At 53.8% G+C, this 70,118-nt stretch overlaps 1 protein-coding gene across 1 annotated transcript; it reads left to right on the top strand.

Moving 5' to 3' along the window:
* Positions 1-21,083: 21,083 nt before the first annotated feature.
* On the top strand, positions 21,084-68,081 carry PCP4 (Purkinje cell protein 4). The gene is made up of 3 exons (XM_037524928.2): positions 21,084-21,134; positions 44,212-44,263; positions 67,668-68,081. Exons 1-3 carry the CDS (start codon positions 21,126-21,128, stop codon positions 67,793-67,795), a joined length of 189 nt encoding a protein of 62 aa, XP_037380825.1. The 5' UTR covers positions 21,084-21,125; the 3' UTR covers positions 67,796-68,081.
* Positions 68,082-70,118: the final 2,037 nt, after the last annotated feature.

Genomic DNA, 70,118 nt, shown 5'->3' with positions numbered 1-70,118 from the left:
TCCTGGCGAGTTTCTCCAGAGACAGAGACGTGGTTATGTGCACAGGGCAGGTTTATTCGGGAAGGGACGGAAGAGCAAAGGGCACTTGCACAGCCACAACGGGCAGGAAGGGCTGCCCCAGAGGGACAGGTTTGCTGAGAGAGGCTGCGTGCTCACAGGCGGGCGGCCTTGAGGGGAGCGGCCTCCGCTGAGGGGGGTCCGTGAGGAGGAGCCCGGCCTGGCCACAGGGCACGGGTGGGCAGGAGGCCGCTGCCCGGCGGAGGGAGAGAGGGGGTGACAGGGAGCATCTGCTCAGTCCCAGGTGGGCAGAGGGACGGCTGCCCCGAGCCAGGGCAGAGGCTGCAGGGACATAGTCCTCTTTTTTGGGGGGGGCACTCCTTTGTGCAGTGGCCTGTTTGCCGCTGACTTTGGACAACTCTGCAGAATCCAAAAGGGACCGGAGATTCCACAACGGGCCCGATCTCTGCATCTTTACCTGCAGGTCTGTGCTCCGGACACTCCCTACAGCCTCTGATATTCTGCTTGGGCCTTACGCCTTGTGGTAAGACACTGGCGCCTAAAGGTCTTGGTTTCTACAGCTGGGTCACGTGACTCCCCCCTCCTCCCCCCCGCCTGTGTGAGTCAGGTTTTAGTCTCGTGATTCCTCCTTTAGGTTTTCTATTCTTTCCTCCATCCCCTCCACGGCCGCTGACATGCCAGGGTCTCTTCTGTGCACCCTGGAGCTGCAGCTTGACTTAGCCGTGGATGCGCCTGGCATGGTTCTGCTCACTGAGCCGCCCAGGCCCACGCAGGCAGAAACAACGGCAACTTGCAAAAATGAGAAACTTAGACCTGCCCTCTGGACAGGGCCCGACCCACAGCCCTTGGTGGCCTTGGGGCTGCGGTCAGTCCGGCTGCAGCTGGCGTGTTTCAGAATTGCACCCACGCACGCTTGGCTTTGCTTTATCAAGGTGACAAAAATAACACGTCTGAATGTGATACTACGTGGCAGAAAGCTGCAGATGATGTCTCCTTAAAAGCTTAAATATAGAACAGGCAACTGCTGAGAGACCCAGCAAGGCGGCGTCCACCGTGTAAACATTTAAGTGGCCGTCTGAGAAGCCAGCGGTCAGCTCACCGCCAGGACAGGGGAGCGAGCCGGTCCCGAGGTTTCTTGGTTACCTGCGGGAGGGGGATTGTGAGATCGCGCTGGTTTTTGCGATTCCCATGCAGCGGTAAGTTCTGTGGAAGACATGGGCCTCAAGGACTGGCTGCCCTGTGTAGGCTGAGCTCGGCGAGGATTGGAGGATGGCCAGCTGGGACCCCAAAGACACTCAGAGGGGACTGTAGCCAACAGCACACCTCTGGAGAAGAACACACACCTCAGGGAGTTTACAGTTGTCAGGCCCTTGGCCCTGAACGTTGCGTGAATGAGTGCAGAGAAGCTGTGGGCAGTGAAGACGCAGGGGAGCGGGGCTGCTCCAGCTGGCGAAGATTTTCACTGATTCGCGCTGAGAAGGGCAGGAGGGTTCCCAGGAACAGAAGCGACCAGACGAGGAAGGAAGGAACGAGCCGGGGAGGGCGTATAGCCCGGAAAACACAAGCAGCAGATGGTTGTCCAGGGAGGAACAGCTTTCAACAGGGAGCAGGGTCAACCCAGAATGGACACGGCAGGGACAGGAGGCGCTGGCCTCACTGGCCTTTCTACTCGTGGCGATGGGCTGGTGAGGACCTTCTCAGGGAGCTCTCGAGGGGCCGGCCTCTCTGCAGAGAACGTTGACCTTGAGTCACCTTATGCAGGTGAGCGCTGCGTCTCCTCCGCTCTCCTGGCCATGCAAGCCAGATGCTGCAGACATGGCCAAGTCCACAAGGAGACGGCCTCTTGGTCGGAGGCCCCCGACCTGTCCGGGCACATAGCCAGTGACTCTGCAGGAGAGACGGCCTCTCCCTGCATCACGTCTTGGCAGCGTTCGAGAGGGAGAGGTGCATGGGCACGTCCTGCCAGGGCCCCACCCCCAGCCTTGTCCTGATGACACGCTCGAGCTGCTTACCTGCTTGCTCCCGAAGGTCATGGGGATGATCTCATTTCCCTGCACGTCTTTCTTCCCTGTCTCCAGAAGAACACTGGGTCTCTGAGATGCCTTTGTCCATCCTGGTTGGTACCCCCAGAAGGTCCTTTATTCTCTGCTCTTCCTTACCACTCATATCCCTCTGCTGTATCCTGTGGACTCATGTCTGTCATCAGCAAAATCCCACCTTCAGCCTCTTGGCAGAAGAGAATGACATGAGCTGCTCTCCCCAGCTGTCCCCTGAGGAAGCCAGGGAGGGGGCGCCTGCATGGTGGCTGCTTCCTCTCCTGCTCCCCACAATTTTTCTTCCTTTCCTTAAAAACTCTGGCCTTTTGAGGTAACTGTCATTACCATGTGTATTAGCCTGGGTTCTCTAGAGAACAGAACCAACAGGACACACACACACACACACACACACACACACACAGAGGCTGGGAACTCAAGGTCTGCAGCTGGCAGCCAGAGACCTAGGAGAACCCCCCTATGATCCTGGTCTGACTCCAAAGGCCTCAGAACCAGGAGAACCAATAGGGACAAGATCTTGCCTGAGTACACAGGCGGGAGAGAGATGTCCCACTTCAAAGACCAAGAGGCAGAAGAATTCCTTCTCACTCAGCCTTTTCTCTTCAGATCTTCAACAGGTTAGGTGGCCTCCCCCACACCAGGGAGGGCAATCTGATTTACTCAGGACACAGAATCAGATGTTGGTCTTGCCCAGAAACGCCATCACAGGCAACGCCCAGTGGATGGACGACTAAAATTGCCCCCTCATCATGCTTGCAACGGTCCTCGGTCATCTTTTTGTCTCTTCTTGTTCATTCATGTTTTGAACACAGTTTATTCTTATTATCAGGGTAAAATGTTTTTATATTTTTGCATAGTTTTTCTCTGAGCAAATTTAGTGGAACCTTAGGAACTTGGCTAAAAGAACCTTGGAAGTGAGGGTGAGTAGTGAGAGACTCCAGAAAGACACCCCTGCAGGGGTATGTCTGCATCCCAAGGAGCCAACCCTTGGGACCGCAGGCACAGCCCTGGGCCCTAAAGCTGGGGACATGGTCTCCTTCCTCTTCGAGTCATTGCTTCACATTCCCGGGGGCAGAGTCAAATAATAATAATAAAATAATTACATAGACAGATGCTGTGAGGACGCCTTCCCTTGCTAAATGCTTTCTTTTTTGTACTCAGATACCTACGCAGCTTATTTTAAAAAATGCCTGGTCTCGGCCAAGTTCCTCTGCTGATAGCCTTGTCCTGGATGAGGTGGCATTTTGGAGAATACCCACTCCAGCACATCTACCTGTGGAGCCTGCAACTTGGGCATCGTGGAGATGTCGGTGGCTCACCTGGGGTGACCTGCTGGTAAGTGGTCTGACCCCACGTCTTGATTCTTGTTTGCTGCTTTCTCTCTTTACCTCGTGACTGGGGTGGCGAACATCGCACGAGGGGGGATGGAGGGAAGCAGGCTGAGTAGATGAGCTGTTACCCCCGGAAAACAGCCCAGAGTAAGACATTCATCAGGAAGACCGGGTGTCCACTTTGGAGTGCTGTGGAGCTGCAGAAGGGATGAGACGTAGGTATTTATTTTTAAATGGAGGAAACTTGAGGGCATTAAGTGTGGTAAAGGAAGTCAGAACGATGAAAAACAATGCTGGCATTTCCACAGCAGATACTCTGACAATGTCAAACACTGTTTGAGAAGCCAGGGGACGTCAGTGAGCCTCTCGAGGGTTCTTAGGTTAGGGGGAGGGGGCAGCAGAGAGCAGGGATGGCAGAGCGGGGAGAGGTCTCCTTTGGCACGTCAGAGGAGAGTCCTTATCTCATATTTTCATTTACTTCCTTGGAAATGCTCTGGAACACAGAGATCTGTTTATATAGAAAATAAAGAGGCATGGATCACGACACACGGATTACAAGATCAGGAGTGAAAACTGCTCTCCTCACCCAGTTAGAGATGAGACGTAGCATTTATTTCCCAGGGAAATCAAAGGCGTAGAAGTAACCTGTATCTGTGATTAGTTGTTTATCCTTCAGTTGACAACTATCCTTCAATTAAATGTACTCAGCAATTTGTCACCGTGTGATTGTTGTTGTCAAGCACACCCTTTATTTGGTGCTCCTGTTAAAATGATCCCAGCGGTACTGGCTGCACCGGAATCTCTGAAGCTGGTGATCAGTTGTCACAGGGGCAGACTGGGGAGACTGCATGGGACCATTGGGGTGTATAGTCACCCGGTCAGGTCATCTGGGTATTTCCGTGGGGTATATTTCTACTCCAACGGCTCTGGGAGAGAGAAAGACAGGAGCTCTCTATGATGATCTGGGCAGGAGGTTCTGATGTCAGCACACTGAGTCACCACCATGATCTTTAGAGCATGTCCTGGCTGTGTTTTCCTTCAAATTCATGTCCGTGTAAACCTGCAAACGTGCCTTATTTGGAAAAATTTTCTTTGCAGTTGTCATCAAGTTAAGGTGAGGTCAGTCGATGGGCCCTGCATCCAACATCGCCCATGACTAGTGTCCTGACCAAAGAGGAAGTTTGGACACAGAGACACAGACCCGCAGGGAGAAGGCGCGTGCAGACTGGCAGAGACAGAGGGCTGTGGCTCCAAGCCCAGGGAAGCCGGGGCCCAGCACCCACTGGAGTGGCGACACAAGGGAGAACCCTTTGCTGGAGCCTGCTGAGAGAGCATGGCCCCCCGATGCTCCAGTTTCCAATGTGTGGCCGCCGGGGACCGTGAGAGTAAGTCTCTGAATGCAAACACTAGTTTGTGGCGATTCGTAAGACAGCCCCGGGAAGCTAACGCAGTGCGTACACACTTGGTCATCTTCACATGCAATTTTCCCTGCAATGGCTTTACTTTTTGAAACAGCCCATTTTTATTTTGAAAGGTGGTGTCTAGTCATCTCTGAGAGAGAGGGCATTCACTCGGCTCTCAAATCAAAGGTGAGGCTGTGCGGGGCGCCCCCTCGGCCCTGGCCTCGCCGCCCCAGTACAGACACCTTCCCAGTACTTTCTTGTGTGTTCTCCCAGGGGAATTTTGAGCAATTCAAGGACACATTCTCCCCCCATTTTTAAAACGAGCCATGGCTCATTTTTAATACTACACTGTGCTTTGCACCTTGCTTTATTCACTCAATTATTTATCTCAGAAAGCTTTCCACGAGTCTAGAAAGAGGATCTTGATTTATTTTTACAGTTGCAAAATTTTCCACCAGATGCTTGGAATGGAATTGTTTAGCGGGTCCTCTCCTGCTGGCCATGGAGAGGGCTCCCAATATTTTGCTCTTATAAATAATTCTGCAGCCAACAACTTTACACACATGTCATTTCCTGGGCTGGAGATTATCTAGGCCTGGTCAGTGCCAGAAAGTGAAATCACCTGCTTCTAAGGACATGCGCATTTGTTGGTTAAAGGATTTATTATATTGTGGTAAAATGTACATAACAAAATGTTAATTTTAATAATTGTGAAGTGACTTTAAGGACAGGCATTAAGTCCATTCGGAGGGGTGTGCAGTCATGACCGCCGTCCATCGTCCTCCCGAAGGGAAACTCTGAATTCCCTGAGCACTGACTCACTGACCCCCAAGTGCCCTTCCCTCAGCTCCTGGCACCGCATTTGCTTTCTGTCTCTGGGAGTGACCCCTTGAGGCACCTCATTCCTGTGGACTCATAATATTGTCCTTCTGTGTCTGGTGTGTTTCTCTTGAAGGGTTTCCATGTTAGGACATGTGTCAGCGCTGCTCCTCTTCAAGGCTGAAAGCTACGGCATTGTTGTTTCTAGCCCAGGTTTTCTTCATCCTTTTCTCCGGGAATGGACAATGGGTTTTTTCTACCTGGTGTTACTGTGGCTACAATGCTGCCATGAACTGGTGTACAAAAAATACGTGTTTGAATCCCCGATTTCAGTTCTCTTGGGCGTGGCACTGCTGGATGATACGTTTGTTGTCCGTCTAAGTTTTTGAGGAAACTCCGTGCTGTTTTGCTTAGGGCTCCCCTGTCTTACACCCCAGCAACAGGACAGGAGGGGTCCGGCCCCCCCACGTCTTCACCAGCACATTCTCTTTTTCGTTTTTGATAAAGGCCATCCTGGTGGGTGTAAGGTGATGTCTCGTGACTTCGATTGGCATCTCTCTGGCCATCAGGCACAGATCATCTCCTCATGCACTTACAGGAGGGTGACTCTGCCAGATAATTGTAAATTAGAACAGAATAAAGACCACCGGCCATGTCTCCTGCCCAGAGTCTCCACCTCCCATGGGCTCTCTAGCTGCAAAATGGTACAGAGAGTGTGGCATGACCTCACCAAGCGGCACTGACAGGGTAGAGATTAATCACTCTAATTACGTTTTTCTTAAGCACCTACTACATGCCCAATACTAGGCTAAAGCAGGGTCAGCAGCTGCCCCTCTAATCTCCCTACCAGCCCTGCAGTAATGTCCACACCTAGGGCAGGATCGACACAAATATGGCACATGGAGCTCATGGCAGATATTGCTAATCGACGGTGGCCTTTTGTCACTTAGCCTAGCAGAGGTTCTCAAGCTCAGGCTCCACACAGACACAACCACTCAGCAGGAGCTGGTGTTGGAGATGAAATCATTGCTATTTGGTTACCAACAGTCTTTACATATAAGTAATTTAGGGGCCTTTATTCATGATTGTTGCTTGGGGAAGAGGAAAGTTTGGGGCACCAGGCAGTGAAATCACAGCACCTGCTCCTCTACCCACCCCGGGGCCTGGCTATTGGTGAGTCAAGGCTGCCACCTCTTTTGTTTTTCTTCCAAAGCTTATAATTTCTCTCTTTTTTCCTATTGTGTCTATTTTTAAGATTTATTTATTTATGCATACAAGAACTGGGGTACAGGCCAGAGGTGTGGGGTTGAGCGGATTCACCAGAGACAGAGTGGGGAACAGAACAAGCAGACGGACTGAAATCCACTGCTGAGGGGAGCAACAGGGGAGTCAGGAGAGGCTGCTGCGCCATGTGGGTTGCTCCCTGGCCAGGGATTGAGCTTGTGCTGTAGTGGCTGCAGTTCGCTTCATAGGTTGCACCTTAACCCCTTGCGCCACCAGGGAGGCCCCTATTGTGTCTTAAGAGTAAAAGATTCAGCATGCCTGCCACAGCAACAGTGGTTGGGAGGCAGGCTTTGAGCTGACTGATGCATTCACACCTGGGTCTGAGTCCTGTTCTGTGTCTTTACATCCCCACCAGCTGCGGGGCATTGGGACATGGTGGAGGCTCAGAGGACTTTAGATGGATGAAGGATGGAATTTACAAGAAGCCCAAGTCCTGAGCCTACCTACTCGGTTAAATGAAATGCAGGTAGATTATAGACCGGTTCCCAAGTAACCAGTGCTCAGAAAAAGAGTCATCTGCTCACTCATTCATTCATTCATTCATTCATTCATTCATTCATTCATTCATCAATCACAAGTCTCTCTTGGTTACCGAGGAGCAGGCAAGGAACATAATCCCCAGCCAGCACTTAGCTAGTGGCGGAGACACGCCCTAGACAAAGATCACTGTAAGCTGCTGGGTCCTGCAGAAGAGCTCAGGAAGGATGCCGTGTGGGTTGGGGCGGTGTGGGGAGTGCAGTTTGTATTCAGCATCCACCTGTGGTCCCGTGGGAAGCAGCGAGACTGGGTGGCACAGCAGTAGGGGCCCCAGTTTCTTAGGGTGAACTCCCCTCCTCATGGAACACACACGATTGTTACCTAGTGTGTCCCCCGAGAGCCAGCGCGGAGCTAGAGCTCTCCGGCATCATTAAAATTTTAGCTGCTGAGCCTCTAGTTCCAAAGAGGCAATAAGCTAAATATTTAAGAGAGCCCAGCGTTAAAATGGATGGAGGGACCCAAGGATGTTTCCTACTTTGTAATAAAAATTAGCTTGGTCCCAATTCCATGCGGCTTTATAAAAATGTACATTTGCTGACTTTCTTGCTTTTCACTTTGTCACAACTTAACTCAATCTGAGCCCTCAGGGTTTGGGTTTTAAAAAATTCCATAAAATAGTGGCTGTTATTTGTAAAGCTTTATTTTTATTTAATTAATCAATTAAATTAAATTTTATTGAAATAATGTACCAGATACCAAATCCTGATAAGACTTTGGGACATTTATTCTTTTCTATTGGATTTTGGTTTTTGAGGCTTTTCACTTTCTCTCTGCAAACTATAAAATTTGAACCTAAAATAAACACCCAAATGTCAAATCCTAAAAAGGTTAGACATACCTTCTCTTTACTAACACCATCCCCTAATGTATTCTAGCTATTTCCTGGTGAAGAAAAAGGAGACTATTTACAGCCCTCTCTACCAATAAAGATATTACAAAACCCCAAACGGTTAACCATTTAATTGTTAGTAATTCTCCCTTCACAGGACCAGGCATTGATTGCAAAGAAGTCAATACTCAGTCGATTTTCCATTTGTCGTTTAATCAAGGCTACCCGTCATCTGTTTGCCCTCCCCGAGGTCTGATGATCTTGGCTTCCCCTTGGCCTCACCACCTTTGGACTGTTTCTCCAAGGTGGGCTCAGTGTCATCTGTAGCAGAGAGAGACCCGTGGGCTTCTGGGGGTTAACCCAGGAAGACTTACCAAAACCAGAACCTTTTTATGAAATCTCATTTAATTTTCCTGTTTGCATTCTCATGCAGCCGTATCAAATTCCTGCTTGTTTCACTGTACAGTGCCTCTCTCCCTCCGTGTAATCGCACTTGGCGACGCTATGCCAGGCTGGCGTCCCTGCAGCTGTGTCTGCGGAGCATGGGGGTGCTCTGCTCAGGTGAGCTGCAAGCGTCCAGGGACGTAGCACGAAGTTTTCCGAGCACATCGGGCTGCAGGGCCCAGACAGATCCAGAACCTGCCTTCCTTTGTGGCCCAAGAGCCTGGAACCTGGCGTGAACACAGCCCAGGCCCCCTCCACTGGGGTCCTCGTGTCCATCTGTGCCAGCCAGCAGGACGCCTGCTGGGACTTGTGGGGGATGTTCCCCATCGGAAGGCACCAAGTGCAGCTCTTTCAGACTCCTTCAACACCCCCAAAGGCCGCTTCTTCCTGAGGATCCCCTTATCAGGCCTCAGTTGGAGACAGAATCACCCTCTCCAAGTTCACGTGGCAAAAAATATTTTTGCTCTGTTGGACCCAGGTTTTAATTTATTCATGGAGTTGGTGCCTCCCAGCACGCTGGCCATCTGCTGAGGCTCTCCTGGTGCAGAAGGGAATCGAGGTGCTGAAAGCCTTTTGCACCCTCCCCCTACTCAGTGACTATGAAATAGGGTTCAACTGGTGTTCAATTCTCCTGTCAAGGAAAGAAAGTGACCCATTCTGGAAAATGTTGGGAGGTGATTTCAGAAGGAGGTTTGGGAGAGGAAAAAAAAAAATCACAAGGTATAAACGACTGAGCAAGAACAGAGGGACAGCGTTGCTTTTTCTGACCGGATGGTGATGGGTGTCGAGAGAAAAGAAACTCCCTTTTCCACTTGGGAGAGACTTTTCTGTGCAATGTAGTTACTCTTTGGCCTGGAGAGAACCCCCCTGCCACTGTTAGCTGTATTTGGAGCCAAGTTCTATCCGGGGCAAAGCAGGGACAGACTTGAGATGACCGTCCTCAGAGGGGATCTTGGGCTGGGCCCAAGTTCAGGGGTGCCGCCAGCTCTAGCTTCCCTTTCTGCCAGGCGCGGGGCCTGGCGGGGCTGTGGGCTGGCGGCCTGGCAGGTGGCAGGAGCATGGCTGCTTTTGCCTCCAAGCCCAAAACCAGAAGGGAAGGCGGGGGCACACATACGTTTATCTTCACCCCCTTTCTAAGCTGCAAGAAATAATTACTGAGGTCTTCTTTAAACATATTCATTCCCTTGTCTGAACTGAGATTGAAATTTGTTAACTGATAATTAATGTCTTTTTCCCTTTTAATGAAAAGTTAATAGCCACTGGAAGATGCCAAGGAAAATTCTGGGGCTGCGCCCAGCCAGCTAAGGCTCTCTGGGCAGACCCACCGCCAGCTGTGGGCCATTTGTACACAGTGATGGGTTAGAGACTTGGGGAGCGTTACAGACTTGGGGAGCATGTGTGAGCAAAGCAGCCCTGTCCACAACGGCCGAGCCATGGAGCCAGCCCGAGTGCCCTCCATCAGATGAACGGAAAGAGAGACTGTGAGGTACAGGTTATTCTTATTATGCAAAATCTCAGGTCCAGCTGAACCAGTTAAACATGAGATCCAGCTCCAACTTGACGAAGGTGACCAGCCCTGGGCCGGCTCCCTGGCGCTGCGAGGAGGGGCAGGCTCTGCTCGCCTTCTGGGGCATAATGACTGCAGCTTTCCCCAGCGCCCCCAGGAGCCGTGATCTCAGACGCCGCTGGGACAGCACCTCCTTGGGCCTTCCCGTGGCCAGGCTCCCCTCTCTCAGAGCTGACACAGATGGCGTGGGCCGAAAATCCCCCCAGGATGCTCCCGTTCCCACGGTTTGTGCCTTAGTTCATGGCAAGTGTGATATTCCACCTGAGGCTGGAGAGTGGGACCCAACAGTCTCAGGCAGAAGTTATTATTTTTTTATTGTGTTGCATAATCTAAGTTCCTCGTGGCATGCAGTCTTGCCACTTAATGCCTCTCTTGCGGTGCCAGGCACCGTGCTCAGGCTTGAACCAGAGTAGTGAGGGCATTTAGCTGGACATTTCCAGTGGATGAAGCTGATACCTGATTTCTCTGACTCCTCACACTGAATCTGTTGGAGAATTATCACTCGCCTCCATTTAAGTGTGATGTGGGGTTGTGGCTTGTAGAAGGGGCATGGTCTGTGGCTGGCAGAGTCAGCTGTCCTGTGCTGAATGCTTGTGCTATTTGCGTCTTGCTCTGAGTCTGCATGGTCAAACGCTCTGCTCAAATGCCTTTCGGCTGGATGCAGGGCCATGCTGGGGCACTGGGGGTCGAGGGGCGGGTTTGGTGTCACGATGATGGGACAGGATGGATCGGAAACGGCCAGCACCCTGCCAAGGGTGGGGCGGTCTTAAGCAACGAGCACTCATTCTGCTCCAAGTCCAGTTGCTTCCTCTTTTGGAATGGGGGTTCAGTGAACCCCAGGTTCTTCAGGTTGACAGTATCAAATCATTCTGAGCCTTTGCCAAGCTCCCAGTGTAGGCGGGGTTTCTTTCTCTGAATGACTTATGGGCCCGCCCCTTTGGGGTGTGTGCCGGCCCTGCCTGGCGCAGAGCTGCGTGATCCTGTTACAGTACCTTACCCCAGGCAGAGTTGCTTCACCCCGGTGGGCGCCTAGCCACATGAGCCCATTTCTGCCAAATCTCATGCATGCACAGAGACCGCATGTGGCAGGAGCCAGGACATGTGACCTTGGGCTTGTGGGTGTAATCGTCCAGGCAGTGTGGACTGGTGTGGCCCAAGGGTAGTGTGGGGGGAAGGAGGGTAGCAGCTGATCGCCAGGTTCCGGCTCCCCAGGTGCCTCCAGACGCCAAGTCCTGCCCGTGGGTTCTGGGGGACACTCTGCTTCCCTGAAATCCAGCTTTTTCTTTGGCTCAAGTCAGCTGGAAAGGTTGCTGGGCTTTCAAGCCAAAGTAAGCAAATTTTGCACACTTGGCGGAATGGGCGGGGCCTCTCCAGAAAATCAAGTTAAACTTCGTGCAAATGTGAGTATGCTCTTTTTTTTTTTTTAAAAAAAAAAAAAGATTTTATTTGTTTTTGAATAGGAGAACTAGGGTGCAGGCCAGAGGTGCGGGGGGTGAGAGGATTCACCAGAGACGGGGGCGGGGGGGGGGCAGAACAGGCGGATCTACCGAAGCACACTGCTGAGGGGAGCAGCGGGGAGACAGGAGAGGTCTGCTGTGCTGTGTGGGTCGCTCCTTGGCTGGGGTTGAACTCGGGCCTCAGTGGCTGCAGGTAGCTTCATAATGCTGAGACTTAACCCCTGCGCCACCAGGGAGGCCCGAAGGATGCTCATCTTCACTTGAGTCTGTGGAAGATGAATGTTTTTAAAGTAGAAAAACTTCCCTTTCATTGTTCGAGTTGAGTTTTCCATAATGTAAAAGGTAAATTACCTGTGAAACTGGAAGCTGTTATTAATTAAAACAATTTCCAGAGGGAAATTTTCTAGTTTCCCAAATTAAAAAAAATCTTTTTCCTTGAAATCCTTCTTGGAAATTGGTCTTTTGCTTGTCTGGAAATTTATCCAATGTTCACCTATTCATTGCGTAGCTAATTTAAAAAAGAGTGGCAACACGCTATTATCGGGGCTACATTTTGAAGTAAGAACATGGGGCGCTCCCCCCAGCAAGTCACCATCGCCAGTGGGTGCCTCTCAAGGTGGGGCTTCTGCAACAGGAGCAGCTGTTTCCCTTGTATCCGGGCTGTCCCTGCGCCCGGGAGCCAGCTTCGTCACCTTCAAGGTTCGTCTCACGGAAGTTACCGAACTGCTTGAAAATAAGTTTTCGCGTCAACAAACAGAATACCACAGGCAACATCCAGCCTCGGAAGTGGAAGGGAAAGCTGACAGCAGAGGGGCTCCTCCTCCGTCCCCTTCATAATGACAAGAGCTCGTCATTGTGAAAACATAGTGCACCAAACTGATTTTTTACAACTGATCGTGTCTTTCATGTGCTGAGAACGTCTGTCCTGGCGCACGGGCACTCGGGGAAATTCTTAGAGCGATGAGAACTGGCTGAAACTTCCTTGCTGGAGTTGAGTTTCAAGGGGAATCGGCAGCATTCGAGATACCCACCGGGGTGGGGGCTGCACCCTGCCTCCTGCAGAGGTCCCCACTTTGCTCACACCTCCATGTGGATTTTCATGTCTGCATCCATTTCATTCACCTATTTGCTTCACACCTCTGAGGGGAGGGGAGTGTCCATGAGAAGTCTGGACTTTTCCTGGTGCAAAGCCGCGTGGGGTGTGTGTGTGTGTGTGTGTGTGTGTGCAAATGATGCATTTAGTGTATGATGTGTGTCTGATTTTGCATGTGTGTCTGATGGCATGTGCAGCATGGATACACGTGTTCACATGTACACACAGTCCATGCATGTATCAGGTATATATACACACCTGCGTGTCTGACTTGATGCATATGTGTGTGTGTGCACATGATGCGTATGTGTATGTAGTGTGTGTGTGGTATGCATGTGTTTTTGTGCGAGATACAGAGAGAGAGAGAGAGAGAGAGAGAGACAGAAAGGCAGGGCAGTGGCTGGGGGAAGACACTGTGGTGTGGCCCATGTCCTAATTCCAAGGATGTGCAGAAGCTTCCTTGCTTGGCAAAAGGGACTTTGCAGATATGATCAAGGATGTTGAGAAGGGAAGTCCTGCCTGCTTTATCCCTGTGGGCCCTATGGGATCAGCGGGGTCCTGGAAAGGAGCAGCCGTGTAAACAGATGTGGGCATGGGAGCGGATACAGGACCAGGAATGCAGGTGCCTCTAGAGGGTGGGGAAAAAAGTGAAATAGGCTCTCGGTGGGCGCTTCCGGGAGAAACAGCCTTCTAGGCTTCTGACCTACACAATAAAGCAGAAGATTTGTGTTGCTTGAAACCACACATCTGTGATTTGTTACAGCAGCAACAGGAAACTCATACAGACAGGTCACCTCCAAACGCTGAACCAGTTTTTTTTCCTGTATAAGACGGGCGAGTTCTGCCTAGGTCAGGCGGGATTAAACTGGAAGCACATGACACTGGACAAGACCTTTGCAGTGTGCGCTCTCCGTGACCCAAAGTGTCATCCTCTGTGGCGAGGGAACCAAGCAGGGCTGTCCAGTGATTCCTGTCTTCCACGCCTTGGGGGCACACCCAGCGCTCATGAAACACAGGCGGGGCACACGGGTGCACAGAGACTAGGGAAGCCCAGCTGGGCCAGCTGCTGTAGCCCTGTGCAAAGGCAGAGCCACGCAGCGCTGGGCCGGGGCTTTGGAGAGGCCCGAGTGGTGGTGAAGACCTGCTAGCTCTGGGCCATGGGCAGCGCTTGGCAGCTGTCGCTCAGCTCCCAGATGACAGCACCTCTCACTCGCTGGAGTGCAAGGAGAAGTAAATTAGATGATACGTAGATGCTGACGGCAGTAGACCCTCCGTAAGGGCCGGCCACTTTGTCACCACCCTACATACCCCCTGCTCCCTGGAATAACCTGCCTTGCTCACCCTGGCACAGATTTGTAAGCACCCGCCTTCGCTCAGTTTTGCTTAACTCAAGGATGTGGGGGTGACCGGGTGGGTGGGGGGATGGAACGATACTGTCACCTCTCCTGGGGAAATGGTTCTCCTCTTAGTCACAGATGTGAAAAGGAAATGCCATCTTTCCAAATAAAGTAAAATAAAACCAGAACCCCCAGGACTGACACTGGAGGAATAAATTCTTGTTTCCTTTTCTAGCAGAAGTCATCTTTTCTCTAGATCCCTCGCTAATCTCCGTGGCCACCACGCCGGCCCCCGGGGCACACTGTTCTTCCTTTGCCCTCTGCACCGAAAAGACCCTTTTCTGTAATATCCATCGTTTCTGCAGAAAATTAATGTTCAAAGAGATTTTACTAGAATGACAGGTGGTTGTCACAGTGGGGACAGAGCCAGGGGGTCCAGGGCTCTAAATACCTGTCACAGGAAACAGTGTCAGCGGCCAGGGCTTGCGGGAATGTTCCCAACCCCCTGGAATTTGGCCTCATCCCTTATGGCTTCCGGGCTGTGGTGGGGATCCCGACATCCCAGGACTCGGCAAGCTGCACTTAAAATAACGTCGTCCTCACTGGCAATGCCCAGATTTGGTCACTCCATGCCTGCTGGCCCGTGGCTAGAAACGAGCTCTGTCCAAGTCTCCTTCAGGAAATCCGGGAGTCCCTGCAGGGGCCTCCTGGTGTCTGGCCGTGAAAACACATGACTCGCTAGGCTTGTCCTTCCTTTCAGCGCTGGCTCCTTTATATCTACAAGCACTGCCTGTAAGACACATTACAGGCCCATCGCACCGCCACCTCCTCCAGCAGCTCCACCTCCACCTCTACGAAGCGCCAGTGCTCAAGCTGAGATTGCTTCAGATGCACCCAGGACTTCAGGCCCTCGAGGTGCTGGCTCCAAGCGCGGCAAGAGCGCCCTGCTCTGGCTCTGAGCCCCTGGCTGCCCCTGGGCCCCCAAAGCAGCGCTTCCCACCCTGGGCTCCTCAGGGCTTCCCTGCCTGGCGCAGCAGGTACTGTCACTCCCGCCCAGGCCTCGCCAGGATGGCTCAGAGAAGACAGTGCAGCTCGAGGAAGAGCTGGTGCGGCTCCTGGAGGAGACAGGTTAGCTCCTGGACAGGAGGGTGACGCTTACGGAGACACCGGAGCAGCTGACAAAGGTTTTCTTGTGGCCCAACTCTAGTCAGGCCCTCGGAGCCCTCTTCTCTCCTGAGCCCAACCTGGGCCTGTAAACCTCGCCCTGTCGAAAGTGCAGCCTCTCAGCAGATGTTTAACTCCTCCCGCCCCCCAGCAGACTTACACCCGAGCGCGGTTTCCAACAGTTTAAGGTTATATCCCTGGGGTGATAACTCTGATCCCCCCAAGTTCTTGATTGGGAAACTCAAGGCTACTGAAGGATTTTCTTTTGCTCCAGCCACAACCTGGTGCTTGGCAGACAGGCCTTGGGGTCCCCTTAAAGTCACTGCTTTAGAAAGCTGGCACCCCAAGTCCTTCACAGCCCTTTGCGATGCCAGTCGTCTGCCACTCAGACTTGTCTTCTCCAGGACTGAGAGCTGTTCTTGGGGGACGTTCAGTGGGGAGCGCCCTGCCAGCTGGCTCTGGTGCCAGTCCCTGGGGGGGGGAAGGGCTGGGCTTCACCCCGGCTGTGGCTCCACCCTGCCTCCTGCCAGAAGACGCGGGAGCTGGGTCCTCCGCGGACAAGCAGACCTTACCCCTCCGCGGCTTAATTTGGGAATTGAATTTTCCTAAAGCCTTTTACTTCACTGAATTTAATCGACTGAGGTTTTTTTTTTTTCTAATTTTACTATATTGGTAACAAATTCCTCAGCATGATTTAGTATTTGGAATTAGTTCAGCATTCATATTAAATGGGATGAAGTTAACACTTTTTAACGCTCATGTTTTACAGACTGGAAACAATGGAATGACGCCGTGGGCCCCGCCACGCTGGGTCCCCCGCCAGGTTGGGCCCCGCCACGCTGGGTCCCCCGCCAGGTTGGGCCCCGCCACGCTGGGTCCCCGGGGCAGGAAGCCGTATGAGCGGTTCTTCCCTAGGTTGGCTGGAGAGTCTGAAGCGGAGCTGAGGGCTAATAGATGCTCACAGTGGGCAACCGCTGACTGTTGTCTCGCTGGTATTTTATCTGCAGGTCCCTCGTGGATTCCCACGTCAGCCTTGTCTGAGGCTCAAGCTTCGTTCCATCCTTCCTGGCGCCAGGGGTCAGGGACGGCCCTGGGTGCCCACGGGCCCGCTCCGCCCCGCATGGCCTTCTCCTCTGGCCCTGTCCGGGCCTGCAGTCAGCCCTGCCACCATCACGCCAGCCGCATTTCGGAGTCACGTGGAAGGACTGTCTCCAAGAACGAGGCTCCACAGCTACAAACTGGGACTTGGGGCCAACCGCTGGCCTCTCAGGATCGCAGGTTCTCATCTGAGAAAGGAAGATAATGACAGAATCTGCGGACTCGCCCTGCAAGCCCTGACAGGCACCGAGGGGCAGGCGCACCGGGAGGCAGGGGCCACGCCAGTCTTCGCCCAGAGGGCGCTTCATGTGCAGTTTGATCACGAGCAGTGAAGTCCTCAACGAGTTTCCCGGTGGGGGGCAAAGAGAGCGCCGGGCTACCAGGGCGGTAGCAGCTTCAAGTGCTTTCCCCAGGGGCTGGGGACACAATAGGAGGGACTGGGATATTTAAGATAAAAAGCAGAGTGGCTTTGTGGGACCAGAGGTGGGGCCTCCGGGGAGGGGGAGCAGAGGCTGGTGCTGGTGTCTCTGGGGGGCCTGTGGGGGGAGGTGCTCCAGGGGTTGGAGAAACGAGAACTAGATTCAGCAGGGGAGTTGCCGCTGCTGGAGTTAACGGCTGCCACCAACAGGACCAGGACTCAAGCAGGAAGCACCAGGGAGGAGGCACGGAGGACCAGGCAGGAGACAGGGAGGACCAGGAGGAGACAGGGAGGACCAGGCAGGAGGCAGGGAGGATCAGGAGGAGACAGGAAGGGGGGTCCCTCTCCTTCCTCCTCCGGCTTTGCAGCATCCGTAAGTGCTCCCTCTTGGCGCATGGGAGGGGCAGAACAAGCTGAAACGTGGCTTTCAGAATCCCTGATACGGACTTCAGAGCAAAGGTACAGGAGTGAGAGTCGTTGGCTTTTTAATTAGTTCCTCTGAAGGGAATGGATGGTATTTAGTGGTGGTTTTTTTTTTTGGATGCCTGGTCCTTTTCAGCTGCCAGACATTATAAATGTCATAACCCCAAGTGCTAGATTTTATTGTACGCCTTCGAAGAGTATTGGATTATTTTTCTGGCATATAATTAAGTAACCCGTGGACTATTCCAGTCTTTTGAGGCTTGCTATTAGGCTTTGTTCTGGTGAGCCAGGAGCAGCCTTTATTCTGGAATTAATTTAACCCCAGGTTTAAGGCAGCGTCTGTGGATTTCAAGGTCACTGTACTTTGGCTGCTGGCAGCAGGAATGGTTCCCAATTCTGGGGGCCTCTGGGAAAGATCTAGGGGCTCTTCCCCTAGCCTTGGGAAGTTTCTGCCACTCAGGCTTCAAGGCGTGATCTTTGAGTTGATCAGAATTAAGTCCAGCATTCAAGGGACCCTTGGCTGCCCCCCAACAGCTCCCTTCTTTCTTCTATTCCATCCTGCGAGCCTCCGTCTCCCCTGTGTCCTGGTGCTGCCTTCGTCATGTCTTTCAGAGCAATGTGGCATTTCCACGCTGCCACGGGCCGTGCCAGCTGACGTGAAGTGGCACAGGGTGGTGGTGTGCAATCTTGTGTGCCAATCGGTGGTCAAGCACTTCTAGGACCCCAAAGATGGTGCAGGACTGAGCTGAGTGGGGACCTGTGGGCAGGGAAGAACCTCACATTACATGTGTCCGGCCCAGAATGCCGAGTTACTGCTTCTCCCAGGGCAGCAGGAGCTGAAGGTGCTGACTTCCAAGCAGGGGGTCGGTGGTGTCACCTCAGGGGCTCACACCTCCCCACCCCCTTTCCTAATAATGAAGGAAAAGGACACATTTGCCAGATGAATGACCCCATGCCCTGCTCCTGGGGTCACACTGATGTCCCTGGCAGGGATGCCACATGGGCACAGGCGTTTCATGGGGGCTGCTGTATGGCTGAGAAAATGTGTCATTCCCTGACTTCCCCCGGGGTCTCTGTCTTTTGTAAAGGTCAGGCTGGTGAAGCAAACGAAGCGAAGTTGGAACCCATCACCCAGACGCCCTTAACTCTCTAAGAATGGCGCGGATCTCGGCCATTCCTGGGGAAGGCCATGTTTTTCGTCACCATGGCTGAGCGGCCAGCCTCAGAGTCCCGCCCGGCCTCCTCACTCTGGGCTCTGCAGCCGCAGGTCCTGGGTCCAATGTGGGGATTTTAGCAATTGCCAAATATTGGCTATTTCCAGTGGCTCCACTGTGTTGAAACTGAGCCAGGCCTCCACTTACACTTGGCTCCCCTTGTGCCCCCAATTAACAGGGGAGCCAATGCTGATGCTTTGAACTCCACTCTGCACTTGGACCCTGTACTTAGCCATCTTCCAAAATTTTGGGATTTTCCCTTTTCATTACCATTGCAGAGAGATGTTTGAAATATCCTCTCATTTCCCAAAGAGGGACTCCTTCCCTTGGCCCTGGCAAGTGAGTGCAGTTTTCTGGACAAAGCTTTCTTTGTGCCCGCAGTGACCCACGCAGCACTTAGCTATTGGAAGGTAACTTGGGAGGCGGCTCGGGGCCGGGAGCGGTGCCAGTGGGGAGACCGGAAGAGCGGGGCGGCTGGCATGGCTTCACCCTCTTTCAAGAGGCTTCAAGGCAAGATGAGAGCTTGACTCTCACGAATGAGCCACGGCAGAGCGTGTTTTCAGGAGGGCTTGGGAGAACGTGTGCGCTTCCCATCTGTAGAGAGGACCAGGGTAGCCCCTGGCTCCGGGCTGCATGGCCTCTAGAGCTTGGCACGGACAGGTGCTGGAGGAAGGCTTCACTCTAGGGCAGCAGAGAACAGGTGAGGGCAGCAAGATGGGCCCACTGGGCCCCCCGTGAGGGTGGGGAGTCTGCGACCACTGGTGGGAGCTGCATAGACACCCAGACAATGCTGGCTTCTGGCTGGGGAGCAGCGGAGATGCATGGGCTGGGGGAGAGGCTAGGGAGGGAGCCTCCATCTAGAAGGCTCCCTGCATTATCATCCATCCTGAAGCCTTCCAGGTGGGGAAGGAAGCAGGAGGCAGATTTTTTTTAAAAAGCCCCACTCCCCCGACATTGTTCACAGATGATGATGCATTTGGTATAAAAGTCTGAAGAGAGGCCCAGCTCATCAACAGATAGTGTCCCTATAAATATTCCCTGGGGTGGGGGTTCTGAATGCTTGCCTGGTCCCGCTCAGTGCCTTCAGGCGGGACCACGCTTCCGAGAAGATGAAAATAATCTATCCATATTATATATATTTTTCATAAATTATAGAACCATACGCCTGTGTTTTAATTCAGTAAGGCTGAAGTATTCCCCAAGATCTAATATTTGAAGCTGTAGATCTAATTCTCCTGAAGTTCCTCCAAAATTTATTTCTCGGTGCAATGTATTTAGTCTATATATTTTTGCCTAGGTTGGCAGATGCGAGGTTTTAATATTTCCTTATTACCGGTGGAGGGAGGGAGATGCTGTGGGGTGAGAGGCTCCCCAGGTCACGCCGGCGATTCGAGCTGTATGTTCTGGTCGGTGACTCCACGTACCCAGCAAAGCGTGTGTGGCTGGTGCGAGGGCAGGCGAGGGGCGTGGAAGCTGTGAGTAAGACAGACGCATGGAGGCAGCAGCAGCAAGGGTCCCAGCAGGTGGGGCTGGGCAAGCGGAGGAGGGAGCCTGGGAAGCAGGGAGTGATCTATGTGTGTGCATGGGTGAGCACACGTGTGCACATGTGTGTACAAGGGTATACGTGCACACAAATGACATGTATGTGTCCCCGCGTGTGTGTTCTTGATGCAGGTGTCCGTGCACGTGTCTGGTGTGAGGCAAGCGTGTGAGTGTGCACTATGTATGTCTGCATGTGTCTGTATGCAGGTGCCTGTGTGTACGCACACCTGTGCGTGTTCTCCTACCCATGCTTCAGCATCGCTTCCTGAATTCGACCGCTGTCAGAGCCACCCGGCAAGGCTGACATTGTCCTGTCCCTTGTCCAAGTCGAGGCCCAGGCGTGTCCGAGTCCCTGGTGTGATGGCTGTTCTTGTGGGGCACCGCTGCCCCAGAGCGGGCATGGGACCGGCAGGCAGGACCTCCAGGTGCAGCCTGGCCCGCTGTGGTCGCCCTCAACACGTGCCCTGCGTTCCCTACTACAGACACGGCCCACAGTCAGCCCATGACCAGGAGGAGACCTTCCCAACCGCGCCCTGGCCCAGGAACCGGGTTCACCTGCGCGCCGCCTCTGAGACGCTGAAATTCCCCTCGGGCCTGAACAGGTGAGCTCCAGGGCGCCCCCACCTGCACTCACAGCCGCCTGCGAAGGAGCCGCCGGGGTCAACAGCCCCAGGTGCGCCTGAGGTCGGGAGCTCGGGCCGCGCGCCCCGGCTGGAGCAGGTGAGGGTCCCCGCCCAGCCCGCTCGCCTCCGCCGGGCGGGGCGCGGAGAGGGGCAGGGGCCCCGCGGGAGGGGAGCGCCGGGCCCCCCTCCCGCCCCACCCGCCGGCTCCGCTCCCGGCTGCGCCCCTGGACCCGCGCGCCCCGGCCCCTCCTCGGGGGTCGCGCCGCCCGCCCCCGGGCGCCCCGCGCCCCGCGCCCCGCGCCTCCCGCGCGCCCGCTAGGGGGCCCCGCGCGCCCGGGGATCGCGCCGCGCAGGTGAGGGCGCCTCATTGGTCCGCGCGCGCGTGATGCGCCGGGCGGCCCTTCTTAAGCGCGGGCCCGGGGCCGGCCGCCACCCCAGCGCGCCCGGAGCGGACGGAGGAGCGCGGCACCATGAGCGAGGTGAGTCCGCGGGCGCGCCCGGCCCGCCGCCCCCGCGCCCCGGGCGCCCCGGGACCCGCGCTGTGGAGCCTCGGGGGGCTCCGCGGGGCGGCGGCTGCTGAAGTTTGCAACTTCGTGCCCCTTCGCCCCGGGAAGGGACAGGGCTCCCCGGCGGCTCCCAGCGCGCGGGGGCTGCGGGGGAGCTGGCGGGGTCCCCACGCCGGAGGACGAAACCCGAGGTTTTCTCCCGCACCAGCGGGTTGCGGGGTCCCCTGGGCTCCCCGGCTAGCGCGTCTGCGGGGCCGCCTGGAGCCAGGGGGAGGCTGGGCTGTGGGCATCCTCTCGGCGCCGCCAGAGCGAGGGGCTGCCCGGGGGCACCTGCGCTGGGCAGAGCTGAGGGGCGGGGGGGGGGGGGGGGGCGGGAGGCAGCGCCCGGGCCGGGGTGCTGTGCCCTGCGCTCCCCCCGAGACCGCCCCGGAGCCGGTGCAGGCGCCGCTGAGCACGTCCTGCAGATGCACTCGTGGGCGCCAAGGGACCCCCGTTGGGTTTATAAAAACAGCATGTTCCCTTTCCCCCTGTAGAGGAGGCAGTTTTGGGGGGCTCGCTGCCTTCCCGTGCAGACACGGCCCTGCTCCTTCCCTCGGGTGGGCCCTGGAACCCTTACTTTTTTAGATCTTTTATCTTCTGTTTGTTTTTTTTTTCCCCCGACAGATGGGGGATCCTTTTTTTGGAAGTCTAGAGTAAAATTAACAACTTCCGAAATAAAATGCCTCTCCACTGCTTTTTATCTCTCCATGGGTGACTTCTGATGTAAACACGGCGGGAAGCGGGGCAGGCAAAGCAGGATGAAGTTCAGCAGCGGGTTCGGGATGGAGCCAAGGGGTGGGGAGGGAGTGTGTGGGCGAGGAGGGAAGGCTGTGTCTCCCCAGGGCGCGGGTCACCCAGTGGTCTGGCGACCCCCAACCTGGGAGGCCTGGGGAGCCTCTGTCCAGGCACTGCTTCCTGTGCTCCCTTTAGGTTTCTTGATTTGAGCCTTTGGGGGCGGTGGGGAGCCGTGAGGTCCAGGGCTGCTGTTATTTCCAGTGGATGAATGAGGAAACCAAGGCACAGAGAGTTTCAAGGTCAGCTGGTTCAGAGTCACCGGCCAGTGAAGGCTGAGCCAGCCCTGAGCCACAAGGCCGGGCAGCTGACCGCCAGGTGGATGTCGAAGTCCAAGTGCATGTGGGTTCTTGGACAGAGGTGCAGAGACCTGGGAGCAGGTGGGGGCAGGAGCAGGAGGCAGAGAGACTGCGCTGATGTCCGGTCCTTGTTTCCCGCCTGCTGGGGTGGGGGACTTTCTGCTGGACTCGCAGCAGAGGCTTCCAAAGTTCCCTATTGTGCAGGCTCCCCCGGCTTGCATCAGCGAGCTGGCTGGGTGCGGTGGCTTTTTACACACCGCTGGAGAAGGACTTAGAAACCAGCTTTACCCTGGGAGCTCCCGGTCTCCAAGGTGGCTGCTGGCAGACCCTGTGGGTTGCTGACCTCCTGGTGGTCAGGCCCTGGCCGACACCCCACCTCAGCTGCCCGGGGTTGTCCTCATGAGCTTCCCTGAGTGCCTGGCTCCACGTGTTCACTTAACTGCGTGTCCCCAGGGAGAGAGCACAGGCCCCAGAGCTCAGTCCGAGATGAAGGTCGCAGCCTGGTTTCTGCTGAATGTGTAATGAGGGCGGCTCTGAGGCCGCCCCCGCCCCGCAGCCCCGCAGCCCATCAGACGCCTTTGCAGGTTCTGGCACCAAGGAGCCCTCCGCCTGAGGCCCTGTCCTGTGGCTAAAACCCCACAGGTGCCGCTCAGCTTTGTCTCCTTGGCTGCGCCACATCCTTTCAGCCCCCATCCACTCCTGCTTCTCCCTCCTGCCTGCATCTCCCCCTGCAGCCCCGCCCTCTGGCCCCGGCTTAGGGACTAGCTCTCTTGCCGGCCTCCAGATTTCTAGGACTGTGTTGCACAGAGGAAGGGAATTTGCCCTTTGACTTAAACTTAAATCTGCTTAAAACTTTTAATAAAGTTGAACAGAAGCGCCTTTGAGTAGAGAGCTGGCCCCCGCCCCCCAATCCCGAAGCTTTGCTTTATTTAGTTGGATGAATTACACGTGACTCTGGTTTTAATAACTCAGGCAGGCTGGGCTTCGGGGGATCGTTTGCTGACACAGGGAACCAGTTACCGCAGAGAGCCAAAGCGAGGGTCTGTGGTCTTTCCTGTGACTTCAGGGTTTATTGGAGGCTGGTGGGCTCAGGGTTCCTGCTGCAGCTGTCAGCACCGGGTGCTTGTTAAGGATCCCCTGAGCTCAGAGCTGCTCCCCTGGGCTGGTGCATGAGCCTGCTGGGTGGAGAGCACCCCAAGGGCCAGGAGCTCTGGTGGCTGTTGCAGGTCCTTCCGCCTCGGGCAATTCTGGGAGGGGAAATGAGCCCGGAGCTGGCTTTAAACTGGGTGACTTTATGACACAGCATCTTCTTTATCCGGTGACAGTGTTTTTTTTGGGGGGAATGACATGTGATTGAAAAGAGCTGCGCAAGTATAGCGAGGAAAGTCAAGTCCAAATTTAGGGCAATGTGAGAGAGTGGAGGTGGTGTGTGGGGGAGTCTAATTTACATTCGGTATTAAAGTATGTCAGATGTGCCCGGAGCAATCAACGAGATGAGCTGGGAGATAATTTAGCAGGGATCAAAATGCAGGGTTAGGTCTGTTTGCTGGATCAGAAATCCTGGTCGCCAAGGCTGAAGTTTACAACTTTTATTCTCTTCTCTCCCCCGTGCAAAATGAGAAGGAACAGGCTCCCTTAAGGCTGAGCCACCGTCAGTGGTTTCAGAAAGAGAGTCACGAATAGTGACAGGCGCCTCTTCTCATTCAGGTGGCCATTTTTTAAGTTGCTTTTCAAAAGAACTTATTTAACAGGGTCAGAACCATGAGTTTAACGCATAGGAGCAAGAGTGGATAGAAAAACCACACCCGCTATTGGCTTTCTTGGGCGGTGAGGGGGGGGGGTTGTCCCTGAGGCTTTGGCAGCCACCACTGCTTAGACATGAGACCCCTGGGACAGCACCTTCCTAATCCTGGGCTCCACGGCCCTGTGCTCTCCTTGCGCTGTGCTGGATGTGTGCTGCCGCTCATGCCAGGGCGACAGGTGTCAGAAGGGTGGTCTAACTGACACTGAGGACGTTTAAGAGCAAACACTCAGACCCACCTGTCTGTCCTCCTTGGCACAGATTCAGTTGCCTTTTTGCATTAAATCTCTAAGGTCAGAAGAAAACAGTGACTGGCATTGCTCTGGACAGAGATTTGCAAGGGGAGCCAGTCATCGGGGGGATTCCAGTCATCGGGGTAAGCAAGACAGCCAGATTAGACGGATGGACAGTGAGGGTTTTTGCATCATGTGCTTCTTAGGATGTAACAGAACAAAAACAAAAGCTAATGGTGGGTGATTAAGTTTGCAGGAAACGTATCTTGAACCTGTTAAGCAGAGCACGTGAGGGTAACTGAGTGAAATGTGGGTTTGGCAACTGCCTCTGAGGACCTTGCAAGAGAAGACCAGATGACAGTTCACTTTCTTGGGTCATCTTAACTTCACCTGCAGCAGAGCCACAGGGAGGCCCAGCAAGACCCGCGCGCGCGGCCTGGCTGGGCCACACCTGCCGGGGTCTCCCTCCCTCTCGTGGGTGGCGTGCACTCCAGAGAAACACCCGCTGCAGCTTGACTTGGAAGTCTGACTTTCCCTAGCTGGAAAGAAGCCCTCAGGAAGGTCAAAAACCTGTGTGCTGGGGGACAAGTGTAGTCGCTGCCGCGGCCCGGCTTCCCCGATGCTGCATTTCATTAACCAGAGCTGTGGGATCGAGGAGTCTCGCTGTTTTTTCTCTTTTGAATTCTAAGAATGACAGAATGCAGGATGTATTTTTTTCAGGAAGGAAAATTGAATAAATGACTCACAATTGATTTTGTTCAAAGTTTAGTGGAATCATGTGATTGAGATAAAAAGAAAACATGGGTTTTGTACTGGAAAGTGCCTTGAATTTTTGATGAGCACAGACACATTTTCTGCACGATTCCTGAGAACCCACTCCGGTCCCTGCGCTTCCCGAGGCGTCGGCTCAGGTGGGGGCAGCGGTCTTTCTGCCTTAGTCCACTTCGTACCGCCCCACCTGAACCCGTGAATAATACCATGAGCTCAGGCCTGGGGCTTTTTGTGAATTTACAATGACTTTCTGAAAGGGTTGCATCCCGGGGGAAGAGAAGATTAAGGGGGTGTAGACGCCCAGGTCTTTATCATATTTGATGCATGCCTTTAGAAACATGGCATTGAAGCTCATGCCTTAAAAGTATTATTTTAAGGCACCACAGCCTGGTGCCTTGCAAACAGTAGGAACTTATTCCCCACAGTTCTGGGGCCTGAGGCCTGGGATCAGCATAGCTGGCTGAGGACATGGTCCAGAGTCCGCACTGGGCCCATAGATGGTGGGAGCATGAGGGATCATTCTCTGTTTCCGGGGAGCACTAATCCCCTTCCTGAGCACCCAACCCTTGTGACCTAGTCACCCCCTTTAAAATGCCCCCACATCTAATAGCATCATATTTGCATGTTAGGATTTCAGCCTCTGAATTTGGGGGAGCACAATCAGACCCTGGAATCCTTTCCTGGGCTGCATTTTGTTTATGAGAACGACGCCCTCTGAGGTTTCGCACCTCTGCACGGCGTGGCTTTGACCTTCGTAAGTCTGAGTCCTGGATGAATGGATGGGTCTCAGGGTGTGGATTTATCAGTTATTGCTTCCCAAAGCATCTGACACCCCCTTTTCTAAAGTTGAAGCTTGTGATCAGGATGCTTTGAGAGGGGAAAGGTTCTGGCTTTTCCTTTGACTCTGGTTGGAAACCCGTGCTTGCTCTAGAACTCTCTAAGCTGGAAACGGGCGCCTTGCTACTCTGCTCAAGCAGTTAAAGAAAATGAGAGAAACTGGGAAGAATCTCACCACACAAAAAGAACGGTTGACATTTGGGAAAATGTCAAGGAAAATAGGAGAGCTGGGGGAGGAGAATTCTAATGTCCTGTAGTTGGGGGTTGTGGCACGGAGACAGTTGCACTTCAGGTGTGTTCTTTACAATTCCAACAAAAGGCTCTGTCACTGGAGAGGCAGAGCCAACCGAGAGCTTGACAAATGGCCGACTGTACTGAACCAGAAGCCTCTCCGGCTGTGGTTCCAGGGGCCTAAGAGAGTCGAAGCAGATTTTCAGTAAGAGGCTCCTGCTGAATCATGGTGGGACAACCTGGAGGTCCTGGCAGATGGCTGGAGGCAGCTGTACCCAGCACACAGCCAGCAGGTTCGTAGCAAAGTGTTTTCCTCCATTGTTAAAAATGAATCCTATTTATAGTCACTTAATTATATTAATTATAACAAATATTTTAATGAAATTTAGTCGCACCCTTAAATATTTTAATTTATCTTTGAAAATAGGAATACATGACAATTCATATGCAAAAACAGAACGATTCGGATTTGTTCTCCCGGGAAGCTGGGTGTTGAACTGTGCGCCCACACACTCGAGCAGCCTAACAGGGTCTGTCTCCGATTCCCTCTTATCCCAGAGCACAAACCATTTGGCATTCTCCTTCCAATCTTTGGAATAAAGTGAGGTATAAATAATAAATACAGAAACATTTTCCCTTCGATTTGGCGCAGGTGCCTCGAGCATGGGTGTGAGAATGGTCTATAGATCATTGTTTTATGCCATAAACGAAGCGGCCTTCCCACACCCATCAAGGACTCAAGCCTATAAATCCAACCTCCATTTCTGGGCTGCTCTGTGTGAACAATTCTGCATAAGTTACACATTCCAGGCATCAATCTGCTGGAATATTGTTTGTGCCTTGCAAACAGCCCGAAATTTATGCTTTGGAATTTCACTGAATTACTTCTCATTCCATTTCTGAAAGGGAAGCGCTTGGCCATATTTATAACATGGTCAGTGGAAAAATCAATCACGCGCTAAACGCCATTATTTTATATTTTACTCTTAAACTGCCACCTTATACATAAAAGAAGATGAATTAGAATCATAAAGCAGGAAGGTAATCATCCACAATTGAAAGCTCCCTTGCAGAACACCTAAGGGAAATAACCCATAGGACTATTCAAATGAGGCAACTTTCAGGTTGCAATGGAACAAGGGTGGAAAACTGGGGATCCCTTTATCTGAAGGCGTCTCTTCCCAGTCTGAGTCAAGACTAAGATATCCCGGCTGATCCAGGCTTCCATCCTCACCCAACGGTCTGGAAGGCAGTCTTTTGAAGGACAATATTTATTTATTGGATTCGATTACAGTCAGGACCATTGACAGCTGACAAATATCGTCTACCATTCTCTGTCCTCTGAAGTTCACTGGTTTCATGTTTAATTGAATATATTCTTTAATAGGATTGTCTTTATCAGCACCTTTTCCTGTTGGAACCTCTACTATTTCTCTGTAGATGTTATTCACAAGCTCCTCCACCCGACAGCCATAGATAGCCTATTACATACAAGCAAGATGTCACTTCCCCTTCAGCTTACTTTAAGGTCGTTTGCATTTCAATGCAGGGACACTGAACCCCGTGCCCTGAATTTCTTAAAGAACAGTACCTCCATGAGTGTTAGGTTTTGAAAACTTGTTTGTAATTATTTCATAGATGAGTTTGCAACTGGGCTGTTTTTCCTGGGTGGAGTGTAACTGCAAAAAACCTGTCATTGGTCCCCATGAAAGCACACCAGTGACTTGGTCGAGATTCTAAGACAGTGATTAAGTGACTAAACAAATCAAGGTTTAGTTGATTTGAAAGGAGGGCCCCGGAGGTTGCATTTGTCTTACCCAAACAAGAGAGTGACAGTATAGTAAGATCTCAATATAACACTAGAACAAGGTCTTCTTTTTCTAGCCACTCCACTTTCTGTCCATCCCATGGTGCCTAAGCTCCAAAATTTAAAAATGAATTAAGAAATGACACTTGATTTAAAATTCAAAATTCTTATGCATATAATTTCCTTAGTAAGTACTATGCACTGTCTCATGAGGGGCTGTTAAAAAAATACTTTTTTTTCCCCTGAGCCTAACAAAATGGTGGATATATGCAGACTTTTCTTTGTCACATTTCCCTCACTTGTTCAATGTGCAGAGACACCCCTGACGCGGTGAGGTGGTGAGGTTGTGAGCACAGAGTGATGTGTTGCATGCCTGGAGGCTGGCCTCTTCCTCTCTGAGGGGTGAGAGGTCTTCGCTGGACACTGGTGTTGACATAAGCCTGCCACATGCAAGAGGGGCTAGCGTGTTGGGCCTGTTTTAAAACTTGGAGGAGAAAAATAAAAACCAAGTGGTGTTACTTATATGTGCAAGCTAGAGAAACCAAGCTAAGGGTCAGACAAAGACACACTTACAAACTAGCTCTTGAGAGCTGACTACAGAAATGAAGCATCCGGAGGGGTAACAACAGAGTGAAGGGAGCACAATGGACTGAGGTGGTGGACTAGGGAGATTTGGTGGTGGGTGCACAAGGGTGGCGATATTTGAGGGAGACCCTTGTGCTCCCTAAAATACCAAAATAGCACAAGCCAATGCTACTGCAATAAAAAAGTCATGACTCTTCATGAATTTCCAAGCGTTGTAGATGGAAGCAGCAGGAAGCGAAACTTGAAGCCCTTCTGCTAGAGTGACAGCTTCTTCCTCAACAATTCTAGAGGAGCGGGGCAGTTTACGTCCAGTCCCTCCTCCCCATCTTTGATTTGCTGTCATTGGTCTATCAGTTGTCTTCAGCAAGCATTTAAAAAACCGATACTGAAAGCTTGTCAACTTTTGGGGAACTGTCTCCTCTGCCCCCCCACGATCCAGGAAGGAACAACGGTGGTAATCCTTTAGAATCTTGGTTTGCAAAGCTTTGGAGAGCACGTATGCACGGCATTTATTTTTTACACTTCTTTGTACATGCTCGTGTGCTAATATATGCAGGGCAGTGAAGAACCTGCACAAATGAAAACTTATAAGGACGGGAGCATGTCTGCATCAGCCCTGCTTTCAGATGCCTTGCTGATTGTGAGACTTTATGATGCAAAGTTCCAAGGTACAGTGCATATTGAGAAAGCTCACTGCTGGTGGCGGAGCGCGGGGCCTGTGATGCAACAGTCGTGGCAACTGTGCTGCTTTTGAGCCTGACCTGGTGGCTGCGCCTTCCAGCTGGAGTCAGTGCTCCTGAGGAGGTTCTAACCGTGGAAGGGTTACTCAGAGCTTCTGTTGTTTCCTCGATGCTGTTGCTGGCAGCTTTGGCATTATTTTCAACCTGTGAAAATTTTATGCAAGATATTTTTTATTGTGTAAAAAAACCATATTGTGCAGTTTACCATCTTACCTATTTTTAAGTGTCGAGTTCAGTTGTGTTAAGGTTTATTTGTATTGTTGGGAAACAGCTCTCCAGGGCTCTGTCATCTTGTAAAACTGAACGTTTGTCTCCAGAAAACAATAGCTCCCCTTTACTCCCTCCCTCTGTCCCTTGCCCCCCACTTTTCTATTGCTATAAACTTGACAACTCTAGGCGCCTCGTAGAGGTGGAATCACACCGTGCTTGTCTTTGCACGACTGGCTTATTTTGTCTACTAGTGTCCTCATGGCTCATTCTTGTCACAGGTGACTCTGCGGGGGAATGTTCTCCAGCCACTTACCTCCTGTGGGGAGATGAAAGGTAGCACGTATAATCTAGAAATCCTCTTATCGAAGCGCAGAGAGCTGCACTGCAGCTCCGGCCGTGTTCTGAGCGTGTGTTGGGTGTCAGGGTGTCCAGACAATCCCCTGTTGTGGGGCTCCACCTTCCCTCCCCATCAAGTGACCGTGTCACTGTCAATCCAGATATTGATAACATTTCTTCGTATCGGATATAAAGTTCTTTTCATCATGCATGACGGTGAGGGTGAAGCCTCTTCTGCCCTGGAGGTGCTGTTCACCCTGCAGCCGGTGTCCTCAGTGCCCCTGGGTTGTGCAGTGTGCAACCTGTGCGGCTGGCCATGGTGGCTCTGCCCTCCCTCTGTGCCGCCAGCCTGCTTAAAGACCACCGGTGTACTGAGGGACCGTCGATCTACGTCCTACTTAGAATTCAGGGAATTAAAGGAGGGCAGAGTTGTCATTTCACTCAAAAGAGTCATTTTTAAAGTAGGGATCTGGATGCCCAAAGGCTAATCTTGTTCAAAATCACGGCGCTTCTGAGGAAAAGCCAGTCTAGGTCTCACTTACACATTTCCTATTCCATTAAATTTCTCATTTTCTGTCATATCCAGGATACAACCCAATTTCTTTTATACCTGTCCCAATTCCATTTAGGACTTGGGCATGAAATCTATTAAAATGAATGTTGTCCTGGATTTTTTTTTTATTAGTCTCAAGTAAAAAAAGAACAAGCGTGGAAATCTTGACAAAGCCATTCTTCCTTCAACAGAAGAATGTATGTTGACTGTATTTCTTGAGATTCAAGTTTGCACTCTGCCCGCCTCATGCTCCCATCCCAACCCCTCGCAGACAAGACGGGGAATGTCAGTAGGAGGAACAGTTTCCTGGAGACCTTTGTCGAGATGCCTCCTTCTGCCTTCCCTGGCAGAGTTTCCTTGGCTTTGGGTTTATATCCGTCGCCTTCACTCCTGGCCTTATCCTTCATGACTCTGTTTGGATAAGAAAGAGCACCCTAAATCCCCCCAAATTTGCCCAGGGGACAGTGGCTCCTTAATATGATCAACACCGTGGCTTGTATTATCACCACCCACATATTTTGCCAGGCACGTTCTGCCTCCTGAATGATGGCAGAGGTCGTGTCTCGGATTCCTTCTCATCTCCCCACACGGACCAACTGTTAACCCACAGGGATGGAGACCCCGCTGGGTGAACGGATGCTTCTTGGACCCTGCCCTACCAGGGTTTCTAGGCCACTGGGCGAGACCTAATCCCTTAAACTTCATGATTTACAAGGTCCTTATGGACACAGGTGTCGTCACTGCAGAAACCTCGTGTCAGCGTGCAGACCCGAGAAGGAGAGGAAGACCAGGACCTCCCGAGGAGCCGGGGCTCAGTCCCTGCTGACTGAAGAATAGTGGTCCAGGGCCAACGATCTGTCCTAGAGTCCCACATTCCAGGGCCACGGGAGACCGAGGCCATCATCAAGTTCACTGAACGGATCCACGCTTATTCGGATGCCATAGCTGGCTTCTCACACTTGCCCAGTGATAAAAATTCCTGTCAAGAGGTTGGGTTTTTTCCTTTCTTATCAATGATTCTGTGGGTTCTGTCAGCGTCCACTATCTGCCGGAACAGGGTGAAGTGAAAAAAGTAATTCCTTCAATACATGAGAAGGTGACTTCATGAGGATAGTCAGTAAGGTTCTTGAACTGTGCGTGTGGGTTTATGTCAAGTCTCCTTGCACGAGTCCTGAGCGATGCCTTCATGACCTGGCCAGGCTGTCACCGCCTTCTTTGTCCACAACAGGACACCTTGCACCCCGTATCCTGGAGACCCTGGCGGCTTCCTCACCGTGATTACTTCCTTCTCTTTGGAGTTTGTGCAAGGCCTGGGCTCATCCTTCTATTTATAGCTCTGTTCTCACATATGCATAAGTCCTGTCAAAATATCGAGATAATACAGCGCCACATCGCAAATATTATTTCTGGCGATGTTCTATACCTCGGAAATGTGGGCTATTCTACCTCTCCTTGAAGATAACTTCTTAAAATAGACATAGCAACTTGTCAAGTGTCTCCACCAAATACCTCCTTCAACTTCATCATTATTTTTCCATCTAGATTTAATCTTTCTTCAAAGCAGCTTCCTTTCATTTTGGGGGCACTGTTTTTGTGAATTTTCATGTCATCATTTTTTTTTTCTTGAGCTCTTGCTGAGACAGAGCCAGATTTGGCTGGAATTCATGTGTGAGCTCCCCCACAGTTGAATTTTGGGTAAGGATTTTGAATTTTCACATGACAAAAATATAAATGCAGCATCATGAAACGTTACAGCCACAGGCAGAAGCCTCAGGGCACCCGGCTCTCGCTCCTGTGTCCTTTTAGTGTGACGACAAGGGAGCAAGACGTGGGCCAAGCAGTGGCCAGTGCCCCCTTAGGAAGGAGGCGGCTGAGAACGAGCCACGCTCTGGAATCTGGAATCGTTTCTTCCTGGCCAGCTGGGCAGGCGACCAGCTCAGACAGGCTTGGGGAGTCTGGGGGAGCCTGAGATATGCGTGGGGACGGAGAGTGACGCTGTTGGTGGCGCCCCCTGTCGACGCTGTGAGGAGTCTCAGGATGGTGATGGCGCCTCACAAGGTGCAGGCCCTTCCAAGAGAGGGACCCTGGGTGAGTGTGGGGGTCCCCCGGCCTGGGGCCACCCAGCCTGGTGAGCTTTTTGGTTGAAAAGAAAACGAGAAACAGTTGGTGAGACACAATTTCAACATCCCTTTGCGGTGTCTGCAGCCTCCTCGCAGAGAATTTTGGAACAGCCTGGGTCTGACTATGGGAGCAGGCGGCTGCCACCCCCCCACCCCCAAAGATGGTGCTTTCAAGCAGGCTCTGAGGGAGCCCCCTGGCGGCACGCTTGGCCCCCAAATCAGAGATACTGGGTGACACCGCAGGCTTGTCGAGAGGGTGGAGCCATGAAATGCACCCAGAAACACCTGGCACGTGTGTGTATTTTAAAAGTCATGTAAACGCTGGGTTCCCACCCCCATGGGAGAAATGTCTCCAGTTCAATTCGGAGAGTTGGTTGCTCACTCGGACACCTGCCTGCGCCCCCAGCCCTGCCCTCACTCCAGTCCTCACCTTCCCCCAGTGTGCAGGCCCGGCTGCAGGTGTGCGGGCGTGCTCAGCGTGCACAGAGAAGCGCTCCGAGGCCGCCCCCCTGAGCCCCGCCCCTGCACAACCACCTTTAACTAAACTGAAACCGGGTTTGTGTCCCTGCAAATTAAGTTGTGCTGGATTTGGGGGGGCCGGGGAAGGAATACAAAGCCAGGCTCCATCCCAGAGGCACAGCCACAGAGTGGCAGTGTGGAGGGGGTCTGCTCCTTGGGGGCCGGGCTGGCCGCGCATGGGGCTCTCCTCCAGGTCTCACTTCGCTGCTCCAGCTGCTCCAGCCGCCTTAGGACGCGGCTTTCCCCTCTCTCCCTGAAGTGTACAACTCAGACTTCCACCACCTCCTGAGGCTAGTTTTGGTTTAGTGGAGTGGGGGAGAGCACCCTGGCTCTGCATGGCCAAAAAAAGGTCTCCCGAAGCCTCAGTATTCAGAGGGGCTCTTTTCTCAGCGGTGGCCTTGACCTGCACACGGCTGGTCTCCAGAGGGTGTCCTGAGCTCAGGGAACGGAGCCTGGGCACGGTGGGTGATGGGCGCCAGCGGCTGCCCGGCCCTGGGGTCCTGTTCCCACAGCTTCAGACGAGTGAGAGAGGACGCTTGGATGTGTGGTGGCTTAGCGGGGCCCCCATGCAGTGGCCCATGCGTTCACACACACAATTTCCAGGGAAGTCAGGAATTTCCATGGCCAGTAGGGTCAGGGCGCCTGAGCCCCGCAAGGCCACTGGCTGGACGGAGCCACAGAATGGGGGTGGCCGAGGCCGGTGTTTGTCTTCCAGGCAGTGCTCCCCCAAGACAGGCAGGACACGTGTCTGGCGCCCCCTGCTCCAGGCCAGCAGGCCCAGCCACAGCCGCCCCTTGCACTCTGCAGCTGCGCATCTTTGGGAGTGTGGCTAAACCGCCCTGCGTCTGGTTGGTCAGCAGGCCTGCCTGTCACCTGCCGGCCCTGGCCAGCACATCCACGCTACCTGGGATCTCGTCAGAAATGCCGAGTCTGAGGTCCCATTTCAGACCTGCTTGTCCAGAATCTGCGTTTTAACTGGGACCCTGGTTATTTCACACACATCACGGTTTGAGAAGCAGCACCCGGGGACACAACCCTTGTCTCCCCTGCCGTTTGCTGCCATAGGGTCTGGGGGCTGTGGAGTCAGGTGTTCACCGGAGAGCGGCAGGTCGTGAGACTCTGTCCGTTGGCCGTGCAGCGATGTCTGACCGAGCAGAAATAACCTCAAGCTCACGGGGTGTCTGCTTTGGCCTTTGCCCATTGTGTGGAGTTGCTTGCTCGCCTCCCACGGCTCCGGGGGTCAGAGCCGAGATGAAGGTGTGGGTGGGGGGGCTCCCGTGAGAGGGGATGTCCAGGGCCTGCCTCCGGGCACCCGGCCTCCTCTCCCAGGTCTCTTCACACTGTCCACCCCCAGGGCGTGTCAGTGTCCAACGCTCCCCCCGAGAAGGACTCCGGTCCTGCTGCCTGAGGGCTTTCTGAGGGGCTGGGGGCGAGTGTTCCAATTTTGGGGACACACAGTTCAGCATGTAACCCTGACCCTGTTGTGGGGGTCGCTGCCCAATCTCCAGGGTGGTTTGGAACCTTCCCTGACTTTCTTCTGCCACGAGAACCACAGCAGGGCAGCCGCTGGGAGGCCACCAGCCAGGGTGAGTGAGCAGGGCCAGCGGCTTTGGGCCCCGTGTGGAGCAGGGGCTGGAGACCTTCGTGGCGTTTCTGCCAGGGGCTCAGCGTGTCTCAGGCCCAGGGTCGGATCTGCAAGGTCAGGATCCACCCAGAGCAGCTGTCCCTCCCGTTGCCACTGGGCTGGCTGTGAATGGGGTGGTGGTCACTCCCGTAGAACAGAGGCTGTGTTTGCACGTCTGCGAGGAAGGGGTGGGAAGGGATGTCCTGGGATACTGACGTCCATTAACTGGGATCAGCTGGAGGATACCTTGTTTTTCACTTTCCACCTTTTGCCTTTTTCTTCCAAATTTTTCCCCATGACCATACCTACTTTATATAAATGGAAACCATATATATATATAATATATTTTGTGTAGAAGAACAGGCTACAGGCCAGAGATGCGGGGGGTGAGAGGACTCACCAGAGACAGAGTGGGGAGCAGAACAGGTGGATCTACTGAAATCCACTGCTGAGGGGAGCAGCAGGCGAGACGGGAGAGGTCTGCTGTGCCATGTGGGTTGCTCCCTGGCCAGGGATCGAACTCAGGCCGCAGCAGTGATAGTGCTGAGACTTGACCCCTAGGCCACAGGCGAGGCCCAGGAGACCATATCATTCAAAAAGAAAATTAACACAAGGATTTTCAAGGGTAGAGAAGGCAAATTTAAATCACACGGCCAATAGGATAAAGTATAAAGTGAATTTCACAAGGCAAACAGCCAATCCTCAAAATGGCTGCTGATTCGACAGCGGCCCTTATCTCTGTCAGCATAAAGGTCGGGCCAGAGTTGCTCCGGGCAGGACAGAGCATTTGAGGCTGACAGCCTCACGTTTCTTTTGTGGGAGCCTGAGAATAGTGGGGGGAATGCTGAGGGACCTGGAAAGGTTAATGCGCTTGTCTGGAAGATCTTGTCACTTTTTTTAAAAAAAAAAAATCTATTAAGTGAAAAAAAAAAAAAAATAAGCAACAAGAAAAGACCTTTCAGATTTTCCAAGTTCTCTTTGACTTCACTTTCACCCCTTTAGGGATTAAATTAGTGGAGCATTTAGTGCTTGATTTTCAGAATGCTGCTCGGAGAATTATAGATGATTTAAAAATAAATCTATTCCGTCCTTATCACACACTGTTGGCATCCAAGCTGCTTCTGCTCTTGGGACAATTCAGGGACTGGGATTCGCAGGAGGCTTGCAGTGACACCCCCAGAGGCTGTTCTCTTATGGGGGAGGCGACCCCCCCAGTGACCAGTGGCCACGGCCGCCCCAGCTGTCTGTCCCTCTCGATGTGCCCAGGCTCGGCGCCTGAGTTTCATTTAAAGCCTCACGATCCTTCGTCAATAAAACATGAAGTACCAAACCACAGCGATGCGCGTGGGGACCAGCCGCGTCTCTGCTTCCGGGAAGGGCCGCCGCTTCCAAGCCCCAGGGCCTGCAGATTTGTGCCTTTCTCCCCGACGACCCCTCTGAGGAGCTGCCTGTCACGACGCTCGCCTCTCATGGGTGCTGGAAACCCCGAAACCATCGGGAACTGGCAAGATGGACCAGCAGGCGAGGAAGACAGCGCGTGGAGCACAGCAGCTGGGGCAGACGCCACGGCCCCACACAGACCCCGCACACATGCTGACGGCTCCGGCCCTGCGGTGTGGGGTGGGGTGGGTGCTGCTCCCCGTCCTTTGCGAAGTCTCTGCAGCTGCTTGGTAGGCAGAGCCCACCCCAGGCCAGATGCTGGAACAGAGGGAGAGAACGCTTCCCCTGCAGAGAGCCGTCGCTGACATCACCAGACAGGGCTCCTTGGTGAGACGTGGTCGCCAGTGTGTGGGCGGGGCAGAGCCCTGCCAAGGCCAGTCGCCACACGTGGCCAGCGGGAGCAGGGCTCACGCCTTCCTTCTCAGAGGGAGGGATGGAGACGGGGGTCCAGTCCGGGGCATCTGCCGGGCACAGCCGGTGGGGCTTGGCCACACCCCACTCCTGATGCGGGAAGTGGACCCCCATCGACCAGATGTGAGCCGGGGCCCCTGTCCAGGCCCCTGTCTCGGTCATCTCGGGTCACAGCTCTTTGCACCGCCTTGAGATGGTTAATTCTCCGTCTCCCCTCCTGTTGTGAGCCAAGCCAAGCCACACTCCATGCCCTTCCCCTGGGGACCCGCCTCGATGGAAAGGTGAGCGGCCAGCCCAGGCGTGACCGACCCTGCCCCGGGCTGACCCGGGCCGCTGTCCCAATCTGAATCAGGGCCTGGGGCCTTGCTGGCTCATTCTGACCATCTGCTTTTGAAGAGGACCTTTTATTCCTCAGGCTGAGGGAGACCAAAACCCCTTAATGGGAGAATTTTTTTTGTTGACCCACCCGGGACTGTGGGCCCCGTCTCACCCTCGCTCCGATGGCTCGATGATGGGGCTGAGCAGAGGCGCCTCCTTGAGCCAAGGCTTCTGTGGGGGGCGGCTCCACCGTTGCCCAGACAGATGCAGGCAGGCGCTCTTCCCAGCATCTGGGGCGAATGGGCCAGTCTCATGGGGGGAGGGTGGAGAATGGGGGGGCCCCAACCCTGACTCCTTCAGAAGGGTCTCTGTTCCCCAGGCCTAAGGAGGAGAAGGCCACGCCTCTCGGTCCACTCAACAGCGAAGCACAGCGCCCCCGCCCACCGCGTCCACTCTGGCAACATCAGTCTGTCGGGAAGGGCCTTTGCCGCCTATTGCCTTGGGCCTTTATCTGCTTCATCTCTTTCCTATTCCACACGCAGGAGAAACGTCCCGTTTGTCTTTTTCCTTCTGACTTGTCTTCTTTCCCATCATGCCCTGAGTTCCTTCCATTCTGTTTTGCAAATGGCAAAAATTTACCTTTTTTCTAATAGCTGGACGTGTCCCCCCGTGTCTCTGTGACGCCTCTTCCTTGCCTGCTCACCGTCGGGCTCCGGGGCGAGGGGTGTGCTGCCGGCGGCGGGGGGACCCGGTGAGTCCGGTCCTCGCCCAGCACATTGAAGATCAAGCCAACATCTCGGAGTGAGCACAGAGGCTGCCGGTGTGATTCAGAAAGTGCATGTGGCCTCTCATTCGCACCCGAGATTTGACCCGCTAGAGTTCTCTTTTATTCTCGTCAACCTTCTGGGATGAAAAATAAATACCTTTCAGGGGGCTCGTGTGTTGCGTGGTGCACGTGGGATGACACCTACGCGTGGAGGGATTTTCCGACTCGACCTGATCTGTCCCGGGTTCTGGCTTTGCTGTCCTGAGGACACAGGTGTTGGTGGCCGGGCCTCCTAGGTGACCTCTGAACGGGGACCCGTTCTGTTCAAGATGGTCCCGAGGCAGGATTCTAGAAAGCGTGTCATAGAAACGTGCAAAAGTATAAACTCTTCAGACAGTCGTGGCTTGTGGGAAAACGGTCAGAACAATTTTCTAAATCCCTGACATTCCGTTTCCCTGCGCCTCGCTCTGCCGGGAACGTGTGACCGTGGTCTTGGCGGTTTTGTTGTTTTGCTCCTCATGACTTCTTGCAGGGCTTTGAGTTTCTAAAACATCCCATTCAACGCTCGCTAATCTTTCTTCCACCTTCGGGAGGTGTAACTGACAAGTCAGCGGTGCCCCATTTCAGCGTCCGGGCGCACACCTCGGCTCGGGGGCGCGGAGCCGGGGGCGCGCCCTCACCGCACCTCTTCACCTGCTTTGGGGAGCTCCTGAGCTCTGTCTCGGCAGCGTCACAGGGGGTCACTCAGGGCTGCCCCTCGCCCCTCGCTCCGCCTTGCAGCTGCACTGAGCGCTGGGCGCCTTCCCCCAGCCCTCCTCACCCCCAGCCCTGCAGACGCAGCCGCTCACATGGTGTCCAAGACTCTGCCTTCTTCTTGGTGTCACGTGGGATGAGCAGCTCTGTGGCCCCTGGGTGTGGCCCGGGCTCTGGGCCTCGGTGAGTGACACGCTGGGGGTGTCCCCACGACCAGGACATCACGGGGGACGCACTGCGGGGAGGCCCCGGTCACTAAGGGAAACGTGTGGCCCGCACTGTGTTTGTCTGCATCTCCAGCCTCCTGCGCCCTTAGCTTCGTGCGGGAGGCGACGGCTCACGTCCCTCCTTGGTGGCCGCCTCCTGCATTGCGGAGAGTGTGGGCCGGGCTTGCGGGGGCCTGACGAGCCACGGGCCCTCGTCACTCCTCGGGCTGCTGGTGAGCCTGGCGCCAGGGGCCGGCTGCCTCCTCTCCCGGCGACTCTGTGGACACGCTGTGTCCCTGCTGTGCACACGGCTCCTGCCGGAGCTCGGAGGCTCGGCCACGCCTCGTCCCCTCTTGCCCCAGGACGGGGGACAGACCCAAACCCACTCTCTGCCTGACAGTTGGTGTGGCCTGTGCAGCCCAGGGAGGGGGCGCAGCCTGCATGAGAGGCGCCTTCGAGACTTGGCGAGCCGCACCTGGCGGGCGCGCTGAGTCAGACGCCCCACGCGTCGCCTTCCACCTGAGCCTGAGGACGCAGCGGTGGGCAGGGCGGGGGCATCGCACATCAGGCGGGTGCATGGTGGGAGCAGGTGATCTGCCCACGGGGTACGAGCCCTCCTCTGTGCCTCCTGCAGGGCGCCCTCCTTGACCCTGGCAGACGGGATGTGAGATGCTGCCCTACCAGAAGCACTGGGGATCAGGGGGCCTCCCTGGCACCCGAGAGGCAGGAGCTGGGGAGGGCTCCCCCTCCCACCCCCTCCCGCCCTGCGCGGTCCTCAGACACGGTTTGCAGGCCTGGGAGCCTCGTGCCAGGCCCCGCGGCTGGTGCAGCACGCTCTCAGCTGCGCTCCCCATGCCCTGTCCTGCTCGGCGAAGCCCCTAACACAGCTACAGCATGGAGGGCGTTTGCCTCAGGCTCTGCTTTCTGGGTAACCCAACTAAGACGACGTCTTGTCTTTGTTATTTTCCTATAGTCCTTGGTGCGCTGGGACTGTCAGGAAAAATCACTTCAGAAATCCAATCCTTAAATATTAATCCTGCCTTTATATGGCTCCTGTCCTAGCTGGTCACGAGGCCCGTCCTACACTCGGTCTTGACCCAGCGCTTTTGTTGGGGGTTTATTCGATTTGGAGTGTTCCCTGAGTAGTGAGCATCATGCAGGCGGGAACCTCCCTCCCGGGACCGTGGGTTCCGTGTGTGGGTACGTGAGGGCCGTGGCCCAGGACAGTCTGCTTCTGTGGGGTTCTGCCTTGCCCCCGTTCAACTCGCTGCTCCAGAGTCCACTGCACGCAGGCCTAGCACCTGCTGCGCGAGAGGAGAGGTTACTTCAGTGCCGTGATTCCAGCTTCCTGGGAGGGTTCTCAGCATTTCCTGGAGATGAACCTGGGATGATATAGAAAGAGATAGTGCTGAGGAAAGTGTTTTAACGGGGCAACGAATTTTCTTTTTCTTTTATTTTTAAAGATTTATTTATTTATGCATACAAGAGCTGGGTGCAGACAAGAGGTGCAGGGTGAGAGGATTCCCCAGAGACAGAGTGGGGAGCAGAATAGGTGGGTCCACTGAGATACACTGCTGAGGGGAGCAGCGGGGAGACAGGAGAGGTCTGCTGCGCCCTGTGAACTCGTGCTGCAGTGGCTGCTGATAGCTTCATAGTGCTGAGACTTAACCCCTGTGCTGCTAGGGAGGCCCTAGTTTTCTTATTTGTGATTGCAAAGGTAAATCTGAGTAGGGTGACCCAGTGGGGTACCCCTCCTCATAGAGGACCTCCTTTCCCTTCAAGAGGTCTTGGGAATGGTAATAGGGATGCTGTTTGAAGAGGAGACACCCTAGGTGGAGGCAGGCAGAGCTGGCAGTTGCTGCAGGGACCCCATCCCAGGTGCCAGGAGGAAGGGCTGCTCTAGGCATTTGGGAGGGCTTGGGAGAAGGCGCTGCATCTGGGGTGGGACATGGTAACCCGGAGGGAGACAGGAGTGTTGATGAACATGGAATGGTGAGGTGTGGGTGGAGCTAGGAGAGGACCTGAGTGAGGACATCTGTGCCAAGTATCACGACAAGGGCCAGATGCAAGAATCCTGGTGAGATTCTCCCGGGAGCAGTCAGGAGAGCTCACAGCTCGGGCTGTTGTTGAAACTGATGCTGATTTTTGCCTCCACTTTTCCCCTCCCCTTCTTAAGCCAAAGGAAAAACAAAATAAGCAAAATCCCACGTGTTTCAACCCCTGTTCCTCTCCGTGGCCTCACCAGCTGACTCTAGATGGGTCTGAAACTTCAAAGCAAATTTCTGCTGATAAAAAGAATCACGTGTCCATGCAGGAAGCTCTAAGACCCTGGGGCTTGATTATCTAGATAATTCTGACAGGCTGTTGGGCTCATCTGCACTAACCCGGCCACCGGCTGTGTGGGGTTCCTGCTGTCGTATAGGCTGATAGACGAAGCCGGAGTGCTGTGCGAGCTGAATAAGCAGCGGTGGCCCCACAGCATCCCTGATCACTTCTGAAATTCCTCGATGGCTTGGCACACCAGCATCTCGTTCAGGGCTTGCTCCGGAGGATAATTTATCTAGTTCAACACTTGACCTGATTTGTTCCAATTAGAATCATCTTCCTGGGGTGTGACTGCTTTTGTCCTGCAGGTAACGTAGGTTCTCAGGAAAACGAGCTCATATTTAAAGTTAGTGAATAGAAGGTTTCTCTCACCTGGGGACAAAGGCAGCCATCGTCCGCGGGGTAGTAAATTCTCTCCCTTCTTGGCAAAGAAACCTTTTCTTATTGGAAAAGGTTCATTACCCCCCACCCTCCATCCACCTATCCCTTCACCCATTTTGGCGTAGCCTAGCTCTGAGTTCTCTTGTTATTTAAACTTTAAATAGATCTCACCAAGTTTCTACAGTTGAGCCCTGGAGTTGGTTTGCCTCTGCTTCTACCACAGCTCAGGCATCCTCAACATTCCAGGCCGGCGGCTGCTCGTGAGGTCGTGTTGGCCTTCCCACGGTGACCTGTTTCACCAGTCCCTGCCCACTCAAGCAGACCCTCAAAAAGGACTCCCCCCATGATACGGGGAGATGGTCAGGTCAGTGGTCAATGACCCAGCCTCTCTGCTAGCTCGGCGTGTTCCAGCTGCGTGACCTCGAACACTTGGCCCCTGTGTGCCGTCGGCTACGATCTGTAGGGTGAGGCTGATGAGAGGGATGGTGGTGTCTACCTCGTCAGGGCCGTGTCAGAATTCAGGGCCTGTCTGGCTTTGGCCAGGGCCTGCTAGGGAGACCGTGACACCCAGTCCAGGCTAGACCCTCTCCACCGCGTGGTTTAAGGACGCTTCTGCCCCCGCGGGACCACTGCTCTGTGCAAAGATGGTTACAGCCTCCGCAGACATCACGAGCAGGTCAGGTTTTGGGTAATCCCCCCACTGCTTTCAGCTCCCCTTAAAATACATCACAAGTTCTCAAAGCACTTTGAAATGAGATGCTTTCAATGATCCTTTTCTGCAGGACTGTTTTCTGATCCGAGACACTATCTTATGACACCTCTTGGCTTCATTTTACCTCCATCAAATAAGACGACACGAAAACCCTGTCTTAGAAACCCTGGAAAAATGACTCCTTTCTTCCCTGGATAGATTTCATTTTGGTTTTTCTCAGGTTTCATAAAGGTAATCTTGGATAGACTGAGGTATTCATGACATTTGAAAGGTGTCGATGCTCAAGGTATTTAAAGACACGTGGGCTGAGCGCGTACCCAGTTCGCGCTCCTATTCCATTTAATTTGACTTTATTCAAACTCTAAACACAGTCCTTTTATGCTGTGGCGCTTCTTCCTGAGCCGCTTGTGAATTATGGCAGCTCTGATGGCGGCTTCCACGCTGCGCGGTGCAGCCCCAACAGCGGCGGCGCCCCTGGCTGGCTTCTCTACCCCGGTCAGACTGTCACCGAGCTCAGGGAACGCATCCGGCTGGTGTTTGAAAAGCTGGGAATCAAAATAAGCTCAGGCCAGAAGGGCAGAGTCATCGCCACTTGCAAATCAGCTGTGTCCAAGGAGCATGATTTGGTTTAAATCAAGAAGCTCTACGCGCCAGGGGGGCGCCCGGGTGGGGGGTGGGGTTGGGGGTGAGGTTGCGGGGGCCTGGAGGGGTGCTTTGGGCTGTGAAGCTGTGACCCTGTAACTAACGGGTTTGCTGAGGCACAGGTGATGTGGGACTCATGTCTGCACCTCCTCCTTTGATGGGGGGCGCATGGGGGGGGCAGCCTAAAAATTCAAAATGTTCCAGGTACACGTGGTGAAGGGACCCACATTTTTGGAAACTTCCCACTGTATCCCCTTTCCTCCCACTTTCTCCCACAGACATGGGTTTCCCTCAGCACCGGGCAGAGGCCCCTGGCCTGGGTGGGCCTTTGCATTCCCGCCCACTCGGGAGTGGGGTGCCAGCGTGTGTCGGGGGGGCTGGTAATAAGCAGGAGACTTGGCTGCCTCTTCCTGGGGTAATCGTGTGCACAGGGTGGTAAACATTGCAGGGGCGGGGGACGGCTCTCTTTGTGGAGGTAATGCTGTATCTCTCATCCTGTTCACCCACGTTAATCAGAAGTAAAAGCAAACGTTTCCCAAGGATCCACTTACTGTTAATCAAGAGCTGACTAGGGATTCGGGGATTTCTCCTGATGACACTGAACACAACTAGGGCCTGATGAATATTTTTATATTGTTTTCAGGCTGAAGTCCTGGACCCACATGCCAATTTTGAGGGCACCCTTTTCCTTCTGTGGGGGGGCACTGGGAATGGTTGCTTCTTGGTCAGGGCTCTGCCCGCCTGTCCAGGACCCCAGAGAGGCAGTGACAGTGGCCGTGCCTGCAAGGCACTGCGCTCTGGACAAGGAAGCCCAAGCTCCAGTGTAGACTGGGCCGCCAGTTAGCCCCGTGACCTTGGACAAAGTCCCCTGCTGGCCGCCTCCTTTTCACCTGAGCGTTAGAGACGTTCCCTTCTCTTCAGGCCCTTCCAACTGCCAGTGGCCAGAAGGTTGGACTCACAAATGACCTTTCTCCACGGACTGACTGAGTGAGGTGCACCATGTCGTGGACAGAGCCAGACGTGCTTTGACGAAGCCTGTGGGTGTGTCCCCGTGGGCACATATTTTACGCAGCTCTTCAGACCTCCCACCTACAGACTCTTGCCCAGATTTTTAGGTCTAATCATAAAATAGTCCTCCTTCTGCTCAACTACTTAGACTTCATAAACAACGGCAAAACCACACATCAACAATGGAAGAAAATTTGACTCTCGACTTAGAGTGTCTTGGTTAATTCCAACCCACTTAAAAACAAACCTTGGGCGTGGCGGTTTGCACGGGAATACAGCGGTGTAATGGCAGAGCCGGGTCCGGCCTTCCCTGGTGGCACAGGCCCCGCTGTCTCCCTCCCATTGGATGAGGTCACGGCCCATCGACAGCGGCTCGTACCCGGTGCTGCTTGGCTCTGGCGAGGGGGTGCCGTGCAGCCTCGGCAGGTCCCCTCGGGTTGCCCCATTCCTGTTCGCATGAGCTCTCGGCTTCAACACCTGAAGTAACGTAGAAGTCGATAGAATGCAGAAGAAATTTGGCACAATAAAGGTGACAAAGGAAATCCTGAGTATATCCGGTAACAATTTCTTTCATTTTTTTCCTGCCCTTAGAGACAAGGCACTGGAGCCACCAACGGGAAAGACAAGACATCGGGCGAAAACGGTAAGGCCGGGAGGAGCCCCTCTGCGGGCTTCGCGCGTCGGCACCTGGGGCAGGGCAGGGTGGGCCCGCCTGCCTTCCAGACCAGCCCGCGCCGCCCACGTGGCCCCCTCCGAGCGCGGAGGTTGACGATGCACTCGGAGCGCCCGGTCTGGGCGGCTAAAGAAAATGGAACCAGCTAAATGCAGAGATGGGAACGCTTTCTTTCCCAAAGGAGGGCTCCCATTTTGGGCAACATGATAATTACAATGCAAATATAGTTCTCTGCTGTCTTCATTAGGGTTGGTGAGAACCATCCGAGTTGTTGTGAGGATAAAATGAGATCAAATGAGATAAGTGCTTTGAAAACTGTGAAGTGCTCAAGTTCTAAAAGGAGGCTTTAAAACCTGCTTCACCCTCCCTCGTCTGCAGAACCCGAGCAGGGCACAGGGAGGGCCGGGTCAGCAGGAGGCGCGGCCTGTTTCCCCGGCGGGACAGATGCCATCAGGGGCCTGAGTGTGAGTGTCTGGTGATGCCCGGCTCCACCTCTGACCCCATGTGGACGGGACACTGAGGCTTGGAGTGGGAGTTGGAGTGTGACCAGAAATGGGACTTTGAGGAAGATGGAACAGGGCAGGGGGCAGCCCTGCTCCCCATCGTTAGCTGTTAGGATGCAGGGTTAAATAATGAAAAATTCCCCTGAGCACTGGGGCTGCAGCTAGGGTGCCGCTGAGGTTAGAGTCTGGTATTCTTATTTTTTGTTAATTGCAAATTATAAAATGCACTCGCCCTTTGTGGAAAACTACTGCCTCTGACTGGATGGAATTTATGTTGGTGCCAACTCATCCATTTGTGGATCATGCCAATCTCAAATACCAGCCACAAATATCCCTTAGGGGCTAGAAAACCACTTTGGATCTCTTGTTGTGGGTCTGAGCTGGGGCCTGAGCAAGGTTCAAGCCCTAGAATGTTCCTCTGCGCTGTGCATGCCCATGGGCAGGGTCATTGTGGTGACCTCTGGGTGAAAAGGTCATCAAATCACTAAACAGTGGGATTGGTGCTGAGAAGGCCCCATGAGATCTAGGGAGGGTGTGGGCTCTTGGCCAGGAGATCGGGAAGTAGAGAACCAAAAAGCATCCGACTTTCCCGACTCAGATTTATACATCCATCTCTCCACTGGAATTCGTCCCATGGAACAGCGCACCCTTGGAATTCTGGGGCTTCATAGCGAAGACTCCTCCCAGGTCCTCTGACATCTTCTGAGTTCTCCAAGTCCTTTCTTTCTGTGCTTGGTTATTCCCAATGGCCCAATTGAATGTTCGCGGTGTGTCTGTTGACGCTTTTCCTATTATAAAACAAAATGGAGATGTTTTTCCAAAGTTTGCTTATCAATTCATTGAAAATAAAGCAATGAACCTACGTCATGTTAACATCAGTAACAACGAAACATGGAAAGTCATTATTTCCAAAACAGAAAAATTATTTAGAGAAAAGAGTGGCAATGTTTTGCCTTTTTTTTTGCAAATCTTTTCAATATCTTGCTTAATAGAAGGCAGCTGTGTCTGCATTTAGTCTGCTATAATATCACATGTCGTGTAACCCCTGGAAAATTCCACTGCACCCTTGGGAGAGAATGAGACTTAAAAGAGTAATGACACCTTAGTGCTATAAGAAAATGAATCTGATCTTAAGGTCTTGCTTAAAGGTGACAGGTACCCCAGGGTACCTGGCCTACGCTTTAAGGCCGCTGGCAGTGCCTTTTAGTGCAAGTCCTCCATGTCTGTACCAGGAGCAAGTGGGTGGTGGCAGAGACAGGACAAGTTCTCCAGTGTTCACATCCCTGCACCCTGGCTTTGCACTGGCGCCCGGTCACCTGTCCCTCAGAGCAGTACTGTGAGTTTGGGCACTGCAACAAGTCAGCTATTCCAGAAAATGCTACTGTCTGCCATTCACAGTCATGGATTTTCTTTCAACCCACTCTAGTGGAAACTTGGAGGTATAAAAGTGAATGAAATGGAAAATTTAAGATGCTATGGATAAAGTTTTTCTTTCTATAATTCTAGATATTAGAGGATTTTCTCCTCTGAGTAGAAAAGGGGATATTTAGAATTAGAGAATATTCAAATTTACAGAATAATGACACTATATAAATTCAAGTTATTAACATGTCAGTCCTTCATTTTAGATAAAACTGCTCATGTAGATGTGCATGATATTTTATTATAATATTAAGTTTGTGCTTCAGTTTCTAAAATCAAACAGAGGTCAATAACAACCCAACCAAGATGTCTAGAAGTGGTTTGAAAGATGTTTTCCTAAACAATTCTAAGTTGCTTAATTCCTTATTCAGAAAATTCGTAATGTAAGATCACTTTGGAATTTCTTCCTTAACCTAATGTGACATCCATTGAAATTCAAATTGGGCTGCTGTCACTCAGATACCTACAGAGGTCTTTTATCTGAATGTATATTTCCCGTTACTACAGAAGAAGCTGCCCACAGGTGTGGAAGGAACAGGAATATGAAATATGGAACTTCAAAATGTTATGAGATTTGCATAGTACTCAATTAACCCTAAATGAACACGCACAGATTTCATCAGTTGTCTCCAAATCAAGGTTTTCTTACCTCCCATATTATGAGTTCAGTTGAGATCTCCACTGAACCCTTAAAGCCTGTGGGAGTGAATCATGAGGGCAGTGAAGTTAGAATTCAGATCACAGAAGACACGAGTCAGATATACAGAAACATCAGAGGATCTGAATCCTTGGGCTGTGCTGGAATTTCCTCATATTAAACATTATCTAAAGAGGGCCATTGGCTGGGAAGCTGGAATCTGGTTTCCTGTAATCCTAGGATTTATTTTGTTGCCATGGCATCATGTTGCCATGATGTGTCCTCTGGTGCTCTCCGGGGCTTCCCGAGACCCTCCCCACTCTCCAGGAAACGGGTGTCTGGATCCACAGCAGGGCCAGTTCGATGTTGCTCATCTCATCTGTGTGGAGACATGTTTTGAAAGAAATTTGGGGGTGATAATTATGTTTTAATTTAAAAAAATGAGTCCATTAGGATCTTGGTGATTTGGAGAGTTTCATTGCTTTCTGAACAAAATACCTTTGTTATTTGACTAGTTAGGACAAGGACTTCATTTGCTTGTTGATATAACAGTCTGCTTGACTGAATAATAGTTTTTACTTATGGTTACAATTCATCTGCTTTGTTAAAATTCAACATGTGTGTAAAGACACACGTGAACATCTGATCTAGAGCCCTCACCACCAGTGACCAGCTTGGACATAACCACAAGCTTTTCTTTTTTGTAAAACACAACTTTCATTGGGTCTCTTGAACTGTGTCTTTGTAATTGTTGTTCAGAGAGATTCCAAGAGTTCAATTCCTTTATTGACATAGAAAGTAGGAAAATGCTGGAAGATGAGTGGCTAGGGGAGACATCCAGTCTAAACGGGGTATTTATGAATCATGATCCCGGGACAATCTTCCTTCCTGGGCTTGTGGATTTACTCAAGCTAAATTGAATTTCTAAAAGTAGAATGGATTTCTCTTGACTTAGTAAGTGGTGACACATTTGTTTCTAAGACTCTGGCTTTGGAGGTGAAGGGCACGTGAACACACCTGGTTTTGATAAAAGAACCCCCTCAGATGGAGCTGTAGCTAAATGCACAAAAAGGAGGTATTATATGAACTGTCCCCAGGGCTCTGGGTTGCAGTTTCTTTGAGGTGTTAGTCCCGTAGCTGAGCAGAGCCTTAGGCAGCATGCACCTGAACAGGTGTGCCTTGCTTATGGGGAGATCAGGATTGAGGTTTCTGATGCATGTGGGGGAACTGCTAGGCCACTTAAGATGTTTACTTTGACATGATTATGTGATTAGGAACAACAAATAAAATCGAATGTCCTTGCACTGGATACTCTATTAAAGATTTTGAATAAAATCAAAATCATAGAGATTTAAGTTCACCTCACCTTTGAATTTTGAGGGAACACAAACACACATACTGCGTTTTCTTGTTTTCCTGATATTAAATAATTGACAGAGAGATAAACTGAGGACCTGAGTAGATATAGAGAAATACATATACATTTATATATAGATACAGATAGATACATGTATACCTGCCTATGAGAGAAATCTGTATCTGCATATTCGCCACATAGGTAAATATATGTATATGCACCATTATTAAACCTGAGTGTGATTTTTCAAATAAGAAACAGAATCAATCTCTATTCCTCAGGCACTTGCACCCGATGACCCCACCCCCACCCTCTTTGTCGAGAGCGCCTAGGAGGTACCAGCATTTTATCTTTTGTGCTCTTGTTGCCCGATGCCCTTCTGAGACCTGCAGCTGACTTGGTGGGTTTTGCTTGGGCTGTGTTTACGCCTTCCCTTTGCTTTGTGGGAGCGCGCGGTGCGAGGTCTGCATGGGAGGGTGGAAGGTGACTGGTGAGGTGACCTGGGAACACAAGGATGGAGCGAGCACTCACATGACACCCCAGGCTGAAGGGGGTTGTGGCCGAGGCAGCGGCTGGCTGCTCTGGCTTCTCTGCGCAGGAAAGTTGGCACACAGCAAGAGGAAGAAACACTACTTCTAAGGCCCCGTGCAGTCCTCACGCCCTGCAGCCACCCACAGTGAGGCTGTCGCTGACTCAGGGAGGGGCTGCGATGTGAGTCTGAGGACAGACAGGGAAGCCTGGGCCTGTAGTGTAGACCTGTGGTATGCCTGAGGCGGGGTGAGGCCTGTGTGTCTACCCTGCGTCCATCTCCCCGGAGGTGTGGCTAGAAACTCACCTGGCTGAGCTACATGTCTTGGGGTGGATGAAAAGAGGACTCAACGTTCAGCTGCGAGAGGTATCGGGAATGTGAAGTTTATACTCCTGCAACCTGCACCTGCCTTTTGGGAAGGTCCCGCCATCAGGTGACCCGCTCTCAGGTGCACAGCTGCTCCCAGACCAGGAGGCTCCAAATCTGCTTCCTGCTGGTGCAAGAAAGGAAGCAGCGCCAACTGAGTGAGGCTGGCTGCAGACACAGGGAGCTCTTAACAAGAAACACGAGTGCCTGTGTCTCCCTCTGTGGTCTCCTGGCCTTGTCTCGCCTGCTTTATCTGCATTTGAAACCACCAGAAAAAAATAATTCAAAGCCAGAGTGGATGAAACACTAACACGGCTTTCCAACATTATTAGCCAGATGTGTCCCTGTGGCTGGCTCCCCGGACTCTAAAGAAGCTGTATCCAAAGGGAGGCAGGGACACACGGGTTACGGTGGGTATTGATCCAGAGTGGGGCAGAAGGGGATTGGAATTGCTAATGGAGCCAGGTCTTCAAACCACGGGGTCTCAGCACACGCGTGACCGGCAGGTAAGACGGCTTGGACAGGGAGTCGATTCTTCATGAAGGCTGTTTTGGATCCGCGCCGACAGGGGGTTGATTATTGTCCATCTCAGATCATGGCGATTCCCCACCCCGCCCCTTTGGGTTGCACATTATAATAATCTCTCACGCCAGTTGCCCTTTCGGATATTCTGCTTCTAACCTACTGCCTCTGATGTGTGTGGAGACGGTCAGCAGACGTGGGGCCTGCCGCCTGGCCCTGGTCACAGTCTCTGTGTCTGTCATAAGTGCCAAGTGTCAAATGCTCCCTCTCACCACCTTCCGTGGGGTCCGAGCAGCCTTGGGAGGTGGGCAGGACCCTCGCCCGGCAAAGACCCTGCTGAAGTCACTTATGCTTGAGGTCCTGTATATCACATGAGGGCCGCTCCGGCCACTGGACCCACTTCCAGAGCCCCAGGCTGTCGCTGGGCATGTTCTCCAGAGTTGGCTCTTACTGGGCTCTTAATGGAGGTCCCGTGTGTGACCCGGCAACTTGGGGGGTGGGGTGGGCTGTGGTCTGAGCCCGTGGGCCAGGATGAGGCAGCAGACTCTCTTCTTGGCCAAGCTGGACATGCAGTTCAGCAGCACCTTCATCCCGTCAGTGTAGTTAACTCACCTCTGGGAAGAGCGTGTGGCCTCAGGTTCATTATAGGAAAAGACCCGTTAAAAAATTCAAAATACCAAAATTGAAGAGCCAGGTGGCGGGACCACACCAGAAGGGAGAAATCAAATCCTATCCCCAAATTAACAAAGACGTAAGAAAATAAATAAAACATTAAAAAATTGAAGAAATATGCTAATTTATGAGTTTATCCATGGTTTTCTTTTTTCCTTTTCCTCCCTGCTTTCTCCCTTCTTCCCTTCCTTTTTGGTAGGGTTGAACTTTGGCTACTTTAGACCATGTAAACATAGAATCTTGTTCTGTCTGTATGGAGGAGACACATATGCCTTAGGGAAACGCTGAAGTTACAAATGATGCTAAAAGAGTTGCCAGTTAAGATCTTTTTAAGTCCGCGAGGCCGTTTGAACCAGGAAAAGAGTGATTCTTCCAGCCTTTGGACTCTTGCTCGCCCCAGTCAGGAGGCGGGGTATTTTGTATTTGGCTTGTCTGTTATTTATATGGAATAATATTTGTCCAGTGCTTGAAAACAGTCTGCTCCTGTAAGTAGATGACACACTCGTAATTTTATCATAGAATTAAGTTGCACAGCGGTGGCTTCTCAGAAGAGAGGCCCGGCCTGGACCGCACCTGGAGATAAGATGCTCCATTTGCCTCCCATCAGGGGGCCTGTTCGTGATGACACAGGCAGAAATGCAGACTGCCCTCTGGGGAGAGGGTGTCCGGGCCGATCGAGCAGCCTGAGTGGACTTCAGGGGACGGGGTTGTCTCAGGGACACCTGCTCTCTCCTCCGGGCTGTGCACGGAGAAGGAAACCTCAGTGTCCCCACGAATGCCTCCCGCACCTTAGAGCATCCCGAAGCTCCAGAGCCCAGGGCACGTGTGTCGTCAGGCTTCACACGACTCAAGACCACAGCTTTGGGGAGAGCACCTGGGGACTGCGAGGGCTCGCGTAGGTTCCACTCGACACTAGGGATTGGCGTCTTCCAGCATTCTGAATCAGTAATGAGCCGCAGTCTCGGATCAATACTAATTAATTGTAAAGATGTGGCTCAATTTGGATTATTCAATCACCAAGCAGGGCTGTTTTGCTACAATTTTTCATTCTTCCCCTTGTTTTCAGAAAGTGACCAATTTTCTTGACCTCGCGGCCAATTGAGGACTGACTTGTCTCTGAATCACCTTTTTAAGAGTCTCTACAAAGTGCAACACTGGGTTATTTTGGCAGAGTCCTCCACACCGGAGTCTGGCTGGAGGGAAAGCCTTTTCTCCGGCCACGTGTTCCCCATGACAAGCCCGACGGCTCCGTGACTGCTGCCGCTTTCCCTTGTTTTTCACCTGCGAAGGAGGACGCAGCTCTCAGTCTGTGTCTGGGGGAAAATGGAAGCACAGACCCTTGTCAGAGATGGTGGAGCAGAGCCTTAAATGCAGCGTGGCGTCCCCACATGGCCTGGCCCCAAAACACGCCCAGTGTCTTTTTTTTTCTGTTGTGTAACTTCATTTCGCAAATTAGGATAATTTTCTTTTCCATGCACAGATCAGATAATTTATAAATGATCATTTCCCAACTGATAGAAATCTAAGAGGAAATAAATAAAATGAGGGCTGAGAGAAGTATCTCAGCATCTTCTGTCAGACCATTGAGTCTGTGCCCTTCCTGGCGCCATAGGTTTTCTTCCCAGCTCTTCCTGAACTGCTTCCCCGGCTTAAGCAGATAGATCATATGAAGCTTTTGGGCCTGAAAAATTAACTTGAATCTCATTCATTTTCCAAATCAAGGGCATGCAGTATCCCTGCTCCTTACACTTTCCTCACTTCTTAATAGCCGTGGCAAATATTCCTGGGTCACTTTGCTCCTCGGTGGTGATTTCCTTTGATTCCTGGGTTGGATTGTCCTCTGCAGAGGATTAAAGGTGAACCAGAGCCTCTGGTCCACGAGGAGGGGGCGCCCGAGACAGGAGCACGTATATGGGGAGGCCTGTGGGCCTCCAGTCTGAGCCGGAAGAAGCCGTGCTGGCTGTGGGAGCATCCCGGGTGCCACGTAAGAAGCCCGACCCCAGAGCCACCCTGCTGGACATCCAGCCAGCCACGTGGAGCAGCTGCCCGGGAGATGCCTGCCAGCCGCAGCCAGCCCACCAGACACGTGGGTGAGGATCCAGGGGGCCTTAGCCCCAGGGCCGTCTGCTGCACACGAGCACAGAGATTCCCTGCAGGAAGTGCCAGCTGCGCCGCCAGCCTATGGGGTGGGGAGAGGAGCCTCAGCTCCTGCATTTACACGGGGATTTGGGGTGACTCGCTGGACAGCAGTGGTGAGGTGGGACAGACCTAGATTCCCCGTCTTTGCTCGCTCATTTGGGGCCTTCCTCTCTCCCCCCTGCTGTCAAGTGCATCCAGGCTGTTTCCTCGGCTGGTCAGAATACAGTCCAGGCAGGGCGCACCTGTAGGTCCTTTGTAACCAGAACAGGGACGTGGCCAGAGTGCGGGCTCTGCTTTGTTTGCTTATTCATTCAAGTTACATTTGCTGAGCACCCCTGTGTGCTGAGACTGTGGTCAGAGGGGTGGTGGGCGATTTTAGAAGAGAGAGCTGGGGGTGGGGTGGCTGAGAGTCTGTAATGAGGGGTGTATCCACCGTGGTCCTGGGAGGTGGGAGATGGGGGTCCACCGGGAAGCTTCCAGGAGCCGTGATTACCAGGGGCCATTTGCAAAGGTGTGTGCAGGATGTAGGGAAACCCACAAAGAATAGTGTCGCCCGCGGGCCTCAGACCAGCATTGGCAGGGGCCAAAGGCAGGTACCAGACCCCAAAAGGGAGTGTCTGGGGCAGCAGCTGCTGGACGTGGCTGAATTGTGGCAACTTTGCAGGCTTGTAGGGTGGCCAGGGTTAGCAGCTAAATACACAGGACGCCCAGTTAATGTCAGTGTCGGGTAAGCAGAAATGTCTTGCTTTGTTTTAGTGTCAGTATGTCCCTGCAGTACCAGGACCTTCTTGCAGACCACATTTTCTCATTCTGCTAACTGGGAAGTCCGTGCTGCTCTGGCCGCCCTGGCGGGGCAGCAGACCAGCCCCCCTTCCTGTCTTCCGGTTGCCTCTGGCACACCATGCAGGGGACGAGCCCCACTAAGTCGCAGCGCATGCTGAGGAGGAGCTGGCAAAGGGGGAGTGTGAGGAGGGGGGGGGAGGGCCGGAGTTGCACCTTCTCTGCAACCTCCCTTGAGGAGCCTGAGGCCAGGTCACCCCTGCCCCGCTCAGCTGCCTAATTAAAAAATGTCACCCATTATCCTGTAATTGATGGCACCTTTTTCAAAGACAGAGCAGGGATGACATTTAAAAATTTATTTTTTCTCTGTTGGAGTCACTGCACCGTGAGGCCCGTGCACCGCTGGTGCCCCCGCCCGGAGCTGCCGGCGCTCACCCCGACAGCAGGGGTGACCTTTGTGTACCACCTCTGGGTGGGGTTGAGAACAATAAAAAGGGAAATGCTGCCCATCAATACCATCCTTTTTCTTTTAACTGTGTAGTGTCATCGTTGGCTTAATATTTCCAAAGGAAGGAGAACTGTCAGATCTATTTTTGAAAACTGACATATTTGACGTTCTCCGGCAATTAGGCTGTCCCGGGAAGGTTAACGTGCGTTCTCAGCAGCCGCTGCAGCCCCAGCCTCCTCAGGTGTCACTCGGGAGGCAAAGGGGGTGGCAGAGAGAGGGTGGGGTGGGGGCGTCGCAGGAAGGCGGGGTGTTGCCGGTGGGTGCGGAGCTGTGCGCTGCGGCCAGTCCGAAGGGACCCCTCAGCCAGCTGGGAAAGGGGTGGGGGCAGAGCGGGCTCTGCCCCTGGGGGGTCAGGTTTGGCGGAGCTGGCGGGGGAGGGGCCGCCTCCTGAGCTGGGCCAGCGGGGGCCACCGGTGAGCTGGAGCTGGAGGCACCAGAGGAGCTGCCTTCCCAGCCCACCAGGCTGCCGTGGCCCCGGGAAAGGTGCGGGAAGGAGGCCCCCATGTGACTCCAGGAGTCCCTGGGAGGCCCGGCCTACTGCTGCCCGAGGGGCTGAGGTGTTGCCGGGGGGCTGATGCAGCCCCCAGGGCTCCCAGGTCAGAGATGCCCAAATCTGCCTTCACGCCCTGGAGAAGCTTTTGGACCAGACTGGCTTTCATGTAGGTGCTCCGCACACCTGAGTTCACAACCTCGATTCACACGTGTGAGGACGAGACCTGGGCTCACGGGACGCAGCACGGACGCGTCCGCCTGGAGCCGAGGCCAGAGCAGGACCTGGAATGTCAGTCCTGCTCCTTCCCGGCCCCCGGGGCGGGTCCCCTGCTGCCCGCAGTGAAGCTGGTCAGCTGAGAAGCCAAGATACTCGTCCCCTCACAGAAACCCGCCGGGGAAGCTTGCCAGGAAAGCCGGCGACAGGCGCTGGGGGCCCCGGGCTTGGGGCGTGACGGCCGGTAACCCCCTGTGCGGCTCCCCTCAGAGGGGCGTTTTTATTAATGCTGGGTTTTGACAGCGACGCCGCTTGACATCCTCAGCGGCCTTCTCCTCAGCAGGCCTGTGAGCAGCTCAGCCTGAACACTGTCCTTGCCCGGGTCTGCAGTTCTGGGTTTTTTTTTTTTGACACAAACAGGCAAAGGCTGCATTTAAAAGGGCAGGTTTGTTAGGAAAAAGAAAGGAAAATAGAGGCGCCTGCATAGACACCGTGGGCAGAGAGCTGCATTTCAAAGGAACAGCCTTACTGAGACCTGCATGGACACAGGCCTGCAGGCTGGGACAAGACCTGCCAGTTCTGCTGCTTCCACAGTGCATTTTGTCGTTCTTGTCGAGATTCAGACTGTGCTGAAAGATTTCATTTAAAAAGATACTTAAAAATTAGGGTCCCTCGAACTCCAGCCCCATCTCCTCCCAAGGTAACTCATATGGAGACTGTTTCTCAACCCTGGGACTCCTTTGGGTCCCACAGGCCCTGTCAGCCCCCGCAGCTGCTCCAGGGCAGCGTTCCAGCAGTGCAGGATGTGGCCCCGGAGGCCCACGGCTGGTGTTATCGCGAGTGGCTGCTGCAGTATTTCTATTTTTTTAAAGATTTATTTATTTATGCATGTAAGAGCTGGGGTGCAGGCCAGAGGCGCAGGGGATGAGAGGATTCGCCAGAGTCAGAGTGGGGAGCAGAACAGGAGGATTGACTGAAATCCACCGCTGAAGGGAGCAGCGGGGAGACAGGAGAGGTCTGCTGTGCCCTGTGGGTAGCTCCCTGGCCGGGGATTGAACTCGTGCTGCAGAGGCTGCGGACAGCTTCACAGTGCTGAGACTTCACCCCTTGAGCCACCAGGGAGGTCCCTGCAGTGTTTCTAAAGCACGCTCGTTTCTCACTCCCCTTCCACCATCCCAGGCCCAGGAGAGGATTGAACACTGGGCTCCGGCCTTTCCTTAGCAAGGCCATCTCGCAGGCTCTCATCACCCCGGCACAGTCATCACAAGACAGCGGCCCCTGGGGTGTTAGATGCTCTCGTGGCCACGTCATTCTCCCTGCAGATCCCGCTCAGCTTGGGCCCCCATGCAGCAGGGCTGGCCCCGGGTCGGGGTCCCCCTCGCGTGCCTGGATGTCAGGGTCTGCAGATTCGATGCAAACACAGACCTGTGGGGAGAGTGTGCGTGCGCCCCGCGTTCCTGCTGGTCTGTAGAGACCACATCTTTATAGGGTGTCTGAAAGGGCCTGGCTCGTGGGAATCTACCAGGGAGGCGCTGCCGGGGATCAGGATACACTTTCTGGCCACAGAATGTGCTCAAGCTATTCCCCCCAGGGAGCTGTACTTGGCCATCATTTCCCTGGAATTTCAGAAGAAAAGAGAAAGGTTTAATATCAAAAGTTGGCTGGGCTTCCTCTGGGGCTCGCGGACATCCCGGCGCCTCCTGAACATGGGCCTTGCAGCGTGGCTCTGAGGCGCCTACTGTCCGGTTGCCCGGATGCCACAAGCCACGCTGATCTCAGTTTGTTCCTGAAGCGGGCCTGGCGGGGCTGTGCCACCTGCGTCTGCCCATCTGCTGGCGGGTCCACCGTGAACCCTGCCCTCCCTGGGGTCCCAGGTCCTCACTGTGGGGCGCCTTTAGCCCTTCATGATTCCGTGGCCTTCTCTTCCCCGGACACCTGACCGTGTTTAACGCCTTTTGGCCTGATTTTCTGCACTTGCGGAGGGCATAGCGCCTCTGGGGAGGAACTAGACTAGACGCAGCTCTGGGAGAAGCTTGTGGGATGCTGAGCGGGATGGAGCTGAGCGGGGTGGAGCTGAGCGGGATGGAGCTGAGCGGGGTGGCCACCGGCTGTGAACGCGACAACCCATAGACGTGTCACAACAAAGTGGATGAAAATAGGAACATTCCATCTTTTCCCCAAACATATGCATCTCCAGTTAGCTGACTGCTGAGCAAGCATAAGGACTTGTTTTCTGGATGCTTCCTGGCTCTGCCTCATGTTTTGCAAAGAGGCTGCCGGGCCAGGACGGCAGGGCCGGCTCTCACCCCCACGGTGGGCCGAGGCTGAGCGCGGCTACTCCTTGAAAATGTCTCACCTGCGTTTTCTCTAAATCCAGGCTCCTGGCATCTCCGAGGAGGACGGCCTGGGACAGTCGAACTCAGCTTCTGAATTTCTGAGCTGGATCTGGCGGGGAAGGGGCCAGAGAGGAGAAGGCCCAAGAGCTCCCTGCAGACAGTGCTCAGTTCTGCTCGCACATCTCAAAGTTGAGCAAAACCATGACATCCTGGAATTGTGGTTCTGGGCTGGAAGGAGGCTCTAAGGAAAGAGAAAAGTTTAACCCGATAGGCGGGCACTAGATTTCCCCCAACACTCTCTCCAAACTGGCTTCCCCTCTTCATTTTCTTGACATCAGCTGCTATTAGTGCTCCCTTGAGCTACTGCAACCAAAAATGGCTCTTCCATCACTGCTAAATTTTTAATCTAGAAAGAAATGCTTCTACCTCTGTTGATAATTGGAAAAGTTCAGGGTTGGTGTTTCAGTGCTGGTCCTTTGAAACGTGCTTTTTAAAAATATGATTTCAAAAGTGTGTCATTTTGGATCATGTTGCTGGCACTGGGAATTTCTGTTTTTAGGATTCTTGAAATAAAAACACTCTGCTTTATCTTTGGCCTGTAGGGCCTTTGAAGGGGCGGTCACAGTGTAACCTGAAGGAGGTGCTGGTTCAACGCTTGAAGGTCAGGGACCAAGCCCCACCCACACCTGAGCTTCCCCCTGGCCCGGTGCAGGAAGTCTGGAGTCAACTTTCCTGCTCCCCAACTAAGAGCTTCTTACCTGTTCTTCTTGGCCTGGGCTGCCAGAACGTGGTTTTTATTAATAAATAATGCTTGCAATAGAAGCCAGAACTCTGCCTTAGCCAGCTAGTCCTCCTGAGTTGGGGTGCTCCCTGGGGCTTGGTGACCTGGTCCACAAACGGCGTCACTTTATTCCCTCTTGGGTATTTCATCTTTTTCTCTTTTTATAAACACGTGGCATCTTCTGGGTAAATAGAATAGCACGGCCTGAAGTTGGGGCAACTCACCTCTGATCTAACAGATGGCCGAGTACCTGGCAGGAGCTCTTGACATAGTGTTGTTTTTAAAAAACCAGCAGGAGTGATGTGTCTGCACTTGGACGTGAAGAGGGGTGCGAGGCTGAGGTGTGCCGCATGACCTCAGTGGTTCTGGGACTCAACACACATCCTTGTTCACACGCAAAGCGGTGTTTGGGGATGGAGGTGCCCGCCGCTGCCTGGAGATGCCCCTCGCGAGCGCTGGCCAGTTAGGATGCTTGAAGCGCATGGACAGGTTTGGGGAGCTGGGACCGGATGTGGCCATGTGGGAGCTGCAGAGGCTCCCAGGTGTGACATGATGGGGGGCGAGGCAGCCCTGGGTTGAAGGGTGTGACTCAGCTGAGCTGCAGTTGGACCTGGCTTTTCAGACCCCCTTCCCAGCTTCACTCCGAGCTTTGCACCCGAAGTCCGATTCTGTGCACGGTGGGCCCCTCTGCTGAGTAGTCTCGCACATCTGAGAAAGCTGGTGATTCCTGAAAACCCCCAGAGGAGCACCTTGGATGCTTGGATGGAGGCCCAGGCCAGAGAGCAGCGTGGGATGTGGCCAGGAGTGGGGGGAACTCTACAGGAAGGATGCGGGACCCCAGCCAGGGGGTGTGCGGCCTCCAAGGTGCCTTTAGTCAGGCCACGCTCCCCAGAGGACGGAGAAGAGGCCCACGGCCAGCCTCAAAGTCAGATCATTTCCAGGGGCCATGTAATGAGTTCCCAGCCCATGCTGTTGTTGCCCCCTGGATTGTTCCCAGCCCATGTTGCCTTCTGGATTGTTCCCAGCTTGGCCGACCACACCCGGGAGCTGGGGCTCACTTGTCTCTAGTCTACGGACTTTTCTCCTCCACTGTACTGGGTTCTGAAATGCCTTTTATTTTCTTAGCTTCTGTGTCTCCCTTGAAAGTCACATTCCCTTGTATGTTGGGAGCAGGAGAGGCAGGACCTCGATGAGTTTTTCTATGAATTAGGTGAGAGGATACTCCTTTGAGGTGACTAGAAAATGTCCCCTGGTTACGATTGCTTGGACTTTTCTTGCAAGTTAAAAGTGGGGAACTTTATAAAATTCTCCGTGGTGGTGACATTCTCGGGGTTTAATGCTCAAAGCTGGTGTTTTGAAGTTTGGAAGCTAAAGCCAAAAGGGAGTCTGACAAAGAGGTCAGCATTTTAGCCTGTGCTGCCTGATGAGTCCTGGCAAAGTCAGAGAAAGGCAAAAAGGCCAAATATTCTAAAACAATGCAAAGAAGGAAACAGGGAGCTGCAGCAGAATGAAAGAAGGAGACAAAGACTTGAGCAGGAACCACCTCCCTAGGAGGGCATAACACGCTCCTTTTCTGCGTCTTCAAGCCCTAGAAAGGCTCGTACTTTGAGTGACTGTACCAGGCAGGGCAGGGTGTTGTGAGAGAACTGATTCCCCGGAGGGGAGGGGAGAGCCGGAGGCCGGAGGGCGGCCGGGGAGTTAGGCTGCCAGTGTTCCTGAAGATACAGGAAATATTTCTGCAAAAGAGCTGAGGTCTTCAAACTCTTGATCATTAAGAAGAAACGGCCATCCACACGTATCAGGAACTGGACAGGTGTCTCAGGAGGAAAAGCACACAGTCAAAGGGAGAAAATGAGCCAGGCTACGCACAACGATGTATTGAATTTTCGTTATTATCAGCTTGAAGTGAAGTGTTTTCAAAGGGATTATATACTTGTTATAACGTGGAGGAAAATGAGGTTCATCTACCAAAAAATCAAACCCTAAAATAACAACACCTTAAATTATATATACAATATAGGGAGTATATCGTTTTCACATCTATTTATTACATATTATGTAATATATACTATACATTGAAAATATATGGGCTATGTAAATGGTGTCTGGAGGTAGGTAGTGGAGGGCAGCAGAGTGGCCGCGAGGAGCACTGAGCCCCCGTATGACTGTTTTGCTATCCTCAGCGCAAACCTCTGAGCATTCGGGCTGCTTGAGCACCAGCCATCGCAGCAGCATCCCAGCTAGCAGAAGCAGATCGGAACAAGAAAATAAGACAAAAGGTGCCTGTTCCGAGCCCGTGCATACCTGCCAGGCTCGGCTCTGCTCTTCACTCCGCCTCCTCCCAGCGGCTTGAAGTAGTTTTTCTTGGTGGAGCGTGAGGGAGGGGCCGCGTGGCTCTCTGTCCGTGGTTTACTGTTAGGGAAGGTAGTACTTGATTCCTGGCCAGTTCTTTCCATTCCTTCCTTGTCTTGGAAGAGGAAGAGAAGCTTGGTGCGTTGCCCTCACCCCTGTAAGGCCTCATCTGCCCACTCTCCTCCGGGAAGCCCTCCAGAGCTGTCTGAGCAGATAAGAGGAAAGACTCGGGTCCGCAGTCTAAAGACCCCCTCGTGCTCTCCGGACACAGGGTGTCTTCCTCCTCTTCCTCCCCAGCCCCGTGACGACTAGGAGTGTCTGTGGGAGAAGGTGCCGGAGGCGACAAATCTACTGTCGGTTCGGTAGAAGTTGATTTATTAAAGGGTACCAGCGCCTTATGGAATTTCTGGGGGACAGAGAATGGGGGAATTTCTGGGGGACGGGGTGTGGCTGGCAATGATCTGCAGCACTCGGCCACCCGGTGGGGTTTCCAGCAGAGGCCGCCCTGCTGCTGGGTGGAAGGACAGGGGGTGTGACCCAGGCCTCTCCTCCGTGTTGGCCGGAGACGGGTCTTCCTGGCTGGGCCCTCACCCTGGCGCTCATTTCTGCGCTCATTTCTGCCTTCTCGGGGGTCCTGTGATGGGGCACCTGCTGGGCTGACCCCAAAGCCTGCATGGCGGAATTCTGCTCCCAGGACATCCGGGGCGTGGCGGGTTCTCAGGGCGTGGTGGAGGGAGAGGGGAGAGGGCACTGGCCCAGCCATCTGTCCACCGCCTGGGGCCGCAGCCGGCCTGGTGATTTCCCCAGTGCGTCCAGAAGCAGGCCGCAGGCCGCTGACCGCTGTCCTTGTTCCTCGAAATAGCACCAGAGAGAAACAAACCTCATTTCGTGACCGTCCTTAAACACAAGGAAGGGTGTGACCTGGGAAAGGAGTCTGACCCCTCTCGAGTCCAGCTGCTTCTCCGCTGCCTCATTGGTTTGTCTTGATTTTTTCCCCTAGAAAATGTTGAGTGTCCCCGCCCTAAGGTCCTTATGCTCAACCCCAAGCCCTGCACTCCAAACGTGACTGTGTTGGAGAGAGGGCCTTTAAAGGGGTGATAACACAAGAAGGGGGATCCTCTGTATCCCCAAATACAAACAACAATGTAAACCAACATTACCTCAATTAAAAAAGAATAACGGGGCAATCAAACAAAACAAGGCTGTCAGCATGGCCCTAATCCAAGCTGACTCATGTCCTTCGAGAAGAGATCAGGCCGACGGGCTCAGAGGGATGGGCCCGCGAGGACGCAGGGACAGGGTGGCCTCGGAGGTCGGCCATCTTGACCTTGGCCTTCCAGCCCCAGCCCCAGAGAAAGTAAATATCGGTTGTTTAAGCCACACACCTGGGGGCTCTCATTCAGCAGTGGAGCAGAGAAATGCAAGTAGGGACCACGTCTGCCTTCCCAGTAGAAAAATAATTTTTCAATGATGTTTAAATCTACCTCTTTGGTTGTCTTCCTTGGTTAATGAACTTGGGGGAGTTTGGTCTCATAGTGCTCCTTTCTGCTGATACCCCAAGAGTCACACTCATCTGATTATCTGAATGCCACAGCTGGGTACTTGTTTTACGTAAAGGAGAGGGTCTAGGGGGAGGCCAGGGAAGAGGGATCTCTGCAGGGGCCAGGGGCGGGGCTGTGAGTGAGTTTTTGCTTTCAGCCCATGACTTGGCCTTGGGCTTAACCCCGGCCTGGCTGGTGCTGCGCAGGCTGTGTGTGTCAGAACAGCACTACTGTGGGACCAAAGGATTTCTCTCTCTCTTGCAAACAGCTGTAAGTACCAAAGAAGGCACCAACTTGGTAAATGGAAAGTTAGGAGAAATGGGGATTGTGTTCATTTGATGTGGGTGCGCAATAGAGGCAGAAAGACCCCTTGCCGGGCACTGCTAAGGCCTGACCCAGCTCATTAATCTCTGCTGCTTAGCAAAGACCTGGAAAATTGCAATTCTCCGCACCAGCAACCCCAGCTGGATAAATCCCAGGCCGGCGGCAGGGGCGAGAAACCACTGGGAGCTGCTTGCTGGGCGCCAGCACCTGCCTGGCAGAGAGGGGCTGTTCCATTCGGGAGTCACCGCGAAGGATGCCGGCCCTCTTCAGGCTTCCTCTGCAGCTTTTCAAATACTGCGTTGTCTTTGCTTATTATTGGCATCTCATGAAACGGAGGCCTGATGCCAATATTTTTACAGAGTAGCTATAGCAATTTATTGTCATTACTTCTTTTTCTTGGAGGTAATAACCTTTTCCCAAACACCAGATATCTGTTCTCTGGGTATGTTTTGATCCACTTTGGGGCGTAAAGGCTAAAAATTCCCCCTTCTTACTCGCTTTCCTTACTTTTCTCTGCTTTCCCTCAGGCCTCGGGGTCTGAGGCCCTCCGGAGGCAGCCACATTGCTGTCCTCGCCAGGGGCCGGGGCAGGAGAGGCGGGGCTGGGCCCTCCACCTCAGCGAGCTCAAGAGCATCAAGGGCAAGGCCACGGACAGATGCTGGCGTGTGCCGAGTTAATATCACCCCTTGGAAGAGGCAGGCCGCCTCAGAGCCGTGGCATTCAAGCCCCGCTCGCAGGGCATACTTAAGTTAAATGACTGTTATTTCTTTATGGCATGTGAAAATGCAGGTCCTTTTATAGCAGCTCTGTGCTGCGCTCCTGATCAAGACACACTCCTACTCAGGACAATTATACCCCAATTTACTGCTTATGCGCAAATTTCTGATCTACAGGATTAGGCCTTAGGAGGTAATTTGTTTCTATAAAATAAATCTTAAAATATGGAGCTTTATTAGTAGGTGAATGCAAGCCGTCCCTGTGTGTATGTGTGTGAGTGTGTGTGTGTGTGTCTGCCGATTGTGTGTGTGTGTACACGAGTGTGTGTGTATGTGTTCATCTTTGTGTGTCTCGCTGTGTGTATGTCTCTGTGTGTCTATATGGGTGCATGTGTGTGTGCCTGTGTGCGTGTGCTGTGCATTTGTGTGTCTGTATGGCTACGTCTCTGTGGGAGCATGTGCGTGTGTGTGTGCATGTGTGCATGTGTGTGTATGGCCCTGTGTTCATGACGGCGCCGGTACCCCAGGCAACATCTTATATCATCAGCTCAGAAACAAATAGACTTGAGTTCCTTTGACCAAACGTGGGGGTTCACACGATATATTTTTGAATGATGTTGCGATTCCAACTTTTCATCCTATCTTGGGCTGTTCAGGATCCATGAATAGCTCAGTTATGCCCTGAATGACTACACGTCTGTTCGTTTTTTAAAGGATTTTATGCTAATTATTTGGAGTCTGCCACTTAGATTGCGAGTGCACCAATGAAGGATAATTTTTTAGAAACTGTTGTTTCTCATCGACTAAGAGCCTGGCTGCCCCTCCCTCCCGGGCAGACGGGCCGCAAGCTGGCCTTGGGGGCGGCCTCTGCCCCACACACGGTCCTTTCCCTGCCTCCCCTGACCGCCTGGACATAGCTCTGTCTCCGGCTTTATCTTGGAATTTCTGAGGTTGCATTACGTCTTTGTGCATTTCCCTTTTGTTGTCAGTGCTCCCCGGGAGAGCAGGAGTGTGGGGGTGCTCCCTGCTCTTCTCCAGCCCCTAGGACAGTCACAGCTTGTGCCTGGCTTTGCAGACCACGTGCCGAATGAAGGCACTTGGTAAAGTTCTGCCCGGCCACCTGGTTGTGGGCAGGCTCGCCACCGGCTCCTCGTGGTCCATGCTCAGACTTGGAGCCTAGAAGAGATTCCCTGAGCAACAGCAGCGGGCCCCACCGACGCCCGTCCCGAGCACAGAGGCTTGTGTCTGAAGAGCAGAAAGGAGCACAAGACTGGGGAGTAAAATCAAGATTTGGAGCAAGACCTGGATTCCTGGAGGAATCCAGGAATCTGTGCACAAGTCAGACCAGCGAGAAATGCGCAGCTGCTCTGCAGAGAGCCCCAAAGTTACGCTGACCATGTCCCCCCAGATCCACATGCTGGAGTCGGAGCCCCGGTCTCTCAGAATGGGCCGTGAGTGCAGATAGGGCCTTTCACGAGAAGAGCGAGTTAAAAGGAGCCTGGTAGGTGGGGCCTGATCCAGTCTGACCCAAGTCTTTATAAGACGAGGAGAGGCTGCGGGTGCGGACTCAGGCGTAGACGGCTGTCGCTGGCCTAGGAGGGAGGCCTCGGGAGATGCCAAGCCAGCGGACCCCTGGACTGACTTCAGCCTCCAGCACAGAGAGAGGAAGCGTCTTCCTCTGGGCAACAGCCTGCGGGACTCAGGCGTGGCACAGTGCTCGGGCAGACCCAGGTGACCTGCCATAGGGCTGACTGGGGACCCCACACCAGCCCTCAGTTCCGGTGCGGGAATAGCTATTGGCAAGCAGGACTTCCCCGACTGGAGGGGATGTTGCGACAGTGTCGGAGACGGGGGATAGTCATCTGGGCTTGTCTCCAGCTGGTGGCAGTTCCTTCCTTTTGTGTTTATGGTCCTCTATTTCACATTCGCCGCCAGGCGAGCTGCACAGGAGCGTCCCTGTAAGTCTATGCGGGAGAGTCTCGATGCTCAGCCACGGGGTTGTCTTTGGGAAGATGCACCTGCACGTCTCGCTCATGTCAAAATAAAACACAAGCCAACAGAGGCGCGTCCTGCTCGCTGTCTGCGGGGGATGAGGTGGTTTTTGGGTAGCATCAGGATGTCTGTGCCGGTGCCCAGCACACCCAGGTCCCCCTGGGGGCCTTGGTTATCCAAGTCCTCATGCTGGCCGGTTAGCAACCTGCGTCCTGCCTTGGTTTGATGAAATTTCTGCCCAGGGAGGAGGTGTCATTGCTTGGCAGCTGTGCTCTTTGTTCTGGGGGTGGCGTGGGGTGTGAGAGATGGCGGCTGCAAGATGGGGCTGTGAGAGCGGGCGGGGTGATAAGGCTTTTCACTCCCTCACTCTGCCCTTTGGCATGAGAGGCCAGGTCTTCAGTGAATGGACGTGGCAGAGTTTGGGTGAAGTCTCAGATATTTTGGGGTCCGCCCAGCTGGGCACATAGGACATTGTGTTATGGGGTCCCTCTGCTCGTACCTCCTGAGCTGTAGAGTCCAGAAGTTCAGTTTCCTCTCATTCTCCGGTGGAGTTTGGGATTATGCCCCCACCCATTTTTTAGGAAAAAAAGTTTTATTGATTTACCACTGATTACAAAACTATGTGGTTTCAGGGGTATGTCTTTGCCTCTGTGTGCATATAAGCCTCAGCCAGAGGACAGGGGCGGGCGGCAGGGACAGGGACTCAGGAAGGGGTGCACCCGGGGCCGCCTCATGCTGACCTGCAGTCAGCAGTGATGAGGAGACCCTGGCAGGTGCCGGCCCATGAGCTGCTCAGAACTGGGGTTCGGAGTGAGAGAGGAGTGCGGGAGCACCCCCAGGTGTCCTCCCCTGTGGCGTGGCTGAGGGCCCCTCTCTGGGGTCCTCACTGGAGAAGGCCCTGGGGTTGCTGGTGGCCCTGGTTCCTCCCTGGTGACCCCCGCACCCCTCGGGGCTGTCACCGCACAGGAGGGGTCTTGGCTGGGCCTGGGTCTCTGCACGAACACGTGAGGCCACAGGCTGGTGCCCCCTCGGTTCCCCCCCAGGCCCTCTTCCTACCTCCCTTCCTCCTGCCAAGTTGGGGGTTCTCAGAGCTGAGCGTTTCTGGCTTCAGGGTCACGTGGCCCCACCACCACATTCCGGGCATTGCACCTGCGCTGTGACCCCCCCCTCCCCCCACCCCCCCCAACCCCCCGCAATCGGGGTTCCCCTCCCCCGGGTTTACACACCCCCACCCCGGGCCTGCTCAGCGGAAGGGTAAGATCAGCCTTCCCCAAAGAAGGCTCGTTCTGCAAAGTAAACAGAAAGTCAGGCTCCTGAAATATCCTGCTTGCTTTCCTCAGCACTGTAGTATTTGCCAAGCGCGGGCGGGATCTATACATCCCATTCGGCTGGAGATATTAGTTTAAGATGTAATTGTGAAATTTATTTTTATGACCCGTCCTTCCTCTCATTATCTATTCCCTAAATATACATAACTTCCTGCATCTTCATTTATCATTTGTCAAAAAAATATATTGCTGTTTTCTCCAACTATTTTAAAAAGGGAAAGATGAATCAGCCCCTTCAAAATCTTCAGGCTGCAGCAGTGTTTTAAATTTGAAAGCGAAATCCCCCACCTCCTTTGGCGCTGGGGCTTTGCTCCCACCTGCCGTCAGGAAGCAGAGCTGCCTGCTCCTCTGTGGGGAGGCTCAGGGGCTCGAGACCATCCAGTCCCATGGGAAACAGCTACTCCCAGACCTGCAGGTGCCGCTCCCTCAGGCTCCCGGCTGGAGGCTCTGCTGCAGGAGAGCAGGGGCTCGGCCTCCAGGCCTCCCATGATGAATCATCCCGGCCTGGACTTGCGCCTCAGGCACGGGGGTGGGGGTAGGGGTGGGGGCCGCCCAGGTCCTCCTCTGGAGTGGGTTCCCTGAGTTCAGGGCCCTGCAGAGCGGACGGCTTGCCCACAGCCACCGGAGGGCCTAGGGACACTCCTGCTGTCCCCTCATCCTCAGGGTTTGCAGGTTAAAATACTCGGGCCCCCAGACAGCGCCTGGACTTTGGTGCACTGGAAATCTCTGCTCTCCTGGGCTCCCGAGGACTCTGGTTCTGGTCTAGGTCACAGACCACAGGCCAGGGGCTGGCAGAGCTGCAGCCGGCAGCACCCCCTCAGGCAGGGGTGCGAGTGGGGGACTCGGTCAAACCTGCGCCTGTGTGGGGACCCTCAGGAAACACCAGGCAACAGCTGCTCAGTTGAGGGCTCGCAGGTGCAGGAGCGCGGCAGGGGGCGAGTGCGGAGCTCACAGCCTCCTTGCCGGCAGCCCGCCCCTGCCCGCCGCGGCTGGAGGAACATCATCCCAAGGGGAAGCGACGGGGCCGTGAGGTCAGAACACACGTGTGGGGTGCCTGGTGGCCAGCCGGGAACAGGCCCGCTCCCTGCTCCTGGCTAGCGCTGTCCCACCTGCCTCTGGGGACCCCGATTTCTGCCCCTGACTTGGCTCCCCTGCTCAGGTGCCAGCCCAGGCTGGCCAGTGGGTTTCCAGGGCCTCCATGTTGCGTCACCTGTAAACACCTGCATCGCCACCCCGGCCGCATCTTGGGCTCACCTGAGAGTCTTAATAGGAGAGGCCATTGGGTCCTGCCCGCAGGGTACACCTAGCCTGGCCTTGCTCTCAGGGGCCCGGGGCAGTGAGGCAGCCCCGGCCTGGGGCCTGTGTCTGAATTGAAAAGAAGTGAACGAGAAAGAGCACTTGGTGATCCTGACCATCAGTTTCTTCTACTGAGTGGAAGTTTTACAGATTCTTGGCTTCATGGCCAAGAGGATTTTACTCCTTTGTTCTAAGTATTGGCTGGAAGTCGGGGGGTGCCCTGAGAGGCCCCCAGGGCCGAGGGCCAATCGGCGAGCTTTCCCGTTGCTTTGCCTTTGGATCCCCCTTTCAATGGCGGGAACCGTGGGCCGGTTCAGTGTTTCTCCCGCAGCAAACAAACTGCTAAGCTGGCCTTGTTGGAGCGAAGCCTGAGCCTTGTGAGACTCGGCCTGGGGGGACGGTCAGGTGATGTCACCTGCTCACCCCGAGGACAAGGGCCTGCTGCCCCCCAGAGCCAGGGCACGCTCCCGCGGGCTCGACTCTGCAGCTAGGCCTTGTCGGGGTGGGCTGGGCGCTGCCTCTTGCTTCAGCTCGGTCATTGCTGCGTGTTTGTGTTTTTTGCTGCAGATGGGCAGAAGAAAGTTCAAGAAGAATTCGACATTGACATGGACGCTCCAGAGACAGAACGTGCGGCGGTGGCCATTCAGTCTCAGTTCAGAAAGTTCCAGAAGAAAAAGGCTGGTTCCCAGTCCTAGTGGGAGTGCCCCTTCCTCGTCTGCCAGAAGACACCGACTCCAGCCATCATCTGTCTAGAATTATAACAACACCCTAGAGAGAAATCATCCGACACACATAAACACACACACATGCACACATGCACACACACACCCTCTCCCACAATGCATGCACGGACACCGTGATATTTATGCCCTTTTAGGAAGGTATAGCTGATGCAATTGTGAGTGATTTAACCTGTTTATCTCTGGTATCATTCCTCCTGCAACTATTTTCCTTGGTGTTGTAATAAAACAGAGTTGAGATGCGTGATTCAGTGTCTGTCTTCATCTTGCCCTGGGTGATGATCTTGGGACGTGGCAGAGCATCCACGTCTGAGGTCTGCTCGGTCCTGCCGGGAGAGCTGGCGTGTCAGGTGTCCTCTGCCAGGGGCAGACGCGTCCTCAGTGCACGCAGCTCACGGGGCGGTGCTGGCTGGCGATGGCCGTGTGCCTTCTTGTGATGGGGCCCGGTCCCTGTATCCGGGTGCCGACCATTCAGAAGTCCCGCTGGAAAGTTGGGGCTCACCAGGACAGCAGGGGTGGGGTGCATCCACATCTGGAGCCCATCACCCTGGTTTACGCGGTTCATGGCTCCAAAGGGACAACCCCCAGCTTTGAGGCTCCTTGCTGCTCACCCCAAGTGGGACTCAGGTGGGAGGTGCCCCCCCATGCTCCTCACACTGTAATCTCCCCCCTGGAGAGGCCAGAGCCAGGGGACTGGGTGTGTGCCTGCTTTGGGGTCCCATGTGCAGGGGCCCCCCAAGTCTCTTGTGGCTGTTTGAGCTTTGCTGCATCCCCTCTGTCATCAGCACCCAGGATGCTCGTGACCATGCTGGCTCCACTGTGGGCTTCTTCCCTCTGCAGCGTGGAGTGTGAGGACGGTAGCCGGGGCGGGGTGGTGGCATGTGCCCGGTGGGCCTGTGTGTGCCCACATGTGTGGCCAGGAGTGTGGCGCGAGGCGCAGAGGAAGCAACGGGCGTGCAGGGTGATGATGAGGAGCAGGTGCTCCTCTCGGCCTGTCTCCCTTCGTGAGGCGCGCGGGAGGGTCGGCAGCGTCAAGAGCTCCATCCGAGCCTGCACCCGGTATCTCCAGCAAGGGGTCCAGCCGACTTTCCCTTGGTGCCTCGGGGCTTCTGAAGACGGGTCCTGGGTAGCCCGTCTCGCCCCTGTGGCCTGTGTGCCCCATTGTCTCAGGGCAGTTCTGTGGACTGCCCCCCCACCCCAGCCAGTCCTTTCCCGGTGGCCACCACGGCAGCCCTGGTCAGTGTGGACGCATCCTACGCAGCGCCTCTCTAATCAAGGCCCGAGGGGAAGCCCAGAGTCTCTCTCCTCAACCTTAGCAGCCCAGGGAATGGTCCAGCAAGAAGGACACTCCCAAAGGGTCCCTTCTGTGGGAGTCCAAGGCCTCACAGAGCCCGAGGAAGGGGGTGACAGGCCAGGGGCTGCTGTGTACACCCGGGGGGCAGGGTGTACTGAGGGGGGCTGCACAGGTCAGCAAGTCGGGACGTCACCAACCCAGTCTCCTTGCTTGCGCGTTTCCCTACCACGCGCGGGGACTGGTGTCCTGGCCGTCAGCACCGCGCGCACACTTGAGTAGCACGCCTCTGCTGGTGGGAGGGGTGGCTGACTCTATTACCCACACTTCGGCAGGCAAGAAGGGACCCAGACCCTTGGTTCTTGTAACTGGATTCCTCTTTGGCTTGCAGGTGGGTCGCGTGATGGCAGGGCGTCCCCCGTCCCCAGCTGGCTGCCGCACCGCCACGGCGGAGAAGAAACCTATTTGGCAAGATGGGTGGGAAACGTTAGGGGCTAAAATGGATGCAAGATGCAAGTGTCGGGTCAGTGTCGAAGGCTAGTAGGTGGGAGCTGTGATGTGCGATCGTCAGCCGTTGACTCCACCACCAGCACCCTTTCCCTGGCTCCACCCCACCCTCAGGACCTCGTCCCTTGGCTCCAGGGTGCTGGGTCAGAGGTAGGAACCTTGGCAAGAGCTGGGTTTGCCAAGCAGACTCTTTCTCTCGCGAGTCGGAGCGCACAGCCCTGGGAGCTGGGCCAGGTAGCGGGGAGGGTTTGCTGAGCGGGGCTGGCAGCTGGCCTTGTAGCCAGTTGAAGCTGCAAAAATGCTTAAAACAAAATCAAATGTTTTTTGCCCTCAAGAAGCTGCAAAAGTCCATTTGGAAATAGACGTGAGAGACAGAACGAGAGCATGGGAGGCCCGAGATGTTTGCGCCCACAGGACACAGGGGGACGCACAGGCTGAGTTTCTCATTTGGTTTCCATGAGCAGAAGCCCACTCGCAGGA

The sequence above is a fragment of the Talpa occidentalis genome, unplaced genomic scaffold (assembly GCF_014898055.3).
Source record: "Talpa occidentalis isolate TD23 unplaced genomic scaffold, MPIMG_talOcc4v2.1 talOcc4.4, whole genome shotgun sequence".
NCBI lineage: Eukaryota > Metazoa > Chordata > Mammalia > Eulipotyphla > Talpidae > Talpa > Talpa occidentalis.
The sequence above is the reverse complement of the archived record's forward strand: the minus strand, read 5'-3'. Positions and strand labels throughout refer to the sequence as shown.

What these genes read in the sequence shown, in the direction of transcription:
- PCP4 (XM_037524928.2), top strand. An exon ending in CAAGACATCGGGCGAAAACG is followed by an intron (nt 44,264 to 67,667) that starts GTAAGGCCGGGA and finishes TTTTTGCTGCAG; the next exon opens with ATGGGCAGAAGAAAGTTCAA.